Source organism: Brienomyrus brachyistius, chromosome 13 (genome assembly GCF_023856365.1).
Source record: "Brienomyrus brachyistius isolate T26 chromosome 13, BBRACH_0.4, whole genome shotgun sequence".
In the NCBI taxonomy this organism is placed as follows: Eukaryota; Metazoa; Chordata; class Actinopteri; order Osteoglossiformes; family Mormyridae; genus Brienomyrus; species Brienomyrus brachyistius.
Genome location: NC_064545.1, coordinates 1 through 68,972, shown reverse-complemented (window position 1 = coordinate 68,972; position 68,972 = coordinate 1). Strand labels below are relative to the sequence as shown.

The 68,972-nt window shown below is 44.6% G+C and overlaps 4 protein-coding genes and 2 long non-coding RNA genes across 8 annotated transcripts; 3 read left to right on the top strand and 3 right to left on the bottom strand.

Moving 5' to 3' along the window:
* Positions 1-1,265: 1,265 nt before the first annotated feature.
* On the bottom strand, positions 1,266-6,895 carry LOC125706471 (uncharacterized). Its single transcript, XR_007382002.1, has 3 exons — positions 6,705-6,895; positions 3,319-3,408; positions 1,266-1,768 (listed from the first exon to the last, which is right to left on the bottom strand). It is a non-coding gene; the product is annotated as an uncharacterized LOC125706471 (long non-coding RNA).
* Positions 6,896-8,657: 1,762 nt separating this feature from the next.
* On the bottom strand, positions 8,658-25,476 carry LOC125706497 (collagen and calcium-binding EGF domain-containing protein 1-like). 2 transcript variants are annotated; one of them, XM_048973220.1, is made up of 11 exons: positions 24,868-25,473; positions 22,699-22,779; positions 12,822-12,874; positions 12,363-12,497; positions 11,031-11,168; positions 10,726-10,859; positions 10,134-10,236; positions 9,899-10,038; positions 9,678-9,713; positions 9,425-9,460; positions 8,658-9,328 (listed from the first exon to the last, which is right to left on the bottom strand). In XM_048973220.1, the coding sequence occupies exons 1-11, from the start codon at positions 25,002-25,004 to the stop codon at positions 9,143-9,145; spliced, it is 1,179 nt and encodes a 392-aa protein (XP_048829177.1). In that variant the 5' UTR covers positions 25,005-25,473; the 3' UTR covers positions 8,658-9,142. The 2 variants fall into 2 exon arrangements, with proteins under 2 accessions (XP_048829177.1, XP_048829178.1); XM_048973221.1 differs by having other exon boundaries at positions 9,157-9,328; positions 9,647-9,713; positions 24,868-25,476.
* Positions 22,775-24,502, top strand: LOC125706499 (uncharacterized). The gene is made up of 3 exons (XR_007382005.1): positions 22,775-23,096; positions 23,284-23,404; positions 24,172-24,502. It is a non-coding gene; the product is annotated as an uncharacterized LOC125706499 (long non-coding RNA).
* Positions 25,477-29,725: 4,249 nt separating the features above from the next.
* On the top strand, positions 29,726-46,085 carry LOC125706850 (myosin-7B-like). The gene is made up of 28 exons (XM_048973693.1): positions 29,726-29,801; positions 30,458-30,634; positions 30,813-30,877; positions 31,110-31,398; positions 32,038-32,135; positions 32,366-32,471; positions 33,205-33,333; positions 34,510-34,635; positions 34,730-34,834; positions 35,380-35,568; positions 36,228-36,454; positions 38,383-38,662; positions 38,844-38,911; positions 39,090-39,153; positions 39,297-39,404; positions 40,039-40,085; positions 40,606-40,655; positions 41,621-41,719; positions 42,532-42,574; positions 42,910-43,009; positions 43,344-43,475; positions 43,551-43,624; positions 43,837-43,921; positions 44,051-44,132; positions 44,380-44,450; positions 44,532-44,624; positions 45,123-45,239; positions 45,651-46,085. Exons 2-28 carry the CDS (start codon positions 30,488-30,490, stop codon positions 45,816-45,818), a joined length of 3,162 nt encoding a protein of 1,053 aa, XP_048829650.1. The 5' UTR covers positions 29,726-29,801; positions 30,458-30,487; the 3' UTR covers positions 45,819-46,085.
* Positions 46,086-48,031: 1,946 nt separating this feature from the next.
* Positions 48,032-63,004, top strand: LOC125706381 (semaphorin-7A-like). Of its 2 annotated transcripts, none has more exons than XM_048973051.1 (15): positions 48,032-48,249; positions 48,523-48,542; positions 51,902-52,050; positions 52,818-52,865; positions 53,037-53,138; positions 53,223-53,313; positions 53,401-53,508; positions 54,252-54,391; positions 54,709-54,887; positions 56,348-56,456; positions 56,799-56,997; positions 57,490-57,605; positions 58,055-58,200; positions 61,312-61,367; positions 61,940-63,004. In XM_048973051.1, the coding sequence occupies exons 1-15, from the start codon at positions 48,047-48,049 to the stop codon at positions 62,269-62,271; spliced, it is 1,998 nt and encodes a 665-aa protein (XP_048829008.1). In that variant the 5' UTR covers positions 48,032-48,046; the 3' UTR covers positions 62,272-63,004. The 2 variants fall into 2 exon arrangements, with proteins under 2 accessions (XP_048829008.1, XP_048829009.1); XM_048973052.1 differs by having other exon boundaries at positions 48,211-48,351; positions 54,691-54,887.
* A 649-nt stretch (positions 63,005-63,653) lies between these two features.
* On the bottom strand, positions 63,654-68,966 carry LOC125706382 (AT-rich interactive domain-containing protein 3A-like). The gene is made up of 4 exons (XM_048973053.1): positions 68,810-68,966; positions 67,463-67,712; positions 67,281-67,370; positions 63,654-66,756 (listed from the first exon to the last, which is right to left on the bottom strand). The coding sequence occupies exons 1-4, from the start codon at positions 68,852-68,854 to the stop codon at positions 66,572-66,574; spliced, it is 570 nt and encodes a 189-aa protein (XP_048829010.1). The 5' UTR covers positions 68,855-68,966; the 3' UTR covers positions 63,654-66,571.
* Positions 68,967-68,972: the final 6 nt, after the last annotated feature.

The window sequence follows — 68,972 nt, the reverse complement described above, 5'->3', positions numbered from 1 at the left end:
GGTTGTGGCAAAGGGAGTTCAAAGTAGAGGCACCATGAACTGCAGGGAACAAGCCTCAGAAAGTTTCATTATACACAAGAAAAAGTGGAAAATCGTCCCTTTAGGGCTAACCCAAACTAAAGAGGTATTTAGATGGTTCTGGTAGGTATGCCTCTGTCTGAGCTATCCTCCTCGTTCTCTCCTGTTTGTATATAAATGCACAAGTTATTTATTTGTGTTTACTATACATGTACACCTACCAGTGTTTGCGGTTTGTGCAAATATATAGGAGGGTGTTCTGTGTGTGTGTGTGTGTGTGTAGAGGAGGGGGTGTTTACATATGTGATTCTGTTTCTATATCAGCATGCACATGTTTCGGCAAGTGTGAGCAGGCCTCTGAAAGGTCCACCTCGGTGTTTATGTGGCTCGTCTTGCCCTGCAGTTCTTCTGGACGGCACCTGTACTAAATAAACTGCTGTCCCCTGAGGAGAGTGTTGTTCCCCTTGCACCCACCACAGCCCTCACCCTGGGGGCAGTAAGCATCTCAAGAGGAGGAACCATCAGCAGAACACATCACTCTCCCGGTTCCCTCGGCACTGTTCCACGATGACATTGAAGAGGCAGGGCTGCTTTAATGCACAGGCTTACCTGGGCTAAAGCACAGGTAATTGTTATTGTGTGTGGGGACTGACCATGTTAGCGCACTTTGCTTTTCACACCAATAATCACCTCACTCCAGGCAGCTTCTATTTGGTAGCCAACAATCAATATTACATTAGTGTCGTACATTTACACACAAATGTCTTCAAAGTGACTTGGCCAAAGTGTGAACGATGACGGAAAGAAAGAGAGTGATAAGGCTGGACCATAGGTAATATCGGAGATCTAAAATCTATATACAGAGCTTCAGATTTGCTATAAATAACTGAATCAAGTGCTCTTGACGTATTGTAACCTTTTTGGACCTTGTCACTTAAAAAGTTTATTTATACACATTGCACTCGGATGTATTTATACACATTGCGGCTTTGCAGCCCCAGAGTCTGTCTTCCTGGTATGAACAACAAAGGTCAAGGTTCAGCAGCTATAATAATGTAACGCTTTGCTTAATTACAGTCACAGGCCAGAGTCGTGACACTTGGTTCTGTGCTGTAGTCTACAGCAAACCCATCAGACTCCCCAAGCTGCAGTGCTAATCTCACTTCCTCTGTGTGAGGACAGGGTACAGCCATGCTAGTTATCACCTGCGGACATTTCTGCTACTGGGCACAGATGTCCCAAGGTGATATTACGCGACATAAATACCAACCGAAGAATCGGCCTAGATGTCTGATTAGGAAACAAGGAGAAAACAATAAAACGGATAAAGTAATGGAAATAAAGGAGATGAACGAGAATGTCAGTCAGATTGTGGTTTTTTTTTATGATAGCATCGTTCTGGCTCTTTTGTGTGGTCACATCAAATCTTCAAATGTCACTAATACTACAATCGGGACTCTCATTAATCACAGTGACAGAATTTTTTTTAACAACTGGCAAAACAATTGTCTTTTTCCCATCCTGTGAACATTGTGTCCTACTTTCAAATATTACTCATATGTGAGAAATCCATATTATTTACAGAAGCTGCAAAGACACTCCCAGTCACCTGAGGGTAAATCTTCAAGGTGTTTTCTTTTTGTGAATGAGAACATATCTCTGTCTCACCCCAGCTTCCTCTCTTTTTGGAATGTCTGTATCAGTGGGCGTTGGACAGTAGCTTTGCCTGCTGGCTGATTCTCCTCATGATCTATGGAAGGGAGAAGAAGAGAAGCCGTCTTATCTCTCAGTCTGTGGCTCGGAACCTGCGCTCCACACCTTCACCGCCGCATTCAGTGCCCGCCTGCCCACCCTCCCGCCACACAGGAAGCAATTGCTGCGACTGTGCCCCCCACCCCCCCCAGCAGCTCTAGCTTCTCACGGCAGCACATCAGCCTTTCGTCAGAACTCGCGGGAGCCAAGCAGGAGTGCAGGAGGGGTGTGTGTAGCTCAGTGTGGGTGTGTGTCGGTGAGGTGTGTGGTGAGAGATGAACAGTGTTCATGAGCGGGGGGGGTGGGGTGGATACTTACTGCCTGTTTCTACAGAAACCTTAGATAGCTTTTTCAATACAATATTGCTGTTTGTGAAGACTTATTTTGGGGGGGGGGGGGGGTGGGGGTGGGTAGCCGCTTGCAGGCTCTCTGCATTTGCATACATAGAAAAACATGTAAAAATCTATGAGTCACATGAAGGTTAACATATTTATACTTAATAAATTATTGAAATATCACAAAAAAATTCAACTCAGAATGGACTGTGATGCATTTATAAACGGCAAAACATTACTATACATGAATATCTCTGTTATTTTTCAGAAAAGGCATTTGTGAGTCCTAAATATCTAAAAATATTATAAATGCCTCATAACAGACCAGCACATTAATAAAAAAAGCATCCCTCAATCATAAATCCTGTGTTCAGGCGAACTAGTGTTTGACTAACTTATGGGTATAGCACATTTTCTTTAAAGTGTAAGTCAGTACATTAATTACATTTCCCAAGCCGTATTCCAGGGTCATGCCATTTTTCCAGTGGCAGGATATTCCGAATGCAATGCACTTAATACTGCACCGTTGATAATATCACAGTCACTTAAAAAAACATCTATGGAAGTTTTATACATTGCGTGAACGGTCCAGGTTGTAACAAGTCGAAAAGTGTTTTACAAGTAGTCAAGCCTGACAAATGTCTCTCAAGGATTATAAACTCATTTTTTGTATATATACAGTTGGTTAGTGCTGTGTACATTCAAGCCGACGCGGAGAACACAGCCAGTGTAGCCAGCTGGCAGACAACAAAGGAAGAGAGCAGAGATTCCACTTTGGCGGTCTCTGATATTTGAGCAGTTTAAGGAGCAATCACTGCTTTTTCATATCAGACTAAGTTTTTCTTTTCTCAGCGAGTTTCTTTACCCTTTTCCCCGCTTTTTTCTAGATTTTGCAGATTCTATTTCCTTATGTGGATTTGATTTGAATGTAATACTAGGTTTGGTCTACAAGCAGGAGCAAGAGGGAATACAAGATGTAATTAAACTTTTTTTTTTACACCCTTTGTAAATGATATATGAATCTAGTAGCTGAAAACGATTTTTTCTTTGCTGCTGTTACCCCCCCCAACCCAAAGTGGCACACCCCCCCCTCCCCCCCAAGAAAATTAGGCCTGGCCCAGCCACATAATTTAGGCAATGCTGTAGATTTCCCTGAATACCAACCGCTCAGCCGCCTGCTGTCGTTTTGACTGTGATGATATCAGACACTCACCTCCACCTCGTTATCTTGCCGGTGAGGATTAAAGAAGGATAGAGGTGGGTAGGGCTGTTTGTGCCAGTGGACACAATTAGGATTCTTGTCCTGGTGCAGTCAGAAAAAAAGTACCAAATTTAACCTTGAGGGCACAATTACTAAGGCTGAACCCTCCAGGGCCTGCAGGTTATCTGCAGGTAAAGGTACCTTTTACAGAAACGCACTCTGAGGAACATTTTTGCAGCTTTGAGGGTATATTAGCCTCCGGGAATAGGTTCCGGACCCCCCTCAACCCTGAATAGACCAAGCAGTTACAGAAAATGACTGAATGAATGAATGGGGGTACATTAATGTAGTTTGTACCTTGGGGAACAACACTGTACTAGGGCTGCACCCTCTTTTCTGACAGCGTGTGGGTGATGAACAAGGTGCAATGAGGAACCTTTTTCATCCATGTATGCTTCTAATGAAAATACTCCGGTCACAGAGCACATAACCCTTCAACCCGGAGATGTTAACCACTCGTGACTGTCAACAAGCAGACATCTCACATGCCAACCTGAAGACATAATTACTGCACACTTTCCCGAAAAGGCAGGAAACACAGGCTCCAAGGCATTCTTCAGAACTTCTCTGTGTTCTTCATGTAACATCTCAACATGTCAAAACAACCAAGAGCAGCACAACTGCACGTAACTGGTCAAAGGAGGGACCTTCTCCCCTCCTTAATGAAAAGCAAGAAGAGTCCAATGTTGTCATCTTTCTCAGTCACCCCCCTCCCCTTCCCACATTAAGGTGACTGGTTCTTGTGGCTTGTCTCCAAAACAGAAAAAAGTGCCTGTTTTTCAGTTTTACATGACAGTTAATTGGACCGCTGGTGTCATGGATTAACTACCGTTGCAGAACACGTTTCTGCGTGTTTGTGGAATTCAGAAATTCACACCTGCATAAATGTGCATCTTATTTTATGGAGACATTTTATTATTAGTTTATGTAACGTATTGTTTAGTTGTAACGCGAATCTATGATTTATCCTGTATGATTTATCATTCAGGTGACTGTTATATATTCTACGTGAAAAGCTCTTTAATTTTGGGAAAATGAGCCGTAGTAAACGCTTATTTGCGTACTGGATGAGGAAAATGCCAAACAAGCCCATTGTACCGTACCTTAAGTGCAAAAATGCAAACATCTGGTTAGATGGAAATCACTTATGTCCTTATAAACATCGATGTTAAATGGAAAATGTCGAAGGGGAAAATATAGAACAAGTAAAAGTACTCACAAAATATTTTCTCTAGTATACTAAGTTTCATTATACGCCTTTATTAATAGGAATAGTAATTAATTTTTGCCATATAAGTGAAAGACTAAAATACAGATTAATCACTGACAGTAAAAAATAATGTTGGCCTGTATGAAATGACACCAAAAACGGAATAATTGCGAAGCGGTGAAACGTTTAAAAAAAATTTAAATTAACATAACGTGATAGGTGCAAATAAAGATAAAAAGGATTTCTTGAGAATGCCGCCTGCCACAAGCCAGATGGAGTGCTCAGATTTATGGAGATGAAGGAGATCTCCTCACGCAAGCAGAGCGGCACCGTGACCGGAGGCGACGCAGTTTCCCCAAAAACTCTCTCTCTCTCCTGTCCCACACTACTGGATCACAACACGCTACTCTGTGTATAAAAAGCATAGCGTGGAACCTCAGTCCCGCAGGCTAGGTGAGTTTACACAACCTCTGCCAGTTGGCACCCCTAAAGGGGTAACTGGAAAAGGCAAGGCAGAGGTCAACCCATATTTTTTATGCAAACCTGCAGTACAAACCCGCCCCCCCACTAAAAACAGTGCAATACTTAAAATAAGCCTGCGACTTTATCAATAATGCTATGCTCCATGTGCTATAATACTGTAGTACTGGTGTGAGGTGTCATGATTTCTTTGGTATTTACAGTGAGTTTCGAGTGCATAGGTGTCAGAGGTGGCATGTTCAGGTTCAGGAAGTACAAATCCAGACCAAGATTTTGTTTCAACTAACCAGTTGAGTATAAAGTGTTACTTTCACAGAGTATTCAGTTGGTTGGTTGAAACAAAATCTTGGTCTGGATTTGTACTCTCTGAACCTGAACTTTCCACCTCTGATATGTGTGAACAGCTGCTCTTGGTCGTGGAGAAGCGCTTTTTATCAGAGCAGAGTTATGGAGGATAGTGAATTAAGGATGATCTGGTGACCTACAGATGACTACCAGACTACTGGCAGTGATTGATTTAAATTAGCGTTAAACGTTTGAACCTTTACCCTGCAAACAGCCAACTCCCTAAGTTATAACATCTGTAAAACCATTTAAACAGCAGTCGTACATAACATGCAAAAGAAATCTGAAATTTGGTTTTGTTAATTCAAATCCAAACCTATTGCAAGCTTGTTGTAATGATTTTTGATTAATAAAATGAAATGGCTTTGTTGAACAATTATATGAGACAGACTTTTATAATCCATATCTTTTATGTGAACCTTTCATGGGATGACTGTGAATTAAACACTACATAATTAAAATTTAAATTTAAACTAAGACACAATAGTTATTCATACTTTGAATAACTTGATTATGGTTCATTTATTAGTTGATTGATTTTGACTTTATGATGGGGTTTTACAGATCTCAGTGCCAGCTCAGCGAAGCTGTACGTGGATGTCAACATGGCTGGTACCAGGTGAAGAATAAAAAGAGCCTTGACCTTTGTCCCAGCCCTTTGATGGCAGCTGCTTGTCCATCTGCATCAGCCAGGGTCTGGGGTTAGAGTCACATCTGCATGCAACACACTGCCCTAGCTGACCTGCGTATACTTTACAAAAGTCTTAGGCAGTCAAAGAAGATGATGTTTAAGTGATCTTCATGTTGATGTAAATCTGTGATATTTTGTCTGTGAGAGTGTGTCAGCCTAGCCATTTCTAAACTTCTCCTAAGGTCACAAAAGGACTTTCAGCAACCATCCAATACACCCATGTATGTTTTGTACTCGAACACGAGGACACCTGATATGGCTAATTAGTTATATGGCTAATCAATATTCCAGCCACATCGTTCAATTCCGATATTTTTGTGCTCAGATCGGATTTGTCTATCTTAACGGTTCACATTCATAACTACAAGTATCTGACTAATGAGAACGCATCGGTCCTTCAAAGGGTCACGCATGCGCACATTGATACGTTTTTACTCGAGTCAACTACATCGCCAACAACAAAAAACGTCATATCTGTGGGACGACTCATGGCATTAAAATGGAGGCATCGGTAGCTCACGCATATATCGCACTTTGTTCTGGAGGACGACAAACAGTGAATCAGCTGTACATGAGGAGGGCGAAAAGGATAAAAAAAAACCAAGCGGCTACCTTTTTCTGTTTTCCCAGTTATTGCTGGAACTCCTGCACCAAGAGATGTGTGGGTGCATCAGCCGGTGCAGGCTAATGATGTCAGCGCATGCGTATAAGCAAAAAGCCACATGAATTCCGATCTGAGCGTTCACATTCAGGTCGCATGGCCGCGAGTCGGATACGTATCCGATTTAGTACCACATATGAAAGTGACACAAATCTGATTTCAAAAAGTCAGATTTGCGTGTCCTCACCGCCCTGAAAAGATCAGATCTGTGTCACATTAAGGCAAAAAAATCCGATTTGAGTCACTTAAGCATGGCAGTGTGAACGTAGCCTTACGAAGTCTGTGACCTGAAGCAGTGTTCATCTAGCCATCCAACATATCAGGGAATTTCTAAAGAACAAAAGAAATTCCTGTTAGTATTTCTTGTGTCACTCTTAATTTGAGTATGTTCTAAAGTCAAATTGTGTTATTTGTTCTGTGGAAATACACATTTAGCACCTTAGATAAATAGCTTTAAACATTTCCTTTGGCTGCCAAAGACTTTTGCACAGCACTGCATGCATTGTGCTGAGCCAAACACCTCCCTGGAGTGGAACAGTCATACTCATATCTAGCATAATAGCCCCCTGCTGCTGAAATTCTGGGCTTCTTGTGCCTTTCTCTATTTATATAGTATGTTGACTAATGTAAAATTTCACTACTTTTGTGCTGACACCTACAGGCAAAGTGGAAAAACTGACCCAGTATAAACAACAAAGGGGAGGTTAGATCTTACTCAACTGGAACGCATCACCCCCTTACTCACTTCCTGCTACTACTGAATGTGGCACATGTGGGGCAGTATGGTATGATGAGTGATCAGGCAGAAATTACTCTGGTGCAACATGTGCTTCCAGTGGCGTGATATGGGCACTGCTGTGTGTCAGAAACATAAACCTGGCTTAAAAGGTAACTTTAGAATCAACATGCACTACTGATTCTCTGATAAGATCCCTGATCTGTTTCTTAGCCTGAAATTTACTTAAAATTTTTATTATCTTGATCATATATTTCGACAGTGATTCCCTGGTATGTGGTTCAAACAGACACGCTTTTGCTGTGGATTTGGACATGATCTACGACACTCGACACTTCCTGAGATCCATACAATTTTGCTGGTGGGAGGCACATATATGGCCTGGCTTTATGTGAATTCAGGAAAATGGGAGGAGAGTCAGAATTTTCTAAAGCTACGACTATAAATTGACCCAATAGAGTCAGTCTGGAGACTGTAAGTTCCGTAAACAATCCTCACACCAACCAGCATGGGACACATCAAGACCGGGGGGGGGGGGGGGGGGGGGGTCTGTTACAGACTCTGACACCAAACTCTCAAAATGGAAGTACAATCTAGAAACTGTTTGGTGCCACAATAATGTATTCGAGGGAATCTGATTCACTTTCTGCATGTAAACAAACTGTATCCCTGGTCCAGGTCAAACAGATGGTCTTCCACATATTTATTTAGCGTCTTCATTTTATTAGCAAATTTGAAACTATTTACATGTTTGGCAGTACTTATCATTTTTTGATTAGCAGATGCTGTGATTTGTCACGGTCTATTTCCACTTTGGCTGTGCTCACATTAAGAGGAATATAAGAAAGGAAAAACAAAACAGGGAAATGCAAACGTCATTAGATAAAGACACGGCGTCCTCCATGGGTCGAAGCAGGATGCCCTCTGAGGGACACTGTCTCAGTACGTGTCCACTGACCCTTTTAAGCCATCCCATTTGTTTCTGGGGAGAAGCCAGCTGTGATGCTTTATTTATGGCCAAATGTAACAGAGAAAAAACCCAGGTGCAGTGACAGCCAGTGCTATGGATAAGCTCACGGAATGGCACCTTAATAATAATAATAATAATAATAATAATAATAATGATAACAAAGAGGCACGCATTATATGCAAAAAAGGCAAATACAAATGAAGGATTATAACGCTGCTTCTTATTTCTGTGAAAATACTGTAATCCAGTCTTCCTGAGCCACAGTAATGGACTTTACATATATAATAATGCAGAAATAGAGTGTTAATGTCGCATTACAAGGGCATTATCCAAGACTTGGGCCAGATGCGCAGTGCCAGGGTGTTCATACAGATCAGCGAAAAATGCCCCAGAATTCCTAATGGTGGGATACAGACATACGGCTCGGCTCACGTGGCAATAGAACGTTTAGCTGGTCCTTGTTCATATGTGGTTACCAAAGACGGCAAAGGGTCCGTTATTGTTCCTCTATAGTCTCTCTCTGTGACCTGGCAATGATAAACTAGTGCAAAAGGTCCTCTTATCATAAGCATTTAAAATCATCAATACTGGACCATAATCCATTCACAGAGGTAATGTATAAGGGACAAAAAGTCACTTTGGCCTTCTGTTCAGGGTACTCGGGATTTACTTGACCCCCAATGTCAAGAGTTGTGCATGAGCTCCTCTTGACCCGACTCCCACTCTTCAAGACCAGAGTTGTTCTCCGGAGGTTCTGTGTCCAGAATGATGTCTCGGCGCCTCCCAAACACCTGCTCCTGTAGCTCGATGAGGTCATTGCGGATGTCTGCCATCACCAAGAGAAGGAAGTCAAAAGAGCCTGGTGGACCCTGGGGGGGGGAGATGATACGGCCAGTGGTGAGTCAGCCCATTACGGAGAAGCCCATTACGGCGTCACAGCAAAAAGAGGTTCTGGTTGCTCTTACCGCTGGCCCAGGCGGTCCAGGGGAACCCCTGTCTCCCTGTGTTTGGGACAAAGACAACATCGGTAAAAACACATGTGGAATTCAGAAGCCATGCTCTGTTTATAGGACAAGGCACCCTGAATCAGCTGGGAACCAGCCCACAAAGGCCCGTCTTCAAACATCTGGGCATGTGCAATTCACACATCCCATCTCACAATAAGAGAAATATCAGAGCTCACCAACCCAAGTAATCAACGAGGGAAAGTCCAGTTACCTTCTGTCCATCTCTTCCTGGAGCACCAGTAGGCCCCTACAAGGACAAAAAGAAGAGGTCAGAGAAGGAGAGCAATGAATGCAGATGACTGGACACCTTGGTATCCATATGAGGGCTGAGAATCAACAGCACTTTACACCTTTCTGGATGATTAAACTGACTAGAGAGTATATTAATGTTATCTGTAAAGACAGAAGACGAGGACTCTGTGGGAGTCTCACCACCGGGCCCCTGCGGCCTCTCTTGATGTGATCCAGATTTGGCGTTGGTCCCATGGGGCCCATGCTTCCACGTGGCCCCTGAGGGCCAGGGAGGCCTCTGGCTCCTGGTTCCCCTTTCTCCCCAGGTTGACCCTGTACCCCTGAGACCCCAAGAGTAAGGTCAGAGCAGCAGGGACCTTTGTGTCTGAGGTTTACGCACATGCAAAGGGAGCATACGCAAGCCGGATGCACACACCGTGGGTGCCAGGGGGGCCAGGGGGTCCGCGGAGGGCAGAGATGTTGGGCTCTTTCTGTCTGTGGGGCAGTTTGTCAGCACTGCCCTGGCCAGGTGGGAGCATCTTGAACAAACAGACACACTGATACAGTTCATTCCTGCCCTGAGACGCCCACCCCCTGTCTAACAGCACCAGACACATGTGAGCTTCATACCGCTTATTTTTAAATTAGTTAACAGTTGCTTCCACCCAAAGCAAAATACATTTTTGACAAAGCAGGACTAGTAAGTCCCTCAAACACCGGGGGGGGGTTAAGGGTCTTGTTCAGTGTCTGAACGGTGAAATCACTCTGTTAACTGAGGGATTTGAATTGTTGACTTTCTGCTCACAAGCAGTGTCCTACCCTGCTGAGTCACACACTGCCCAAATAAAGCCATGTTTTTTTTTAGCATCTATATTCTCTTTTTATTCATAATTATTAAGGATTAGGACAAAAGGACCTGTATCCCTGTGTGAAAGACCAATAGCATATAACCTGTTTTCACAGCCTGAGCTGTCCCACACGCCCCCTTGTGGGAGTCATGTGTAAATGCAGAGTGCGGGTGGCCACACCTGCCCACTGGATGCGGAGTCGCTGAGCTTCAGCCTGAGCTCGGCCAGGCTCTCTTTCATGCCGGCCACGTCCTGGCAGGTCAGCGAGCAGGAGCCGCTCGTCATCAGCCTCTCGGACTTCCCCGGGGAGCTCACTGGGCGCCAAATCCACGCACACGCACACAGAAGGGAAGCGTGAGACACACTCCTTTACGTGCAGAGGAAAAAAAAAAAAAAAAAGACACACACAAATATAGTGTCCCGCACAAATAAGGAGCCAGGTAAGCAGGCAGGCTGTGGCGCGTGTGGGCGGGTGTGGGGCTCACAGGTGTGGCTAGGCATGCAGGAGCGCTGGTCGGGGCCCAGGGTGTACCCACTGCTGCAGCGGCACTGGAAGCTGCCTGGCGTGTTTTCACAGGCCTGCTCACACACGGTGCCGCCAGACTCCTCGCACTCGTCCACGTCTGTGCCAGAGAGACAGACTGGGTCAGGTGACTTGGCTGCCGTTTTACAAATACCTGCTCCACAGTGCCGGGACATACTGGGGGTAACAAACAGAGTCGGGCCTAAAATGCGCAGGGATTTGAGGAATACATGAACGGGACGATGCATTATTTGCAGCTTGCACAAGTACAGGTGCATTGGAATGCTTCTTGTTGCATATCGCATCATGCACTCCTTTAACACATAAACATACATACACCTGCGTATGACATCTCACTCTAAATCCATAGGCATCAATATGGAGTTAGCCCCCCCCCCTTCTTCTGAGAAGCCTTTCCACAAGATTTGGGAGTGTGTCTGTGGGAATTTTTACCCTTTCATCCAGAAGAGCATTTGTGAGGTCAGGCACTGATGTTGGACGTGAAGGCCTGGCTCACAATCTCCATTTAGGTTCATCCTAAAGGTGTTTGATGGGGTTGAGGTCAGGGCTCTGTGAAGGTCAATCAAGTTCTTTCACACCAAACTCACCCAATGTCTTTATGGACCTTGTTTGTGCACTGGGGCACAGTCATGCTGGAACAGAAGAGGACCTTCCCCAAACTGTTCCCACAAAGTTAGAAGCGTGGAATTGGCCAAAATATCTTGGTACGCATATTATACGCAAGTCTTGGTATGCAGCTCCTCTGGATGAATGGGCAAAAATTCCCTCAAACACACTCCAAAATCTTGTGGAAAGGCTTCCCAGGAGAGTGGCAGCAGTTATAGCTGCAAAGGGGGGACCAACTAAATATTGCTGCCTGTGGATTTAGAATGGGGAGTCATAAAAGTTCCTGTAGGTATAATGGCCAGGTCTCCCAGTACCTTTGTCTGCATAGTGTATATATACAGCTGAGAGTGAAACCTGGGATCTAACCACAGGATCAGGCCATTTAGCCAGCACCCCTGAAGCATTCTGGGAGATTAAGAGCCTTGCACAAAGAACCAGGAGAGGGGATTTAACACCACAAAGGCAGCCTCCCCCACATCATAACCTTCCTGTATTCTCTCCTCCACTGCCTTGCCAGGAAGTGACGGAATAACCAATGGCAGTTAAACTGACTGGTGATTGGCTGTGTCTGATATCCAGGGCAATGGCGAATCATTCATGTCCCCAGTATATAATACACTGCTGTGAACACAAAGAGCTAGTTGAGGGGCACTGGAGGAAGACTGACCAAGGCAGTACGGGTGCTGGTGGCGGCGATGTCTCTCCCTGTCGAAGCGGAACCCTGGGTAGCAGGTGCAGATCACGCGTCCAAAGTTGTCTGTGCACTGCTGCTCACAGGGAGACCCTGCGCACACATCCACACCTGGGGCGAATGCACGGTCAGACACTGGTTACCTGCGTGCAGCTCTTTAGAGACTGTCCAAACTGCAAAATTATTCTCAGATCTTCACCCACAACCTTTGGCTGCTTTACTGCCCTCTTGTGGTAATGGATCATATAACCACACTGGATTTCAAGTGTTTTTTTTTTGCTCTGTAAATCTACAATATACTGCTTTTCTGTACTTTACGAAAAGCTGAGCTCCTTTATCCATTGAGATCACATGCTTCTGTGTCTACCTTGAGAGATAAGCTCACTGCTTTGATCAATATGGTGCATTTCAAATCCGCTGTATTTGTTTACCTACTTTCGGGTATGCACTGGCCCATCACAAACCTGTACCCTTCACAGCATTTCCTCCTGAAACAAAGACAAAGGCTGTCAATCAGCGTTCAGCATTGGCCAAGCGAACCACTCAGGCGTGAAGCTTGAGCAGATTATTAAAAGTCAACCAGGAAAGCTACATTAGTCATGGGATTTGGGAAAAAAAAAAGTTCTGAAGGCATTCATTGAATAAACTAGTAATGTTTGTATAAGTTTGCCACGCGCTTCGGTAACAAAAAGCATGGTTCTTTTTCCGACTGGCTCGAAGGTGAGACCAGTTGTTCTGCTGCAGTGGTTTACGGTGTAATGCAGGTTAAAGCTGCTTCACGATCAACCATCCATCTCCCTCCCTCTCCCCCTCCCTCTCTCTCTCGCTCTCTCCTTCTCTCTCTCTATCTCTCTCTCCATGCAGCATGGCTCTAATAAGGAACAGGTGTGTAAGGAACCCAGCAGGACCAGAGTGATTCACACACACAATCGATTCTTCTTAAGGGTACAAGAGCAATTTCACTCCTGGCACTCAAAGCCCAAACTCCTTGGTGCTCAGATGTTGCTCGGGTAAATCTGGGGTTGAAGGCTTTGAAGGCGACTTCTGACCTCTGAGGTGAGAACGGCATGTAATTCTGTTGATAACCTACCAGTCCTCTATTGAAGCAGGGCAAGAAAAGTAAGTGTTGTTTTTCATTTATTTGTCTGTTCCCCTACATCATTGCTCTGGAAGTGATAAAGTGATGAATTATATCGCTGGCCCAATTCCTGTCGTTTGTTTTCACACAACAAGCTTCTTCAAACCAGGCTTTGTTTTTGTTGCTATAGACTAGGTTGTGTTATCACAACCATATGGGTCTTTGGCACTGCCCGCACCAGCACGGCAGTCTCTCTAGACCCAGGTGACCGTCCTTTGTCTCCTTGCTACAGCAACCTGCCGGGGGTAAAGTGGAGTGGGGGGTTTAACGGCAGTATGTCCAAGGTAAGCAGAGCAGGAGCCCAGAAAGTACTGGATGAAAATCTGAGACATGATCCAGTGGTCAGATCTCCTTACAGGCTAGATTACATGTTTTAGTGGGAGGCCCCCATGGGGGGTGGGGGGCAGGCTCCCCCATCCTTTACTGTATTTCGCTGCTGATGATAAAATTCTCCTTCATGTATGCCAGGAACAGACAAAGAAAGGACATGCATGCATTGTAGCTCCTAATCCAAAAGACTGCATAGTCAACTAAGGATATGTCAATTCAAGATGATGCTTCACAGATAGTCCTGTGGGGGGTGCTGGGCTGGTTATAATGCTGGTATTGCTGATACTCAGACTTGGTCCCAGTGGGTGTTGGACTCCGACAGGGCTGCCCCTTGTTTGGTTCCGAGACCTCAGGATCATGTCTCTGCTTTTCGGTCCTGTTGGTCTCATCAAGCTGTGACCTCCAGCCTGCACTGGTGATCAGTACCTCTGAGTCGGATCGCCTCCTTCAGGCTGGGGGTGTGTTACTGCCTCAAGCAAAGGAGATTAAGTATCTCTGGGTCTTGTTTACAAGTGAGAGAAGAATGACGAGGGTGAGATTGGCAGCGGATCGGGTCAGCGTCAGCAATTATGTGGGTGTTGTTCCATCCTGTCGTGGTGAAGAGCGAGAGGAGCTGAAAGACAAAGCTATCGATTTACCAGTGGTTTTATGTTCCTACTCTCACCTGTGGTCACAAACTTTGGGTGATACAAGCGATGTCCTTCACAGGGTGTCTGGGCTCAGCCTTACAGATAGGGTGAGGAGATCTGGCCTTCGGAGGGACTGAAAGTAGAGTCGCTGCTCCAACACATCAAAGGGAGCCAGCTGAGGTGGTTCGAACATCTGGCTAGGATGCCTCCTGGACGCCTCCCTGGGGAGGTGCTGCAGGCATGTGCAACCAGGAGGAGGCCCCGAGGCAGACCAAGGACATGTTGGAGAGATTACACCTCTTGGCTAGACTGCAAATGCCTTAGTATTCTTACAGAGGAGGTCGCTGGGGAGAGGGAGGTCTATGCATCTTTACTTAGACTGCTGTCCCCGCAACCCAGACCTGGATAAGTGGAGAAGAATGGATGAATGGGTGGATGTAAAAGGAAAAATGAATCCACAATTTTTATAAAAGTATCATGGAAAAGAAAATGCAAGCATTTTCTACATCATCTTATCAATGAGTCTGAAGCTGCTAGCTAGAAATATGTTTGGCTGGATGCTTATCCATCATTTGTCACTTTCAGAGCAATTTATTGGTATTAGTTCACCCAGAGCTTGTCTTTGGGCTGTGGGGGGTCCTAGAGGAAACCCATAGCAACACAGGGAACATCAAACTCCTCACACAAGGAAAAGAACAGGAATCAAACACTGGAGTCACAGTGATGCAAAGTCACAGTGATGATCATGCAAGATGGATGCATGGATCGATACTACTGCTAAACGGCTTCATATTTAACCTCCACACTGAGAGAAAGACCTTGAATAGAAAGACCTTGAATAGAAAGACCTTGAATAGAGCCTAATGCAAAGAAAAACAACTTATTGGACCCAAACTCTGGTGTCAGAAACCAAGGACATCGGGCAAGCTTGATCTTCCAAACCCTGACAGAAGAGTTGATGACACTCAACGAATGGCTATGATGGTATTCAGTGTTTTCTCTGAAGAATATTATATAACCAGCAGAAGGGGAAACAGGTAAACTGAATTCAAAAGGTAACTGAAACGAAGTTTCCAAATCTTGTTTCCTTGAAACTGAATGGACCCAGTTTTGTGGCCTGTCCACACAAGCCCTTTCTGACTCCCCTGCCTCTCTTCCTCTTTTGGCCATCCCCCGCAGGCCACACCCCCGTTGGCCCTCCTGTTTGCTGCAGGTGCTTCCCCTGATGTTACAGCAGCCAGACTAAGGTCACGCCATCCCATGCTGCTGACCCATGCTTTCTGACACTTGACCTTTGCAATGCCTGCTGGGATATGCTCCTCATCTGCCAACAGAGACACGGATCGCCCAGATTCTCTTTGTTTTTGATCAGAAAGAGAGTGAAGGAACACATTTCAAGGTCATTTTCAGCTACTGTGTCACACTTTCTCATACTGCTGAGGAACATATGTTGCGGCTCAGCAGACTAAACCTTTGTGCCTTTGATCGGGAGGTTGCCCATCTGAGCCTCGGCATAATCGTCACGTCTGTGGGCCCTTGAGGAAGGCCCTTAACCCCCAGCTCCCTGGGCACCGCAAGGTGGCTGATCCTTCACTGTGACCTCCAAGCTTGCTCTCACCTCTATGGTGAAAAAAGCAACAAAGAGAATTTCCCCATGAGGATAAACAAAGTATCACTATTCTATGTCCAGAGGAGGAAATGAACTGCAGCAGTCCTTCCTAAGGAATGTTTTCCTTCAAATGTCACTGAGGTTTCCACCTCTGCACCCATAGGTAATAGTCTGACACAATGGGAAGTGCTCCAGGCCCAAAGCCTGAAAGTGATTCAGCTGAAATGTCACCCTCTATTTCAGGGGGAAATTTAATCCCCGTTCCTTCCATCTTCGGCACATTTTTTCTTTTTTTGTTTAAACAAGAACAAGAAACCTGGCCTATCCGGTTCCCCGAACTTCAAACAACATGCTGATTAAAGATTAAAACCTAAAATTTATTTTGCTAACAGCTGTTTGTCATTATATTACTATCAACAGTCTATCAATCTCATGAAACTATTCTGGAAAGAGGAAAGTAATGAAGAAAATCACTCAGATTCATTTTATTTCAAAGAAACAAAGGCCAACTGTTTAAGCAAAAACTTGTGCAAATTTTAACTTACCTAAAAACACAAACTTGAAATGCTTCATGGTGTGAACGGCTACAGGCATTGAACCAGCTATGAAATGAGCCGACTGCTTGACAGTGGAGGACTTGCTGAAGCCTGATTGGTGCAGGATTCTATCTAAATGTCACAGGACTGGCTGTCCCTCTCCCACAGGTACGATGGTCCTTGTTATGATATTTCGACTTTACGATGGGTAAATGTGTTTCAGGTTTCAGTACATTATTCAGTAAATTGCATGAGATATTCAACACTTTATTATAAAATAGGCTTTGTGTTAATGATTTTGCCCAACTGTAGGCTAATGTAAGTATTCTAAGCATGTTTAAGGTAGGCTAGGCTATGATGTGTGTTAGGTTCTGTATTAAAATGCATTTTGACCTTATAATATTTATCCCTTGCGACAGGTTTATCGGAACACAACCCCATCATAACCTGAGGAGAGGCTGTATTTTATATTTTAGTTTCAGTTCATGTTTTAGTAATTTTATTGCTAGGGATAGACCAAAAGTTAGACATATTTTATGTGTCTGATCTTTAGAGAATCCTGCCTAAATACACAGTGCAAATTATGCACTAGTGTCCTCAAAATGGGCAAAACATGTTCCAGGTTTAATTAATGGTAAGGATTGAAGATTAAAGATAAACAAATCATTACTAAGCGATATTTGAAAATGGTAACAAAAAGTATTTGATGCTTGTTTTTATTTCAGTTAGTTTCGGAAGAAATATTTATCATTTTCATGTAGTTTTTAATTTAGTAGTCTTATTTAATTTACTTTCAGTGTCCAAAAATGTTTTCTAACAGTTTTTCTTAATGATAATATCGCAAAGGAAGCATGTTCACTCGCATTTGTGACTCCAAATTATCCAATGTAAAAGTGGGCCTGAGCACTCAGAAAGCCTGCATGCCTGAACACTCTGAAAGCCCGCGTGCCTGAACACTCTGAAAGCCTGCGTGCCTGAGCACTCAGAAAGCCCGTGTGTCTGAGCACTCTGAAAGCCCGCGTGCCTGAGCACTCTGAAAGTCCGTGTGCCTGAACACTCAGAAAGCCCGCGTGCCTGAACACTCTGAAAGCCCGCGTGACTGAGCACTCTGAAAGCCCGTGTGCCTGAACACTCTGAAAGCCCGCGTGCCTGAGCACTCTGAAAGCCCGCGTGCCTGAACACTCTAAAAGCCCGCGTGCCTGAGCACTCTGAAAGCCCGCGTGCCCGAGCACTCTGAAAGCCCGTGTGTCTGAACACTCAGAAAGCCCGCGTGTCTGAGCACTCTGATATCCCGCGTGCCTGAGCACTCGGAAAGCCCGCGTGCCTGAACACTCAGAAAGCCCGCATGCCTGAGCACTCTGAAAGCCCGCGTGCCTGAGCACTCTGAAAGCCCGCGTGCCTGAGCACTCTGAAAGCTCGTGTGCCCGAGCACTCTGAAAGCTCGTGTGCCCGAGCACTCTGAAAGCCCGCGTGCCTGAGCACTCTGAAAGCCCGCGTGCCTGAGCACTCTGAAAGCCCGCGTGCCTGAGCACTCTGAAAGCCCGCGTGCCCGAGCACTCTGAAAGCCCGTGTGTCTGAACACTCAGAAAGCCCGCGTGTCTGAGCACTCTGATATCCCGCGTGCCTGAGCACTCGGAAAGCCCGCGTGCCTGAACACTCAGAAAGCCCGCATGCCTGAGCACTCTGAAAGCCCGCGTGCCTGAGCACTCTGAAAGCCCGCGTGCCTGAGCACTCTGAAAGCTCGTGTGCCCGAGCACTCTGAAAGCCCGCGTGCCTGAGCACTCTGAAAGCCCGCGTGCCTGAGCACTCTGAAAGCCCGCGTGCCTGAGCACTCTGAAAGCCCGCGTGCCCGAGCACTCTGAAAGCCCGTGTGTCTGAACACTCAGAAAGCCCGCGTGTCTGAGCACTCTGATATCCCGCGTGCCTGAGCACTCGGAAAGCCCGCGTGCCTGAACACTCAGAAAGCCCGCGTGCCTGAGCACTCTGAAAGCCCGCGTGCCTGAGCACCCTGAAAGCCCGCGTGCCTGAGCACTCTGAAAGCTCGTGTGCCTGAGCACCCTGAAGGCCTTGGCACCCCTTGGGTACCTGACGCCTTGTCGGCGAAACGCCTCATTTGAAGGCTCTTCTGCCTTAATCCGCTGTATTCTTAATGCCCCTGCCTAGCTAAAGCCCTCATTTACCCTCAGCCCTGCAGCCTGAATGCCCCCTGACATTAAATAATGCCCCTGGATAACAAAAGCCCTCATTTACCCTCAGCCCTACAGCCTGAATGCCCCCTGACATTAAATAATGCCCCTGGCTAACAAAAGCCCTCAGTTACCCTCAGCCCTACAGCCTGAATGCCCCCTGACATTAAATAATGCCCCTGGCTAACAAAAGCCCTCAGTTACCCTCAGCCCTGCGGCCTGAATGCCCCCGATATTAAATAATGCCCTTAGCTATACATTATAAAACTGAATCTTGTGCATCTGGTTCCCATTGCCTTTGCCACAGCATGACCAATGACATCAAAGCCCCCCCCCCCCCTTTGTATTTTGGGGATTTGTTTCCTGTATATTTTCCCCCTTTTTTGTTCCCGGTTTATCAGATTGATTCAATCGCAGTGAGAACTGCACAAACACCCCCCCCCACAATACATTTAAAGCTTTTTTTTTTTAAGATTGTGCTGTTGGTTTCATTAGCTCAAACATTCCTCTGCTTCCCAATGGGTAAAATACCTGGCATGTCATCATGCTGTGGAAGCCGCTTCTCCCCCAACCAGCTCTCCCTGCCCATTGCCCAGTGATTCTACGATCCCTGCCTCTTGCCATAAACTCCCCAGTCTTGGGATCGCCCACCCCTGGAACTGCCCACTGAGCATGTGCAGAAGAAGAACCAATTTAGAGGCTGTAATCCCACCTGTTCTCACTAGGGGTGGGAAGATTGGTACACCAGCATAAAACTATATGATGTGATCGCCGCAATTAGGAATGAATTCAGGATGTATTGCTTTTAACTTTGCATCAGTAACATACAATTTATGAATATATAGTTATTAGTAGAGGTGACCAATAATTTTGTACTTATTTCATATTTTGGTTGTTTCCCCACTCTAATGTGTTTTTGTATCTGTATCATAAGGAATTGCAAAGCGACATATTTGCATATTGTGTTGACTCGCATTTTGTTGAATCAAACTGTGTCGAATCGCACTGCATCACAATAGGGGTGAATCATATCATATCGCAATAGTGGCAGCTTCATGTATCTTTAACGTATCTGATCGTTGATCGTCGCCGCACAGATGCAGATACACATCCCTAGTTCTCACCGTCTCTCTATCTTTCCTTCGCTGGTCTTTCGCTGGCCGCCTCATGCGGTGCAGCATTATCAAGCTGTTCCATTTCCCTCCCTCTTCCACAATCCCGCTCCGAGACTCGTACCAGGAACCCCCCCCCCCCCCCCCCCCCCCACCCTCAAGAGCGAGGGGGAGGAAGCAGATACCAATGTGAATGCCAGAGACTTGGAACAGCCTGTGTCTGCCCCGTGAATGGGAGGTGTGGCTGTTGGTGTAAACCACACCCCCCGCGCCCCGCCCCCACCAGAGGCCGAACAGGCTCCTTGCTACTCTCTCTAGCTGTCCCTGTGAGAGACGGTTCACGGAAAACGCATGGGTGACAAAAGCATCTGTAAAAACGGCTTGATGAAGCCTCACTTTAAAAGGCTGAACAAGCAAACAATTAGATAAACTAGTTGAGCCCCCGCCGGCGCCCTGTAAGCCTCATCACTGATATTAGCAGGCAGCAGCTGCACCGGCAGATGGCCTAATGTTACGCCGCGGCAGGCGAAAGCAGCGGTCGGCACACTGGAGTAAGGCAGGCATTTCACAGGTGTCCCACTTCGCTGTGCGGCTCACCTCACTGCCTCTGGGCAGCACGAACCTGAAAACACACGCAGGCCTCAAACACAGCACCGACCCACCGTAAACACCCCTGGGTAACTAAAAAAAGATGTCACCTGACATACAGCTTTACTAAATCATACATAAGCACATAAACATTCCAGGCCAAACTCTGGCCTGTGGCTAGAACACACAGTAAGTAATATAATCTGGAACACACAGCGAATAATGTAAATATTATCGAACGTTCTGCCCAGTTTACAGTCAATACACACATCCTAGAGTGATTTTGGATTAATTCACGTCAGGGGAGAGATATGTAATTTGCGTGATAGATGCCAAATTCAGCAACACCTCCAGCAAGTACACGCGCATGCACGCACGCAAGCACACGCAAGCACACACACACACACACACACACCCACACACACAAGGCCACAAACATCATCTTCAAAATTTAAAGTAAATAAATAAAAAAGGTAATACACAATTCTCCATGCTTCTCCAAGAACAAAGCATCATGTGAGGGCCCCCAACTGGGAATCCACGAGGACAGGAATCCGGCATATGAGGGGGGGGGGGGGGGGAACAACCATTTTAAGATTTCGGAAAATCTTAGAGTCTTGGAAATGATGCTGAAAAACATTTTCTGAGGAACATTTCTGCCGTCTCAGGGGGAGAGCAGCAAGATTTGCAACTCCGCTCCAGCCAAGCTGCACACTAGAGCCCGCATGTTTTGGTTTGGAAATTCAGAGCTGCCTAGCTTAAGGGGGGGCGGGGGGGGGGGCCTCTCACCATTCCTGAAATACTTCATTCTCCTTTGGGGTGCCCCGGTGTCACTGTACTACAAAAAAAACTGACAGTCCAAAAAAACACAAGCTTTCTCATCTTTATCAAAAATGAATCGGGGCCAAGGAAGAGTCAAGGACCAAGGAGACGTTTCGACAATGGGCTCATCTGCCTTGCATCACGACGTCCCTTGGGGTATACACTGGGGGGGGGGGGGGGGGGGTGGCACCAGAGACCAGAGGAATTGCTGCACTCTTTACGATAACCAAACAGGTGAGGCTGAGGCTGAAGCGACATGGAATCCCATTGTGGGGTTTCAGCCTGCACACTATTGAACAGTAGCTGCTAGGAGGTCAAACGAGGTGATAAACCCCAGGAGATGTCTCAGGTTTTCTATAAAATAGCCTTCTATGGCCATGCTTCTTTTTCTTTGGAGTAACCGCATGTGGTGAAACAAAAAACACAACAGTGACTCAAGACACAATTCAAGTTACTGGAGGATTCACATATCTGCAGGCCAAACCACAAAAACACTCATCTCTGGATTTGCCAGCTAATCTCAGCAAACCACTGTATGACTTTTGTATTAATTTACTGCCTCGCTTCTGATGTGGCACTGCACGGGCCAAGCCGCTCTCTTGAGCATTTCTCAATATCCCTGCCATTGAGTAAAGAGCTGTGGGGATGGTTTCAAGAAAGCACAAGCGAGCCTAAGCAGCGACGATCGTGAGGAGGGAGTTCATGTGTGAGTGTTGGTGCAGCAAATGCCTTTTACAAACACAGCTGAAAAGAGTTACCATCGCGGGTCCCCAGGTCGGATTCTCTCGTCTTATCCTCATACGCTTTTCCCTGCCATTGACGGTGAGGAGAGGCTCATCTGAGGTGAGGACTGTTCGACCCACACAAAGCAGGGGAGCCAGACGGAAAATATCGAGCTGTTTTTCTTGGAACGGCATGCAGGCACCATGGACTCAGCAGGAAATGAGGATGGCGAGGACAGCTTCCCCCCACCCTCCCCAAAAACGAACTACCAGTAAGAGGAAGGAAACCCGCAATCCATGTCATAGGTCTTCACTTGTCACCTTCCCAGCTGCTGTACCATGACCCCTAGGTCAAGGCTTGAGGGAGAGGACACCGTGGAGCACTCTGACTATCAAACAGCCAAAGTCCCCGCGATGACAAAGCGTTCTCGGCCACTGTCATCACTTTGAACTGCATTCATTGCTGGCATACGAGCATGAACGTCCCACACAAAAGGGTACAACAGGCATGAGAGAGCCTGTGCGATTTAATTGCAGAAATCACATGTGAAGGCATGCCACAAACTCAATTAAAATACATTCAAATTAGTTTGACCCGGAACTAAACGACCAATTGCAATGAACCACAATGGCGTCTTACCGAAAACAGGTGAGGGTCTGGCCATTCGGTCCATGGCACGGATACTCCGCTGTCACTATTTTGTTCTCTGGACACTCATCCCTTTGTGGCAAAATAAAAGAAATGGACAAATCGATTGGATACAAAGTACTGTGCAAAAGACGTAGGCAGTCAAAGAAATGATGTTTAAATGATCTTTTTTGGTGACGTAAAATCAGCAACCATCCAACACACCCAAGTATTGTTTGACTCGACCACCCACCCCACTTCGTTTGGCTAATCAAGTTATTTAATTAATTTGTTTCATTAATAATTGAGCTGGTGGTGAAATTTACCAAATGCATAGGATGGCCGAGGTTCCCCTGAGGAGAGGTTTGGGAACTGAAAGGGCGGTGATCCAGTCATCCAGTAAGACATTGGTAAGTTTGTGGAGAATAAAAGATATTTTTCTTCATATTTTATTGTGTTTTATCTATGTTGCCTAGTAAATTGCTGAGTACTACACAACTTCAATCTCAAATAATCTCAAAAGAAAGAACCCACTTTTAAGTCAATGTAACAAAAAAATGTGTGTATTACATAACACGTTCTCCTCTTCCCCTTAAGGCCCTTTCCATTTCCATCAATTAACAGGACACAAGGCTTACAGGTGAAGGTGTCGGTGTCACAGTCAGGGTGAAGCTCCCATAAGATTGTACATCATCACCGTAATGTAGGCTCTTTAAATGTAAGTTATTAAAGTTTGCAATCTAAGGCATACATTTGGAAATGTACAATGGGTTTACACATTTTACGTAAAACAATACCACAACAGTCATATATCAAATAAAGATAAATATTGAATGGTTGCACATATCTAATCATAGATAGATATCTATGTACCAGAATTGGCGCAGGACAGCAATAAAACATAGATAGCCTTTAAGTGCATGCAGGTGTCACCTACAGTATATGGCCGGCATGGATGCAAGGCTCCTTCCCCAGTCCTAATATTGTTTTATATATATAACCATATATGTTTCAAGTCTACTATTATGTCTCAGCACATATTAAGATGCAGTCAATTGAATTTTTACATCATGTCACTCTTACTCATTGTAGAAACATTTAAAAAGAAGTTGTATTCGAATTTGGATTTCGAATTGAAATGCTTTTTAAAAGTCTCGTATAGTTGTAAGTGTTTTCCAGTGTACCGACTGCATCACTTCACTCCACTACCCCCCGGCAGGTGTAATAGCGAACCATGGCTATAAAGAACCTATTAATGTTATTATAAAATGTCGCCAGTTGTTTGTGATTTGTATTTATCTATATGCTCCTTTTCAGTGGTCTGCCAACAAGCAATTTTTTTCTAATATTAATATTAGTTTTTGCATTAACTGCGTCCGAAAGAACGACTGTAAATTAAAACGTCTCGATGTACCGCAAAGTGTAAAATAAGAACGTGACGGATGGAGTTATTGAAAATAGGATAATGCAATATTTAACTTCCAGCTTGGAACTGACATGATCGAGACGGTGGAGCGATGAAAACCATAACCACAGACCAGGAGCGACGGGGAAGCACAGCGGACAGGAGAACAAGAGCGGACGGACCGGTCGCCCTACGCGGGCGGTCTGGAGGGGCACGATTACAAACGTTACTGAAATACAGCCCTGGGGTAATGTGCAGCGAAAACATCCATTTCAAGATTTCAAAACAGGTGGAAAGCGAATGAAAGTCTTGGATGCTGGTTTTGAATTTATAAACCTTCTCTCGTTAGCTTAGATATTATAAATTTAGCCACAAATCACACCACATTTGGCAAAAATGTTTAATACCTAAGGCCGGCATTTGTGGCGAAAAATTGATAATGCTGCTGTTAAATAGGCTATTAGACTATATATATATATATATATATATATATATATATATATATATATATATATATATATATATATATATATATATATATATATATATATATATATATATAATAGGCCTATATTCGTACAATAAAGGTGTAAATAAAATCTAAGTTGTATCTTTTCCACTTCGAAGGGACATGAGGCGTTAAATACATTCTTCTTAAATTCGTCATGTTCAGCTTCTCTGAATTAGAGCTTTTTTTCTCCGAATAACAAAAATATTCGCACAAAACATGGAGCAATTCGTAATTCACCAAAATCACGCTGGGAATTTAAACTTACCTCTCACGCTCCATTTTATCCCAGATTCTGACAGCAGCAACATTAATACAGCTCGGCATCAAAATCACGTAGATTATAGAAAACCGTAAAATCTTTATATTACACATTTTGCCTAGTATGTTTTTATTATGCTGCATCCCTGTTGTAACTTTCCCCTATTTTACCTGTAAATACTGGTTGAAGTCACCGTAACACTAAACTAGAACACACGCAGCTCGGGCGCTCCATTTTGCTTTTAAACCTACAATAAAAAGACTATGAGTGCCGTTATCTGTGTCTGTAATCGTTCCTTATCTAATAAGTATGGGATCGTATATATAATTGTGCATATCTAGAAGCTCTCACTAGTGCTTAGAGCGGTTTCGTTCACTAATCCTCAGGTCGTCCTTGTCAGTATGCAGCACTTGCGTACAGCAAAAAATGAGCGTGAGTGTAAAATATCCCCGCATCCTCTGCTCCAGTCTTAAAACACCCAACCCTGCTTATCTTTCCTTCACCACTACAGCTCCGAGTGAAACTTTCAGATCTGTCCAGCTTAACATTCCAAGAAATGTGGTTTCACTTTTTTGACAGAAGTCAATTTAATGGACTTTTTTCTTTCTCTCCACCCACATATTACTCAACTTTAGAAAGTGATTAAGAAATGAAGCGATAAAGCAAAAAGGAACATAATACCGTTAAAACCACAAAGTAGGCTAATTAATCTCTTTGTAAAAAAACTTTCCCCCAACATTTTCTTTAAAATCAACTGTTACAACAGAGGGAAATGATTTTCCAATGCAGAAGTTAACGACTTCTGTCAAATTACAAAGTATTACCTGTCATCAATAACGCATGCCGTCGGTGGACATGGTATCGTAAAGATCGTAAAAAGCAAGAACGAGTTATAAAACTTAGATCACGTGTACATTCAGCCGGCGCCATTCACCTGCATTATGTAGGAAACGCAAATTAAATGTACAAAAGTTGGCTATGTACAAATAAAATAAAGATCTCACGTTTTTAGACTCAAAGGTGTCTGGAAATCATAACACTGTAATTGGCACATTATTTCCGTCATCCCACCACCAAAACGCGATTGCCAGTTTCATGTATTAAATGGTATCGTAATCAATATAAAAACCGAAAGACAAGTTCGGTTGAAAATATAAATGTTCCTGGGTCTAGAGTAATAAATAATAAAAGTAAATCTACGTGATTGATTCGTTTATTTATTGATTCGCGAGCTACAAATGGGGAATAAATGGCCGCTGCGGAGTTACTGTGAGTTAATGATCAGTATGTGAGTCTGGGTTAAGGGTTACACGGCGTTTTGACTGCTACTACGCCGCCGACGCATGTTTTTAATCTCCACTTCCCCCAACACAGAGAAAAATCTAGTTATTTTCTCCTTTGTTTCATACCACAGTGAAAATATATTTCATGGATCTACGGAAAGGACCGATTGTTAGAATATCTGTGTCTCACTACCACGCGACGCAGTGCTTTATTTGCTATACACAAAACAAATCTCTTCTGTAAACGTCTCTTTTTATAAGAGTTATTTCAGAAACTTATTCCCAAAGACTTCACCCTACAGGGTCGTAATAATTAAATGTTCGTTCCTACTCTTTGAACAAATGCCCCATCACTTAAATCGCTTAGTGTTTAACGCTCGACCATATAACCCCTCCACTGTACCTAGACTATGGCCTCCTGTGGGATCCATAAATATAGAAAAAGACCAAGACTGTAGAACAAGAGCAGCACGTTTTTTGGATTTTCTGAGAGAAGTCCTCCTTGTTATAGATGCTTTGACAAAATGTGCCACTGATAGAAAACACTTTAACTGTACCAGTGTCTGCATTCGGTGGAATCCAAATACTTTGAAAATACTTTTAATTAAACTTTCCAAATTAAAAATTGTGCCATGATGTTTAAGTGGACAAGGCTGAGATAGAATATATTACACACCAGACCGATCCATATCTACTACAATATCAGGGCTGTCAACTTTGATCAGCTGGCTGGTGTGAGATTTTCAATTTTCAAGTCTGCAAACACATTCAAATGCATGTAACAGTATTATTACCTTGTGAATAGTCTGTAGGGTTTGCAAACTACCCCAAGGCTTTCGATGTAACTAATTTTGTATTTATAACGGAATAATATAGATTTGCCATAAGAGTCTGAAAGTGTGAGTGTCACGCCAGATGGCAGCCCTACAATGTTAATTGTGTTAATTCTGCTTAAACTGTAGAAGCCATCCAAAGTTGAGGACCAAAGACAAGTGCGACACAAAAATGTTTACTAAATTCAGAGCACAAAAGCTGTGAAACGGAATTATCTTTGTAATACTGTACTTTGTAATACAGGAATATTTAATGGCACCTCACGTTTTCCAGTTTTACTTGCAATGATTCCACTAAGGTTAGCTGTTCCTTCCTGAAGTGGTTTATGAGGCTGTTACGCGCTATGCTATGGTTTAGCCTATAAGTTCCAGTTGTGGCTAGAGGCCTTTGTGAAACTCATGGTGATTTACTGGCATTTATCGCTGGGTCTGAGTGCCGAGTCTGACGGAGAGCTGTGGGCCATTGCTGACCAGAGTACTGTGAACTGGACAGGCCATAGAATCAGATAAGAGACTTCCAGGGGATGTCCTCGGGCTACAGCTAAGCTAACAATCTCACTCAGCTGACTTCTCAGCTCATAGCCTTAATGCTAACCCCTCCTCACTGCTGGCCCCGTCTCAATCATCTATCTATTAATTAGATGCTAGAATCCTCCTCAGATGAGATTTCCCCAGCTTCTGCCATGAGACTCTGGCTGACTGGGAGACATTAAGGGTTTATGTGAAACCAGAAAACAAACCACCCACCCCCCCACCCCCCCCCCCATATGTGCGGTGGAGCCCTCAGAAGATCCGTCTCCACAGATGCATGATCTACAGAAAACATCAAGACGCACGACTGGCAAGGGTTGGGAACGTATGAAGCCTTTAGAAGGACCTAGAGTCACACAAGAAATATCACCAATATGAATTGACACATTTCATCTGTAATCTATATTGTTGTCGTGCTATAGCTGTATATACTGTATGTTTTACAGATGTCAGGTCAAGTATAGCTTCATTGTCACACCAACCATTTTAAGTACACTGCATACACTGCATATACTGCATATACTGCATATACTGCATACGGTGATGCGAAATAACGTTTCCTGGGCCGTGGTGTTGCACATACTCACACACAATCTACTGGCATCAAAATGGAGTTGGTCTCCCCTTTGCAGCTATAACGGCTGCCACTCTTTTGGGAAGCCTTTCCACAAGATTTGGGAGTGTGTCTGTTGGAATTTTTGCCCTTTCATCCAGTGGTTTGTGAGGCCAGGCACTGATTTTGTACGTGAAGGCCTGGCTCACAATCTCTGTTCTATTTCATCCCAAAGATGTTCAGAGGGGTTGAGGTCAAGGTTCTGTGTGGGCCAGTCAAGTTCTTCCACACCAAACTCACCCAACCATGTCTTTATGGACTTTGCTTTGTGCACTGGGGCACAGTCATGCTGGAACAGAAGAGGGCCTTCCCCAAACTGTTCCCACAAAGGAAACATAGAATTATCCAAAATATCTTGGCATACTGAAGCAGTAAGAGTTCCCTTCACTGGAACTAAGGGGCCCAGCCCCTGAAAACAACCCCATACCATTATCCCTCCTCCATCAAACTTTACAGTTGGCACAATGTAGGTAATGTTCTCCTTGCATTCACCAAACTGAGATGCGTCCATCAGACTGCCAGACAGAGAAGCATGATTTTGTCACTGCAGAGAACACATTTCCACTGCTCCATTGTCCAGGGGCAGTGTGCTTTACACCACTCTGACGCTTGGCATTGAGCTTGGTGATGTGAGGCTTCTGTGCAGCTGCTCGGCCATGGAAGCCCTTTCCATGAAGCTCCCGCTGCAGTTTTTGTGCTGGGGTTAGTGCCAGAGGAAGTGTGGAACTCTGCAGCTACCGAGTCAACAAAGCACTGGTGACCGTCACTGTACGCACTGTATGCCTCAGCACTCGGCAGCCCTGCTCTGTTACTTTATGTTGTCTGGCGCTTTGAGGCTGAGTTTCTGTTGTTCCTGACCACTTCCACTTCGCAATAATACCACTTACAATCTACCATAGAATATCTAGCAGGGAAAAAATGTTCACGAGCTGACTTACTGCATAGTGCATAGATAGACAGGACAAAAACAGAGAGGAAAAAACATTAAAAACATTGACGCACAATATAGAAGTAAACACCGATGCAGTAATTACTATGGGTAATAACGGAAGCAGGAGAGTACATATGTGGCATGTTGGAATAAATTATAAATAAATAAATAAATAAATAAAAATCATAGATAAACAATGAGCATAAAGTATAAAAAGTGCTGGTAAATGGCAGAGTTACTATAAAGTTCGGATTTGAGGGGAGGGGGACTGCAATGGGGGGCATGTGTGAAGTGTGTCATTGATCAGAACAGATTGGAAATAGGATGGTTAAAAATAACAGGAGTAGTAATCGCAGTAGGAGGTAATGAAGCAAAAGTGACCAACTAATGATACGGATGATGTGACCACTTAATGACACAGATGATGGATTCAGCCATGTGCCACAGTGTTTACACACCTACTGCAGCACTGGGGCTGCGTGGGCACGAGATGGACCAGGGATCTTCACCACAGACTGGCTGCCCCGTGTGGGGTTCCTGTTGATCTGCTGTTCCCGCGGTAAGCCGACAGAGTGATTAACATTACCCTCCATGTTCCTAGGTCTTGTTTATGCCGGTTGCCACGGACACCAGCTGCCTGGCTGCACTCTCAATAGCTTCTTTCCAAATCAGAGCAGCGTAGTGGAGTGTGCAGAGAGCGTCGTTTCTCTGGTCACCTGCGACGAGACGGAAAAAGACACACTAATAAGGTACGGAGAAGACTTTACACTCGTGAGATATTCATTTACTAACTTCGAGCTTAATGCACACCTGTTGGTATTTTCAGAATTGTTCACTAATTGTTCATCGTTCAGAATTGTTCATTGTACCCTGAAACCAATGGGTCCTTTGGTGAATCTGATGTACGTCAGAACGACTCTACTCTTAGCTATGCACCTGACAGATCTGTGATCTCAGGCATAACCTTTGATTTTGCTGCTGTTATCACAGCCATTCCAGAGATTCATGCCAGTGGAGTTAATTTTGCTGTGGTTGTTGCAGCTACAGCAAGCACCAAGTGGTACTTCTCATAGCCTCTCCTACACGGGCTCCTCCTCTGACATATCGCTTGATATCGCAGCATTTAATTTCACAGGGTCTTAGGCACCATTTGATAAGACGCCATATCAAGTGGTGGGATTGACTTCGGCCTGCTTAGCATTCGACGGAACAACTGAGTGGAAATTTATCTTCTCCTGGGTGTGGTGTGACAGTCCTCATAGCAGTGAAAGAAACATTTTGAGCAGGCAGGGAGCAAGCCGTTCCGCTCCGGAACATTCTACAGACCAGTGTGGGAGTGAGGGTGTCCCTGTGACGAATGGGTGTCTTTGTTCCGGGCTGACACACCTATCCCCCACCCCCACAGTACCAAGAGCACTGTCATCTCGGCCCACACATGGCCCAGCTGCCCCCACATGGGGAGCGCAGTGGAAGCGGCTGGAGAAGTGAGCTGGGACGGCCCCCGGGGGGGTACGACCCGCCTGGTAGAGCCCCCAGTCTGCTGTCCCCAACCCACCCAGATATGTGGGACATCAAAGCTCAGGTGAGACAAGAGCACCAGGGCAGGAAATAGAGAACAGAAAACAGCGCGTTTAGCATCGTGGGAGCGATAGAAAGGAAACTCAACCAAAATACGACATACTGTGATTAATTATCAGGCTGGTTATCTTTGGTGCGCCTTAACCTGACCATAGTGCTAACTGGTGGTCATGTTCTGTCAGTCCTCAGCATGGAGCATAGATGGAGCTCATTCAGGGTCTGGGACCTTCTCCACCCGCAGCGGCAGGTCAGTGTGGTCCATCAGCCATCGCTCAGTCTACTCAGTTAACCACTGCTCACATAGGTCAGTATGCTCAGTGAGCATGAACACCAGGAAATTAGCTAGTGGTCACTCTGCCTCAGGTGAATAGTCAGGTTGAGAAAGTTACATGACCCCCATCACCAACCGAGTAGGACGTGCACTACTGCATATTCCTGAATATATAAATTTAGCGTATCATCAATGCGATGTGTTTCAGCTCTCCATACAGGGAGTGTGTGGCAAGTCCTGACATCTCCACAGGAATGAAACGCTGGCAGTCCCTGTCCCGCCTGGGACCGGAGGGCGCCGTGCGGACCCTATGCCCCTCTCCGAGGGCAGACCTGTGGTCCCCGCTGTGTAAGAGTGGGACTTGGAGGGAGACAACTGGGCAGAGGCTGTGTGGGACTCATGGGCGTCTAGACAGCCAGACGGAGCTGCTAGGGCCCAGGGAAGTGCAGCTGCAACACTGCCAGTCCAGCACACAGCTGCTGGAACTCAGACACAAGGTGACTGTCATCGCCTCCCTCAGCCTGTGCTTGGCTCATGTGAGGTTTACTTACACAAAAATGTTCTGAGAACGGAAAGAAAAATAATTGGTTCAGAGAGATAACCAATCAGATTGTATAGGGGGTGGGTCCAAGCAACTAGAGGAGGCGGGATCAACCAGTCAAATGTCTTGGTCCCACCTCTTCTACAATCTAATTAGTTATCTCTCAGAACCAATAATACTTCCTTCTGCCCTCAGAACATTTGTGCTTGAGGATCCATCAGGCAGCAGCCATACACTTCTACTGTTTACATCTCTACAAACTTAGCATCAACATATGGAGCTGTCAAAGCATGCAGCCATCTTCCACAACATTTACATGGTACAGGGTCATAGAACCGGAAGCCAATGTCAGGCAATGCAGCAAACAACCTGGATGTGATTCCAGTCCAGCACACAGACTCACATGCTGTGGGAACACAGAGATACCAGTTCCCAAATACTGCATGTCAGAGAGCGATTGCATAAGGAAACCCATACAAACAGCAGAAACATGGAAATTCCACACACACTGGCATACTAGCATGAGGCTAACATGCTAATTACTGAGCCAGCATGTCACCCGTAGCACACTGACATTCATCTGCCCCTGTCACAGCAGCTGGCGGAGGCACTGAGTGCCCTGGAGCAAGAGAAGGACACAGCAAAGCCAAGTCATGTTGAGGACAGCCCTCGACATAAAGATCTTCAGGAGAAGTGAGTTTGCCATCATACTTGACATACTCAACATCATGCAACTGAATATGAAGCCTGAACGGTGTAATCAGACTTTTCAGGCTATATCATTTTAGTTTCACTGACCACATAAATATTCATATGTTGCCGCAGTATGTTCCCATCAATATCGTCACATATGTCGTGAGTGTGGTAGTGACCAGAAGTTTATCTCTGTCTCTTTCTGTCTTTGGATGGGTCATGCACTGAAGGGTCCAGCAACTGGAGCTAGATATGATGAAGATGAGGATGACTCTGGAGAGGGAGAAGACTGTCCTCCTCAGCCGATCTGTGCCCACAGTGCAGGAAGACATCTATGTATGAGTGACAAATTATCAGACTAACTGTATATTATCCTTTCAATTCAGTCTTTTGCCCTAATAGGACGGGCGTCAGTTTCTAGGAACGACAAGAACTAAATAATTTTTCTTCTGGCATTTATCTGTTATCAAACCTTCAATGTTTTCTGCTGGTAATGTGCTTACAAATTACTCCAACAGACAGGAAGTATAAGGCAGGAAAGGGATGCAAAAAGAGGAAAGGGAATTAATGAATGAATGAAAGTTGCATTTATATAGCACTTTTCAAGACACCCAAAGCGCTTTACAGAACCAACAGAGAGCCATTTTCCCCACCACCACTGTGTGTCACCTGGATGATGCGACGGCAGCCATTCTGCACCAGTATGCTCACCATACAGTAGCTAAGGTGTTGAAGGGGCAGGAGAGAACTCACCAGCTAGATATATGGGGTGATTATGAGGTCAGATCTGATAGGGCCACACTGGGCAATTTAGCCAAGACATCACAGTACCACCCCTACTCCTTAGAAGCATGACCAGGGATCTTTCATGACCTCAGAGATTCAGGACCTTGGTTCTACGTTTCATCCAAAGGACAGCACTACTTTTACAGCACAGTGTCCCCATCACTGCATTGGGGCACTGTGATCCACAAAGACCACCTGCTGGCCACACCAACACCTCTTCCAGCATGTACATTAACCATACCGTGCCTTGGTGAAACCAGATCGTCTCTGGTTTCGTCCACAGGGAAAGCAGCAGCAGGCCGAGAAAGAGCTGAAGGAGGCGAGACCGGCCCTGAGAAAGCTTCAGGGGAAGGTGGCGGCTTTGGAGGAAGAACGGGAGACAGCCCTCCGGCAGGTTCGCCTATCTGAGGAGGTCAGTGTCCCACTGGAGTTTGAACAGACCAGGACATGGTTTCCTGTTGCAGTTCTCCCATAAAGACAGGGTTAGTACCCCCCCGTTGCAGCTCCAGAACAGTGAAGGAGCAGTGGAGTGTGGCCGAAAACACAAGATGAAGTGTGGCTTGGACAAATCACGTCACTGACAGTCAAATGAATGCTGAATTATTACAAGCCTCACTGGAGGTTACGAGCAACATTTGTCATCCTGAATAGTACACATATAATCAAATGGACACTGTGGGAGTAGGTGCTGTCTATACGGCCTGCAAATGGATTTACAGTAAAGACGTCTTTATTAGTGTTGATGGGGAAACCAGGTTCCTGAATGACCTTGGCCACAAAGCTAGACTCCCGACTGACCAAATTGGACTATTAGATATTTGAAAATAACTCAAGGTATTTAAGGCCAGTGTTATATCTCAGGGCTTGGGAATTTTCCCTCCGAATTTTCTATCAGAAAACACCCAAAATCTCCATGGAGAAATCAGCAGATGGATAACACTGGTGCCACCTTGTAATTTCAAACCAAAACACTCAATTGAGCTGGAACTGGGACGGAATATCGCATAAGCATTCCAGAAAGACATAAGTGATGTCATCATCTCTCTCAGTGTCATGTTTTTCACGTCGTGCTGGCACAGCTTTGGCCAAGGTATTCTGTAGCCAACTGAAATGATGTCTCTGTTTGGAAGATACACCGGTAAAAGTCATTCTAACGAGATACCCGTAAAAACTAGAAATCGAACTTGGGGGGTAATTTTAACAGAGCCACCAATATGCATAGTAATGCCAGGTCCATACCCAGAAATAAATTTTGTGGGAGGTCCAGCAATCCTCAGTATATTTTGCCAACAAGGTGAGGGTTCCACCTCCATCACTGGAGGGGGCGGGGGGGGGGGGGGGGGAGGGGGGTCACCATTCCTGGAAAGCAAATTTCAAGGGTGATTCAGATTCATATTTTTACTACCTGACTACGTGCCTGAGTTATGTAGATTCATTACTGCTGAGCACAAACCCATTTCCTTAACCATCAGCATCAACGATCTGAGGAGACAAACCAGATCTGAATGAATTACCTGAATGATCTACATTTACAGCCTGCTTGATGCAGGCTTTCTGAGTAAAACCACATGCATTCTGTCCCACGCAGAGCCGACTGGCAGCTCTGACTGAGATGGAGGGCTTGAACCGGAGGCTAAGCAATTCAGAACAGGCCCAGATCAAGCTCCAGGACCAGCTGAGTGAGGCCCGTGGTCAGCTGGCCCAGGCCGGCCTGGTGAGTGGAGGCCTCAGGGAGACATGACCTTTGACCTTCAGCTCTCAGTCAGCACCACACCACACGACATTCTCTGCTGTTTTAACTCCTCCAGGAGAGAGACCTGCTGTCCTCCAAGGTGGTCAGGCTGGAGGACACTGTGGAGGACCATAAGGTGAAGCTATCAGAGGCCTTGGCTGACAAGGATCGCCTCCTACAGGTGCATTATTAATTTGCATCATTTAATCCTCGGTCCTTTGACAAAACATTACCTTGGAACCCAACCCCCAGACTACTGGCATGCTGCAAGGCTCCTGTCCACGTCTGGGCCCCTCAAACATTCAGGGCGTCTCCCCCACAGCACTGCTGGCTGGAACCTGCCTAAACTACTGTACCATTTACTACATGTACAACTTACTTACAATAAAAATTTGAAGTGTTATTGCAGTACAACTGTATTTAATAGCCCAGGGAGTAGGAACCAGGGGGAATTGGGGGGGACGTGTACCCCCTAGTATTTATTTTGGCCACCTAAAAAATAGACCTTTACATTCGAGTTATTAAGTTGTGTCCCACCCCCAATGTCAAACTCCTATGCCCTAGTTTATAGACATTTATGCGGTAAGATATGTTTGTGAAGCAATTTTAGGATGCAGGAATTATTCAAAGGCACAACAGCAAAGCCCAATCCATGAGACGGACGTGCAGTAATGCTGTTGCACAGCGCGCACTTTCATGCGGCACAACGCTGCTACGTCGATGCAGGAGAAGGCTGAACTCCACTGGCGGGCGCAGAGCCTGGAGCTGCAGCTGGACAGTGCCCAGAAGAGCAGGGAGGCCTTCAGTGGCGAGCTTGGTGAGCTCCACAGAGATCTAGCGGACGCCAGGGCCCAGGCCAAGCGCAAGGAGGAGGAGGCGGCGCAGATGCAGGAGGAGCTGCGGAGGAATGAGCAGGTGGGCCAGGAGCTCCAGCTGATGTGGCAAAAACAGGAGGTCATCATGCCCACTACAACCGTGGGACCATCACGTTAAACCAGGGGTCTCCAACTCCAGTCCTGGAGAGCTACTATCCAGTAGGTTTTCTATCTTACCTGGCTTCTGGTATTTACCTGAGAACTGTTGTGGTTCATCAGAAGCCAGGTAAGATAGAAAACCTACTGGATAGTAGCTCTCCAGGACTGGAGTTGGAGACCCCTGTGTTAATCCCACAGAAGAACCAGATTATACCTAGAATATCCATATGTAACTGTGAGTTAAATATTCATTAAGTCAGCAGTTCTCTGCTGCTTTAGTCTTGCAACCCTTAGTCATTAAGTCATGGCCCAAATTTTTAACCTAATTTATTTAACAATAAATAGTAAGTAGAACATGGTTCAGTAACAGTAGCACAGTGCCTTCATCAGAAAGGCGGCCCTTCAAAAATAAGCCCAAGATCAGAAATTAAAATCAAAATTATGTTTTTAACCGAACCCTCTAGGACCCAATGAAAATGCTCCCATGACCTAATAAAATTGTGGACTAGGTCATCTCAGGAGTGGTCAATAAATCAATTTCCGTAAACATTTATACATTAGCGCAATGAATATGATGATATTCTATGTTTCACCTGCAAGCTGAAGGAGGGTCTGATGGTGGAGCTCGCAGAGGAGAGACGGAGGCTGCAAGTGGAGTCAGCGAGGTTGCGGGAGCTGGAAGCGGAGAGGCCGCTCCACACAGATCGGATCGCAGCCCTGGAGAAGGAGAAATCGCAGCTGGCCAGCCAGATGGGGGCACTGCAAGCTGCTGCCCGGCAGGGGGGCCAGGAAGTGACAGCACTGAGAGGGAGGTGTGAGGAGCTCAGGTCAGAGCCTGGCTGTGCAGCCTGGGGCTCTACACTCCCCTGGAACCCATACAGCTGTGGTAGATGATCATAAATTGAAATTAGCCAATGATATGTGTTGAGTTGATGACGACAGGGAGAGGGCACTATGGGGGCCAATCAGCTGAAGCCAGTGCCCCCATGGCCCCGACCCCGACACCACCTAGAAATATTTCAATATTAAAGTCTCCCAGAATTTAATTCTTAGTTGCTAATGTGATCATGCATTGTTAGCCACTCTGGTCTATTTTAATTTGATGGTCCCTGGTTAGATCACTTAGGGCAGTGTTTCCCAACCCGCTCCTCAGGGACCCCCCAGACAGTCCATGTTTTTGTTCCTCCCCAGCTGCCTGCTAGGCAGTCCACATTTTTGCTCCCTGAAGGGAGATAAGAGGGAGCAAAAACATGGACTATCTGTGGGTCCCAGAGGACTGATTTAGTGTGCTGGGAGGAGGACGGATGAAGGAGGACAGACAAACTGTTATGCAATATCTGTTTGCTGGGGTTAACAGAAAATGCCAGACTAGTAGGAATATGCACAGAGTCTGTGAGGTAGTGGTCTGGGGAAATGTGTGGTAAGACCCAAAGAAACCCAGAAGTGTGGAAAAAACATAAAAACTATTTCAGTCTGACTAGTGCAGCAGATGTCAGTGGCACAAAAAATGTGTGTGTATTTGATAGAACTGTCCTGACGGGGAGCCTTGTTTCGGATAAGTATGCTGCCCTCAACTATAAATAATTTTCCAAGTTTCAATTTAGCTGACAATTTATTTTGCTGTGGGTAATGACCGAAGGGACATGCTCCCAGTGCAAATCCAGCTTCTCCACAGCATTACCGGGTTCACTCTCCATGACGGGGCGAGATCGAGAGGAATCAGCCTGGGGGGGGGGAGTCGCTCGGGGATATATAAGGATGCCATCTTTAAAGAGAGCTTTTCTGAGCTTGTCCCATTGGCCAGGGGCCCCAAGGCTGACCTGAAACCAGCCGGAGAGATTATATCTCAGGGCTTGGGAATGTCTAGGGATGACTCAAAATGAGCTGGAGTCCGAGGGCCGTGGAATAAGATGCCCGGTCTGACCTGCTGGGCTGGCTGCCATTGAGACTCTTAACAGGAGAAGCAGAGAGAAAGTGGTGGTGATGGATTTATTTTGCAATATGGGACAGCGCATCATTTTCCCAGCATCATTGTTCCCGATTTGACTGAGAACTCATTTAATCATCGCTTAAGTCTTTGACGGAGTCCCGTCTCTGTAATTCTGCAGCTGCGCAGACGGCAGAGAGCATATGGCCACAACAAGGGCTGCTTCTCCGGTCCGTCTGCAGAGACATTGCGAGATAGGTAAACACCGGCATCTGCCGCAGCTGCGCCGACGCTGACAGCGCCGGTGCTCCTGCACTCACCTCTCCAGCTGCAGGCTGCGCGTCCAGACTTCCAAAGCATGTCCCCAGCGTAACCTCCCTGTCGTATGCGCATCTGAATTCCATTAACTTTTCATTTTGTATCGCGTCAAGTTTTATCATGTCGCCTGGCATGAGAGCAAAGCAGAGACGACGGATTAGGCAAGGAGATCATGCATTACCAAGGATTTATACATTTCATTTTGGGATGAGTAGGGAGGTTAGTGCCCTTGGGATTTCTAAGGGGACTGATCACTGCCAGAACTTTTTGTAGAGCCTCTGTAAAGCCCATTAGCTATATAATTATTTGTGGGAGCGCAGTGACTCATAACTGGTATTGTATGAGTCACATTGTTTTGCATTAAAACAGAAACAAGGCCAGACTCTGTCTTTTTTATAGGTAACAATTCCAGATTTTTTCCAGGTACTGTGGTTTATTTATAGCCTATAAGGTGAAGATATTCCATGAGCAGAAATCCTGAGACATGCTGCGTTGTCACTTTGTAAACAGGAAATCCTGCAATGCTCTTCACCAAGAAAATAAGGAGCTGCTGAGTCAGTGTCAAAGCCTGGATGCCAGAATTCTGGACAAGGAGGCGGAGCTCCGGAGGAAGGGGGAGGAGCATAAGCGGATTGACGCAGAGATGGCAGAAGAGCTGGAGAACCTGCGTCGAGTGGGGTCACAGTGGAAGGGGAGGTGGAGTGAGGTGGTTAAGGCATTGCAGGCCTCCCAGGAAGCGCTAGAGGGCGCCAAGGAGCAACAACACCACTGCCATCACCCTGCAGACACGGTACGACCCGGTTAAGAGATGAGCGAAGGGCTTAATGTTTGAACAGTCTGCCTGAAGAATGAGGTTTTGTAAAAAAAAAAATTCTGTGATAGGGGCTGCAAGCGGGTTTTGGGTACCTGGGGTCTCGGCTGTCATTCTGCACATGCATTTCACACGGACGGTGTTGTCTGTCCTGTTTTAGTTGAAAAAGGAGCTGGCACAGCTGGCTGCGGAGGTGGAGAAACTTCAGAGCGAGGCAGAGAGTAACCAGTGAGTGGCTGACGTTTAAGCTGCGAAGTTCCTAACATGTAAATTAGTGCTTAGGGGCACCTGCACCCTGAACACTGCAAAACTTTGTTGATTTCGCCACTGTTTTGGAGAATTTTAATTCTCCAAAGACAGGCCTGCGCAGTACGGGTGCCTATTTTTGCTCCTGTGCGGCTTACAGGAAGGAGATTCAAACCCTGTCGTGGCAGAAGGCAGAAGCAGAAGCAGAACTCAGCATGGTCAAAGTAAGGTAGAACAGGAATTTGTACCTCATAGATGTTTTAGGCACCATTTCAGTTGTGATGTATGCAAATACCAGACATGAGCCAACATCCTCTGTAGCTGTACCGGCCGGCTACCTGCATGTGATTCCCCGTGTATCCACCAGGGGGAAGGTGGCGCTCCAGGCAGGGTGGAGCTGGATGCCTGCAGACGGCAGCTGGAGCTTGAAAGGAGCAGAAACCGGAAGCTTTTGCAAAGACTGACGGGAACCAGCGTAAGGAAGTAGCACAAATTCCCAATCATGCTCAGATAGTGCAGCATCCCTCACACAGCAAAGGAGTGCATGATTACACCAGACGGACACACAGACTGATATATTAATCCATCAATACTGTACAAAAATATTCTTTAGCAATCAGCTGTTAGCAGCCTGCCAGGTTAAAAAAAAAAGACCAAGAATGAGATAAAGCAATAACGATAAACAGCAATAACGATAAAGGAGCCGCAGGTCTTCACTCTATGGTGGTGTGCCACTTAACTTTACTTACAAAGACAAAATGAGACTGATTAAATAATATCTACAGGCTAATTAACTCCCTGCTGAGCGGTGAGGGTGGGGAGGACGATTAATCAACGGCATTAAGCCCCACGTGTGGCGCGGTAAACAGGAAACAGTAAAATGCTTAGAAGTGTCACTTCCTGTTTATCAGCCGCCGTCATTTCCATGCAGGCATGAGTAATGGGAATCCTCCCAGGTTTAAAGTCCCCCCTTATTAATGCCACCCCCTCCCTGCCTCCAATTCCAACGAGCGACAAAATGTTTGTGGTAGATTCACATCATCCATGTCCTTCATAACGGATCATCTCTCAGCGCGGCGACTTTTTTCTTCCCTTCTGCTTGCTTTCAGGGGCCATTGGAGGGACGGACGGGTGCGTTTTTGCTGAGATACCCAATGTGAGTCGGGAGCTAGAGATTCCTACACTCCGCCTGGTTTCGTAACATGTTTCATAATACTAGAGTAATTGCATTCAGATTCCTCTCATGTTTCCGCGCTGTCGGGCCATTAACTGCATGGAAACTAGACCCAAATGTGAGCCATTATTTCAGAAGAGAAATCCAAAATCGTGAGTGGGCGATGTGTGCAGTAATGTGATCGTGTCACCCACACTAGTGTTTACGACCCCAGCAGTATTAAACTTAAATGGAAAAGAAGTTTTGGGAGATTATAAGACTTTATAGGACAGCCTTGGTCTAGACCTGTTGTTTTGTATAAATGTCATCTGCAGTAACACTCACTATTCAAGACGCTGTTATCCTTTGGATGAATTTAAAACTTGTGCATGGAGCTGACACTGTGATTTAGCTTCAGTCTGGGTGAAAGTTATGACAAAATTCAAGAGATAATGCAATATATTCCTCTTCATAGATTGTGACTGCAGTAAGTTTGTATCATGGTGACTCTGATTGCCTTTAGAGAGAGTGATTCTGATTCTACCGAGACTGGTCAGGGGGTGAGACACCTGGGTAAGTTCTCACTACAAAGATCAGAACTGTATCGCTCAAAGGTAAAATATATACTAATGACAACAGAATGACATCTACCGTACCCCTCCGACCAATCAGAATAAGTGTGCTAGAGTAACCTGTGATTGGAGAGCTTGGAGGTAATTATTAGGTGTCTGGATTGTCAGGCCAGTGTTTCCCTGACAAAAATGGGGGTGGGGGGGTCTGCCTTCTACATCTGACTTACACGTGTTCAAAGCCAGTCATCCAACTACGAAGCTGACGCGGTGCCAGTAGACAGATCCAATTCAAAACTCCCAATGTGGCTGGAATTCAGAAGGAAATTGGCCAAAAACGATAAAGCTGTTTCAGATCGATTCATCCGTCACATCACAATTACTGCATACAACAGTAATATTTTTTCATGTTAAGATCTTATTATCAACATCAGTTACCACAGAGCTTTGGATGGTTCTTGCAGTGCAAAAATAAATAGTGACTTGTTTTGGAAAAAAAGGAAAAAAAAAACTACAAGCTCCTTTCTGATCTATGATCAGATTTCCCAGCCTTAGTCCTAAAATTAACCTATAAACAGGTCTTGGGTCTGCAAATACTTATGAATACACTCAACCAATCGAAAACGCCAAACCACAGATGCTTAATTTAAAATTCACCCACACGTCCAATCAGATTTATGCAGTAGGCATTGATTAGTACTGTGTTCTTGATCATAGTGTTAATTAAACCTGATACAGGGTCGTGACTGAGCTGGCCTGGTAAAAATTGGGTCGCGGTGCAAAAAAGGTTGAGAACCACTGATCTAAGTCATATCCAGTTGAACTGAATTTAGTTGTATTTGAATCAAATCGTATTGAATCAAAGTGTATCAAATTGTCGTTTTTTGTATTGTATTGTACGTATGCGTATAGTGCAAAGATGCATAATGTATAGTTTGAGTTAATGAAGGCCTGGGCCATCCTTTGCAGGAGGTGCTGGCTTCGTGTGGCCTCTGATTGAGCCTTTATTCGTCATAGCTTCTCCTCCAGCTACCTCAGAGGGAAGGACTTACAGATACTCCTCTCAAAGTGAGTGCCCACTGGCTGCGGGTTCCTGCATCCGAGTGTTGGAGCACCGACCTGGCTTGCCATGTGGAGACCCCGGGTGTAGAAAGCAGGAACGCAAAGCAAATGCACTTTGCTTTTGACAGAAAGTGGGAGATGTTTATAATCAAAACCAGTGGTTTGTGCATCAAGAGATATTTCAGCTTTACCTGAAAGGTGAGATCATGGGTGGGGGGCAGAAACGAAAGCTGTGTCACCTCAGGCCAGGAAATTTGGACCGAAGGGCTGCACTTGGAAGACTTGGATAGGACTCATTCATGATATGTTTGGAAGGAAGAGAAGCCAGGACTCCCGATCCATAGGGAGATAGCAGATCTAGCTATTTAGACTCTGGTATAATTCATTGCTGCCAGATATTAAATTCACATAGCTGGGCCACATCACAGTATACAGGCCGGCTTTACCAAACTTTAGAATGACTAGGGCCTAAATTTATGTCAGTTTAACAATATTCAGTCCTCAATAACTGACAGTTTCACATAATGGCTAGAATTGCCAACAGATGTTTTGTGTGTTTAAACCATAAGGGAAAAACTAATTCATATTGCCTTGTAAACTTAGTAGGACTTCTGTTAATTTGCCTTTGTGATTGATGCAATAAAGCCGAGACTGTGTTTTACTCTGGATTAAAATTAGTTTAGTTCAGATTCTGCATCAACACAAAAGGAAGTTATAAGTCAACTCATGAGTCAACGGCCATTAAAACGTCAACTCCGGTTGGGAAATATCACTGTTTCCGTAGCTTTGCAGCTTTTCATTTTTTTTTTGGTCTGCAGATGATGCAGCTGTTCAGATGCAGGAGAAAGGAACAGAGACGGAGTAAGTGCCTGATGCTTTCGAGCTTTTGATGGTCTGTGAACCATACGCCAGGGTATGGAGATTCACGTCTAAACAGGTTCCTCCCTCAGAGTCTGAAGATGTTTAGTGGGCATCTGAGATGGTGATGTACAGGCTTAACAGAAACAATGCAGGCTTGGTGGCACATCTATTTCCACTTTCCCTGATCAGGGTTGTGGGCCTGGAATCCATCTCAGGCAACACAGGATATTAGGTGGCATGTGTGTCATGACAGCGATTTACCTTGAATAGTGTCCATGTGAAGGGATCGCTGGAGGGGCAGCAACTCTGTTTTTCATATTATCTGTCTTTTCCAGTTCTTCCAGTCCTCCCATGGAGCAGGCGCAGTGGTCCACTGCCACACGGGCGCCAGAATCCCCCTCAAACCTCCAGGAACCGGTCCAGACCTTAAGGGAGGCAAGTCTTCAGATTTCATCTTTCGTCCTTGAATAAAAGGCAAACCATCCTGATTTGTTTCTCCTTTAGGTCAATAGAATCTGAAATCACATGGACTGAATTTGTAGCCTGAGAGACAGAAGAAGTGTTTTCATTTAACGTCGCAAATCACCATGGCACGTCAGGAAGTGCTCAGAGGAGTCAAGTCACTGTTTTTATGCTCATTATCAGAATCTTGGCTGTTCCAATTATTTCCATGTTTGTGATGTTGTCGTTTGTATATGATGATGCATAAGGACTGTCTTTATGGTAGTAGTCTGGTGACCCCAGTGTCTCTGGGCCTGTGTCCTCCTAGACCTCCCTGGAGGAGGTGGATGGAGAGCTGAGCCAAGTTCAGGAGGAAATACAGGAAGTATGGAACGTGCCACGGTTGCAAGTTGGGGACGTGGAGGAGCAGCAGGGAGAGTTGCTGTCACCAGGGGGGCAGGTGGGTGACCTCAGTGGCACAGAAACGTCCCAGCAGCCTCATTTCGGCCCCTGTAAGCATCATGTCTCCTTCCAGGTGTCCCAGAAAAGTAGGGAGGTGCACAGATTGGAACAGCAGCTGACAGAGCAGGAGCACAAGCTAGAGGAGAAGTATGAAGCCTTCATGTCCTCCTCTCTACTGTAGACTGTCATGTCACAGACTTACTATGCTGCTTAGGGATATTGACTTGTGACTAACACCCTGCAGGCTGAAATCTGAAGGCAGGAAACTAGATTAGGTCTAGATTATATGGAGAAGAGGATATACACTGAAGCTTTGCTCAGTGTTGTTTTGAAAAGGTGTGTATGCCTCTGTTTGACAGGGAACAAGCTTTGAAGAATCTCGAAAGACTGAGAGATACAGAGCAGGCAGAATCCCAGAGCCAGATCACCTCCCTGGAGTTAAAGGTACCAACTCCCCCCTCCCCGAAACATGGGTTGATCTCCACTCTCCTTGCTCTGATTAATCCAGGAGAGGTCTGGCTCTAACACCCAAAGTGATGCTGAGTGCTCTCGCTTACACTTTATGTGCTGCAGGTGGCAGAACTGAAGGAGCAGATGCAGAGGGCTGGAAGTGTGGGACGTACCAATTGCTCCAAGCTAGAGTCTACAGGATCAGGTGAGATGCAGGCAGCAAAGCTACTGCTAACCCCCTCTAGTGGATGTATAAAAAGCCGGCTGCAGTTATTGCATGCTGCCTCTCCTTCAGTTAGCAGCTACTGTCACCCAGAGCCACTTACTAAGGTGGAGTGCAAAAGCGAATTCGGCGCATTATTACAGGCAAACACAAAAATAACAGAATCACTGCACTGTGATGGTCTTAAAATGAACCCAGCTGGATTCAGCAAAATTGTTAACGTATATAGTTACAGAGAGCGACACAGGAACTGTGCATTTGCCGCCAGAGGGGGACCTGGCAGTGCAGGGACTGCAACAGGTATGTTGGGGTCAGAATTTCTGCTCTGGGGGGGGGGGGGGGGGGGGTCCCATCTCACTCAGCACCCTCTCTTCTTCACAGGACAGAAGACGGAGCGGATCCCCCGATATCAGGAGGGAGATCCGGCCGAAGTACATCGACCATGACAACCAGATGCGGCTGGTCACTGAGCAGGTAGAAACAGCAGGTGGCGGAGCGGTTAAAGGGGCTCGCTGAAGGTCAAACGGCCGCAGGCTCAAACCCCACAAGGCTGCTGTAAACCTGAGAACTGTACACTTGGTGATTTCACTCCAGAAACTATACCTTTACAACTATATGACATGCAAGCCACCTGGCGCCTCTGTGTCCCCAAAGCATTAACGATGGATAGCAACAAAAAGTTCTTATTTAAATGATGTCACACATTAAAGGGGCTTATGATGTCATCAGCCTTTGGCTACTGTGACAGCGGTATGAATTAATAATGAACTATAACGTTATCCTTGTGACCCAGACCAGGATAAGCAGGTAGAAGATGAACGGTACTGGGTCATTTGCTGATCTGACCATTGCGACACAAGGACATTTACAAAATTACACCTTGTTAGGATCCTGCGCAAAACAATACAGTGTGTCCTACAGAGCACTTTGATCTCGTGCGGCTCCTGATTGTGATCTGGATCTGCTTTCCAGCTGAAAAGTCTGTTCCGGGAGAGGGAGCAGCTGGGATGGGTGAACGACACATCGGCACGGAAGCGGAGAGAAAGTCGATCACTACAGGACCGGGCTACGAAATCGAAGCTAATCAAGGTATGACCCAGAAACGCAGAACACTCACCTGAACTCGAGCACCAGGTGTTGCCTGGGGCTACTTTACGTTCACCCAGGCATCTCGGTCCAAGAAACAGCATAACACCCAAACCAGGCAATAAAGGGGGTTTCTAATACACCGTTTAACTGTTCTTATCAAGAAATGTTTTCTTGTACTATTTTCTTGATTAACTGTCACTTTGATTCAGCACCATACATGTAACCAGATGATTTACTGGAGTAATTCAAGTAAAGTTAAAACATACAACAGCAAGATAGTAGAACAGAACTATATTTACATTTATAGACAACTCTTAGTTTTAAGAACTTTAACGACCCAGTCGCCTGTTGCTTCTTTGTTTTAGCTTAAAATTCATATTGTGCCTAAACATGTTGTTTCCTTTGCAACAGAATGTTTTAGAAACAATACAGAGCCAAAACACAGAGGAACAGGAGCTTCTTCGGGAGAAGGGGCGCCTACAAAGGGCAGTGCTGAGTGGTGCAATATTGGACCAGCAGGGGGAGCCAGAACCGCAGGAACAAACAGCTCAACATAAAATGGGCTCTAAGCAAGACTAAAGTGAAGTTCTTAGGTTCAGACTATACCGATGCAGCATTATCAAATAATTAGGTCTGAGGACAAACGGCCAATCAGATTTAAAGACGGTATTAAGTCCTGTACCAAAGCCCAATGTGCATGCTGTCATTGAGTTGGAAACGTGAGCTTAAATGGTGCCACATAGGCGACTCTAGGTTTTCCCCCTAGGGAATGCAAGATGAGAGCTCAACTAGTAATTCATCCAAATAAATACATTTGTAAAAATAAAAATAAAAAATGTAAATACGTTTACATTTAAATTATTATTACACGTGGATATGATTAACACAGCCCATACATTCAAATATAATTTTACAATATAATTTAGTTTTATAGATCTTATGTTCAAATAGCATTTCAGTTGGCCACGAGGGGGCGCAATTGCACCCCCGGTAAAATCACCTGTGTCGTGTCGCCAACGTGCATCTCACAAACAGGCCAGATGGAGAAGCCGATTGGTACATTTCCAGTATTATGCATTTTTTCCCATAATATCGTTAAAAATGTATGCACACTGGAAGCTAGTTAGAGACACGCTTTGTTTTGCACATTGTACTTTGTGCAATTCAGACTTTCCAGTCGTCTACGGCACATCCGGGTGTCCAGGAAGCTGTGTGATGCCCAAACCAGGAGTTCACCAGGCGATAATGAAAGACATGTCGGAGTTAATTACAGATGTCCATCTCATTCAGTGACTGTCTACCATATAATATTATTTAAAATTATGTTAATATGCATTACGTTTGGTTTTTAAAATCCTTCACTGTGCGTACTGATGGTCTTACGAAAAAGTATTAGTATATTCTGTAGGGTGCACATACAGTAAGCGGGGCTAAGCGTAGGGACAGCTGGATGGACATTTGCCGAAGGCCAGGCACGTGCTCACGACAAATTCACCAAGCCAGGCTCTGTAATGATTTATGAAGTAAAGATGGGTTTCTTTGTGATTTTTTGACAATGAGGATAATACGACTGAGATATATATCAGTTACCGTGAGACCTAAACCATTTTAAAGGGAACCTACTGATATGAACAATTTTAATTTAAGTCCTTTGTAATACCACTTGAAATTAAATTTAAGAGCAAATCTCTAATGGAAATACACACAAAACTGTAATTCTTTCCAAATAGACTGATGTCAGTTAAAATGAACACTAAAATAAAATGGCAATAACATGGTCCAAATGTGTTTGATGTGAAAATGATAGGAAAATTTTTATTTCTCTCCCAAATAATATTTATTATAGGCTCCGGACCCCCCGCGACCCAGTAGGATAAGCGGTTTGGAAAATGGATGGATGGATAATATTTATTATTACAATACTCTCATAAAATTCAATATCAGTGGAAACAAAACTCTAAAAGAAAAAAAAATGACAGATGTGTATACAAACCAAATCAACATGCTTTTACAATGTCCTTCACAACATAATTCCATACAGGCTGGGTCTGGCCAGGCTCCACAGGGCCCCTCCCCCAGGCCTGCCCCCCTGGGGGAGGGGCCAGGCCTATATATATATATATATATATATATATATATATATATATATATATATATATATATATATATACACACACACACACTGCATATACACATTCACACATATTAATCACAGACATGTCTGCGTATAAAAAACACTTTTTAAATGAATTCATATAACAGGTAATTTAACAAATAGATCGACTGATAGTAAGCTTGATTTGACATGCTGAAGTAGCTCTCGTGCCGTTGCATGGCCCATGCACTGTAATCCATAGTATGTCGAATGAACACAACCATTTAACCAATAACGCTCATAGAGCTCCAGCTGCCTGCTCATTGTCTGGTTCAGGGTCCCGGCTAACATGATCATAAACACGCTGCTTGTGTTGACTTCAGCGATAAGCTCATTTTTAACATACGGGGCCAATACAAATTTAGCCACACATCTGGTTTTGTCTTTTCCCACATATTAATGTCCAAGCTCCGAGTCAGGAAACACGGCTTTGAACGCTTCTTTGATACCGTCATTTGAGCAGTATGACTGGTGGCTTGCCTCCGTCCTCAGCACCGAAATCACCTCTGCTTTGAGTTCCTAACCCACTGCACACTTGTAGCAGAACTCATGAACCAACCATATATATATACTTCATAATGGTCTTTCTGATCATGCAAAAAAAGGGCTTTATCAAGAGAATCAGGGGCGTTGCTAGAGATTTTTGGGCCCCATGAAGGCATATTATATTGAGCCCCCAAGTTCAGACTACTTTCCAAATTTTTTAAGCCTCCTGTTATTCAGGGGCCCTAGGAATTGTAACGTTCCCGTGTCTTACAGCGTATGTACTGTAAATAGAGAAGTGAAAAAAGAGGCGTGTCGAAAGGTTTATGGGCGTCGACTGCAGCAAGTGCCACCGACATTAGTTTGCCAACTGTACGGTATATACAGGGCTGTCTGTCTGTCTGTCTATCTATCTTAATTGTCAAGCTTTCACAATATTGCAATGCCGTTAAAATTTCTCAAAAAACGTTTTAGGTGAATATAAATTAAAAAAAAAAAATTAAAGCAGAAAATGTTATACGTAAAAAGTATTAGTTCAAGTGTTTCAGAAAACCGTATCGGTATGACTATTTCTTTATGGCTAATATTTGAAATGGCTTTTCATTTGGATGTTGCTGTCGGGCATGAGCATCATCATCATCCCAGAGTGATAATTACGGAGAAAGGTAAGAAATCATAAAGGTCATTATTACATTTTAGTGTTACCACTATTGCAATGGCAGCAAAATAAATTATATATGAATTTAAAACTAAAGAAAATTGTATTTCAAAAATTGTACATTTCAGTGGTCCGTAAAGTAGATTGTACTTTTATGTGGGGTAAGAAAGAAAAAAATGACTCCGCCAATCGCTTAATAAATTTTCAGAATGCGTTACTAATTATATTAGGTATAAACGCCACAACCTCGGCGAATGGGGATACTGGACGGCAATGAAAGTGTATTTTAGAACACGTGTTTCGTAAGATTAGCTGTGGGTTCAATACTCGCCAGGCATCACAAATCTCTTTGTTTACTCTATCAAACAAAAACACGGAAACCCCAAATTCACAAATTCGTGTTTGGTTGTGAAGTCACATGCACAACTTGGTTATTCAATTACTGCAGCCGATAAATTGTGAAAATGCAAAATGACACGTCTCCTGTTGTGAGTTCACGTGCTAGCTTGGCTTTGACAGTCCGCCAATTTTATTCCAGTTAGTATGCTACTGAAAAATGGGAAAACATTCGTTTACATTCTCAATTGACTGATGTGACTATACAAACGCAATTCTTTCACAGTTTTACTTGCAATAACTGGCAATTCATGCATTGTGACTGAAACAATAGGCTTCAGTTTACTTGATTATTGCTTTGATATCGCAGAATTAACAAAGACTCGCTGTGACTGGAATCGGAAAATCACAAAACCCAACACACAACCCAAAGTCCAGCTCGATGTTAAACTAGGGTTTAGAAATGATTTTCAAGTATTTAACTCCAAATAACCAAGTGATGATTTTCCATCCATCCATTGTCCAAACCGCTTATCCTATTGGGTCGCGGGGGGTCCGGAGCCTATCCCGGAAGCAATGGGCACGAGGCTGGGAACAACCCAGGATGGGGGGCCAGCCCATCGCAGGGCACACTCACACACCATTCACTCACACATACACACCTATGGGCAATTTTGCAACTCCAATTAGCCTCAGCATGTTTTTGGACTGTGGGGGGAAACCGGAGTACCCGGAGGAAACCCCACGACGACATGGGGAGAACATGCAAACTCCACACACATGTGACCCAGGCGGAGATTCGAACCCAGGTACCAGAGGTGTGAGGCAACAGTGCTAACCACTGCGCCACCATGCCGCCCCCGTGATGATTTTTATATTTGCAATTTTATGTATCTTTAACAGAAGCACTGCTGGTTTCATGCTGTAATGAATCGCCATTAAAGCATTATGTTCTCTGGCTCTTCCCTGGTTTTCAGTGTAGCCGATTTTTTAAAATTTCATATCCGTGTGCCTCACCTGCCTCTGTATTAACGTCATTCCTGCCAACGCTCCCGTTTTCCTGGGTTTCTCCAGTATTTAAAAGCCACCTGCCGGCGTCCTCCCGTTTTATTGCGTCTCCGGAAAACCCGCCTAATAAACTCTATGTAAGCCATGTTATACAGGCAGTCTAGCTTTCGGTTTGTGGGATTTTAATTTTGCCGTAATACCCCTTAGCAAAAAGTAGTTTATTCAAGTGTACTACGAGTATGTTTATTTTATACTAAAACTGAGGGAGTATACTTTTTGTTTACTTTTTATATACTTTTTTATATACTTAAGAATAGTAGTGTGAAGTATACTTGACATACTGATAAGTATAAAGAAAAGTCTAAGACTAAGTGCGTTAATACTTAACTTATACTTTAATCCTAAAGTTTATACTTTAGTATACCTTACTTCTTTCTGCCACAAAGTACTAATACTTAGTGTTACGTGAGGCATGTAAAATACAGTATAACAAGTAAACAAGTAAAATAGCAAAAAAAAATATTTGTTAGTTTCAGTAATTCTAAGTTCATAAAAATATACTTCAAGTATACTTCAATAAACTAAAATGTGGACTAGAAGTACATACCTAGTACACTTGTAGTATATAGATGAGTGTACTTGTATACTTGAAAGTATACCTTTGTAAAATTAAAATGACCTTATAAAGTCCGAAGTAGTATTAAATTGGTATACTTTGTAGTACAAGTACATGGTCCGTAGTATACTTGCTATACTTATACTCAAGCACACTTAATAAGATGAACTTCAAGTATACTACTTTTTGCTAAGGGACGTTTGTTTTTGCGGGATTGCTTTTAATTTTGCATTAATGCATTTTTTAAATCTGACACAAGAGACGTTACCCTCGTATGTGACAAGTTACTTGCCATAATAACTGGTTCGGATCAATGAGGTAACGAACTACTTTAGTTACAATGTGTCACGGCATAAAACCGCATTACGTGACGAATATTTGTTGAATCACTGCATAATGCAGCGTTATAGTCGTCATACCCGGATCCAAAAGTTTTAATGTTTGTCTAACGACACCCAAATTGCCAGTGAAACACAATCTAGACACAGAATACACACATTACATACAATTTCAATACATCTATCACTGGAACGTGCAACTCGATTTAAGGGGTGTGCAGAGGCTTGTACCATTGTTAAACAGTGCAGTTCTGTGATAAATTAATGCTGATGTCATAACATAAATGGAAATAAAAATATAAATTTGGTTATATATCTTCTTAAGGGGGCGGCATGGTGGTGCAGTGGTTAGCACTGTTGCCTCACACCTCTGGGACCCGGGTTTCAGTCTCCGCCTGGGTTACATGTGTGCGGAGTTTGCATGTTCTCCCCATGTCGTCGTGGGGTTTCCTCCGGGTACTCCGGTTTCCCCCCACAGTCCAAAGACATGCTGAGGCTAATTGGAGTTACTAAATTGCCTATAGGTGTGCATGTGTGAGTGACTGATGTGTGAGTGTGCCCTGCGATGGGCTGGCCCTCCATCCTGGGTTGTTCCCTGCCTTGTGCCCATTGCTTCCGGGATAGGCTCCGGACCCCCTGCGACCCAGTAGGATAAGCGGTTTGGAATATGGATATCTTCTTAATTATTTATTCTTATTTATTTGCTCTTTCTTCCTTCCTTCCTTTCTTCCTTGAGCTGTTATGCTATGAGCTATTGGGAAGCCTTTTGTACATTCCACAGATAGAATAGTAAACTTTTATGATTAACAGTGTGATTAATAGTGTCAGGAAGACTAAAAATGATTAAGGCTGGTAGATTCTGCGTACTTGTCACCATTGCTGTTTCAAGAACTCAAAATACACAGCACTCTCCCTTGCTATTTGCAGGATGTGTGTCTGGGGGTGGGGGTGGCTGCGACAGTGGGGGCTATTTCGTTACATGAAACTCGGCCAAACAGCCATGCATCTCTGTAATGCAGGGTATTGCTGGCTTATCTCATCATTACACCTGCTCTCTTGTATTATCAGACTGTGTAGCCAGGAAGTGCGTGTTACTGGGAACGCAGAACTCCACTCGCATGGAGCTCCTTCAGGGCCCCAAACCCCGCACTGTGTATGCTGGAGTTGGTGGCAGACTGTTCTACTTGGACTTCCGGGAAAATTGCTCCCAGAATGAGGTAGGCTGACAGTATGGGCTTGGTCGTCAAAATGCCCCTATTCGCTATACACCAGAACCAAGTGCCCCGACCCTAAGCAGTACTGATGTGTTATTTAAATTAATTTCTTTAGAAGAAACTTTAGTTCAAAGCGATCAGATATCAGAGTTGGGCAGAGTCCCTGGTTAAAGCCCTAGCAGTAGTAACTGGGAAAAAAAATCGTTATATGCAGTTTTAGCATCAAGTAAACCTGCTCGCTCCTGCACACAGCTTGATCCGGCAAACAGAGGATCATGTGGCTGTAACTGAATACATACAACATGGCATAATGGCTGGTGCCCGACGTGATGGTTGCAGCATCTTACAAACGGCCACACGGACTAGATATGATGGTCTAGACTTTACCAAGAATGGTGTGACAAACACACTAAAGAAACGCAAGCTGGTGGCAACGTTTGTGGCGAAAACACTGGTGGTGTAGGAAGACGATTAAAGTGTCCAGGCCGGATACGATAAAGCTAACAGGAAGGCCACAGATGCAAAAAATAACAGCTCAGTACAACAGTGGTGTGCAGAAAAGCGACTTGGAATGCAGAACCCGTCTGTGCTCACAGCAGCTCTGGGGGCAAAACGAGTGCCTAATTAAAAGTGTGTCTAATACAACTGGACACTGAGTAAATACATCACAGTTAGCTCTTGTGTGGCGTGTGGGGTAGGTTTCCTCAACTAAAATAAATATATTGTGTGATAGCATGCAGTACATTGTGCTCTTTTATGGATATTTGCAGACGCTGGTATTCAGAAATAGCTGCTCCAATTCTTGTTCAAGAAACACAGTGAGTTGATTACAGCCACTTTCATCGCCTAACATTTTTGCAAATTAGAGGACCCTGTCTGGTTATATGAAAATGCTTTGATTTAATAAACAGAAAACACTTTACCCAGCACCCTTTTCTTACAGGTAGTAGAGAATAAATGAAAACACAAATGTGTTTGGATATTTCCAGAGCTCGTGTGACTATGACATCACTCTGCTTCATGAGCACAAGAATGGAAGCGCACTCTTCATCTGTGGGACCAATGGGATTACTCCAGTGTGTTGCAGTGTGGTACGCAAAAGTTAGCATAGCGTTTTTTTTAACCATTTCAATGAAAATAGGTGAACTGTTAACTTGGCGTTTTCTTTGACATAGTCCAGAGAGACTGGTTTTTGCAACGAATGTCTCCCGGCAAGAGCAGTGAGCCCGGTTTCTGTACATGAGCATGCACCATCTCTCTATCTTGGTGAGTCAGTAAGAATGGAGCGCTATTAACACATACCTGAGATGGAGCTGGAGAGGTCAAAGCACCTTTTCCTCGTATCACCTGCAGGGGAGGAGCTGTACACGACTGCCAACAGGGTCAAAGGGGGCAATCATGTGGGCATCCGCAGGCATTTTGGGCATCAAGCCAGCATATGGCCAAGTGACAATGTGACAGGTGAGTTGGGAGGGTGGAGATGGGGGATGTACTCTTCCTCTGTTCATCAGTCTTTTCCCTGCTCATTTCTGAATCAAATGATCAGTTATCGGTATCGACTTTTGACTTACACAGACCTGCTCAGAGAAAACCTTTGTCAAGTACCTTGGGGTGATTCCGTTGTGAAAGGCATTATATAAAAACAAACAATCTAATTGAACTGAAATAGCTTTAAACATCCTCTGCCCATTACTAACATGTGTAAGTTTCTTTGCAAAAACCAAGGTGGAACAAAAAACTGTATTTTGACTTCACTATGTTTAAGGAGTTAAGGATATTTAAGTTTTAACCGTAATGAAGCTGTGGAGGTTCTTAGGACATGCAATGACATCTTAGGACAAGGACATAGGACATGCAATGACATCTTAGGACAAGGACATAGGACATGCAATGACATCTTAGGACAAGGACATAGGACATGCAATGACATCTTAGGACAAGGACATAGGACATGCAATGACATCTTAGGACAAGGACATAGGACATGCAATGACATCTTAGGACAAGGACATGAAAGGAAGCCAAGCAAGAGCTGGTATCAGCAAGGCCTTTTCAACCCAGTCCAGCATCAAAAATAGTTCAGAGATAACGACATAATTCACTGAAAAACTATATTTATCTTGTGGCTTGCTGGCTTTTTTCCTAAGTTGACTGATGCCGGTTGCCTGATTTCAAAGCTTTTTATTCCTATTTGCTTTGTTCAGAGCAGAATTATGTGGCCCTGGTTGCAAGTCCCAGACCTAACAAGATTCAGGACCGGATCTACGCCTTCCTGGTCCAGAGGAATGCAGACCAGCACAGGGAGGCTGATCTGTGGGTGCCCCTTGTCACCCAAGTATGCCAGGTAAGCAAAACTATGTGGAGGACCATGATGAGTGTGCGGTATCAGTGGTTGTGTGGCTTTTGAGGACACTGACTTGAGGGCACATGATTACCCACCATAGGATAGAAAGCTAGAGACTAAAATTAATTAATTAGGATCCTGAAGATAAATGTTTCTGTGCACTTGAGGTTGAAAACGGCCCTCACTAATGGGCAAGGCTGTGATCTATAACATACTGGCTTGTTTTAGATCCACTGAGTTTATAAACGTCTTTGAAGGGGTTAAACCAAGCACAAGAACTATATTGCCGGACATGACAGCCCGCTTTGTGCTGTCAGGCAGATTTGGGCGGGCCCAAATCATTTTTTCAGAGGAGCTGGACGTCCCACCTTAGCGCCCTGCTGTCCTGCGGCATCGCTGAGAAGAAGCTGTACTTCAACCGGCTGCTGGATGTCGCGGTCCTAGAGCAGGACAACTGGAAAGACAGCATGGTGTATGGCCTCTTCTCCAATGGCTGGTAAGGTATCGCAGAAAAACAACAGACAAACAAGAACACAGCACATTACTGTTGCCTCACACCTCTGGGAGCAGGGTTTGAATCTCCTCCTAACCCTACATAGGACAAGCAGGTATAGAAAATGGATGGATGGACTTCAGTCTATCAAGCGGCCAAATACTGTGTTAAGAGGAAAATGCTGTAGTCATGGAAGTCACATAAACTCACCAAGTATTAACTAGCCATTGATTTCTTGTAACAGAAACAGGAAGGACCACTTCTTTTCTCTGTTAATCAGAGTTAGGTATTTCAGGTCCAGAGAGTAAAAGTCCAGACTGGGATTTTGTTTCAACGAACCAGTTGAGTACTCTATCACTGTGACTTTTTATGCTCAACTGGTTGGTTGAAACAAAATCCCGGTCTAGACTTTTACTCTCTGGACCTGAATTACCGAACTCTGCTGTTAATACTATATGAATGGACCTTATAGACTCAGTAGTTCCCAATTGAAAGTGAATATAAGCATGCCATTATAAGTTAACCATCAAATATGAAATAGGCTTCAGAAGAAAGGTCAGATCTAATTTGAAGTGATCCAGTGACCTTTCAGTGCAAACTATGAGTGTGTTGGCTGTGGTGCAGTCTAAATTATCGCCCATGGCCTCGTGGTTTATCGGAAGTGAACGTTTTATTTATCCCGTAACTCGTTTGCATAGGACATGCTCTCTGGCATGCTCTTGTATCAGCCCAAGCGGAAGTTCATACTTCTGCAACATCATTTTCTGTAACTTATTTGTGGTGAGACACGACATTTACATTTATTAATCAGGCAGACGCCTGAAATATATCCCAGAGCAACATACAGACAAAGCAGTTCATTCATAATAAACATACAGTCGTCAGAGAACCAACAGGTAGAAGCGTCGTAGTCTACGCTTGCAGAGAGACCAGAAATGAGTGCAAGAAAGTATTGAAAAAAGGGACCTGTAAGGTTACTGCTTAGAATGTCCGAAAAATTATACAAATAATGCCAAGAAAATCTGGTAGAATTAAATCTGTGAACAAAAGACTGAAAAGGAATGATATCTGTGCAAAATACAAGTAAGCATTCAGTACTGCTGGCTGCAACCATTGTAACAGAACAATCAACAAAGAGATTGAGTTGGTGATGAGGCTACCTGAGATGTTCTTACAAGAGATGGGTCTTCAAGGTGTTTCTTCAAGGTCATGAGGGACTTTGCATATCAGAAGAGAAAAGCGATGCCAGTTACATTTAGTCTAAATGAACAATCCTCGGAAATGTATTGACAGAGAACAAAGTCCCTTTGAAAGACTTACCATGTAATGAAATACAAAACAAACTGTATTTTACCTCACCAAAAAAACATCACACTTTATAATAATAAGCCTTTTCCCTGATGTCATTCTGTATTAACTCAAAACCCTGGACTGGAGCCCGCTGACCACACTGCTCCTCACAGGGGCACCACAGCGGTATGCGTCTTCACCATGGGTGACATTGACTACGTCTTCACAAATTCCCCATTCAAGGGATACACGGACACTGTTCCACACCCACGGCCCGGAACGGTAAAATAACACTCTGACTTTGTTCCATTGTTTTCCTTTTGTTGTGGCTACTGTGGAGTTTGAAGTAGAATTACCCTGACTTGCTTTACCTTTCGGTGCATGTTAAAGACAAATGTCAAGAATTTACTGTCCGATGCAAGTCAAATGTTATAGTCCAGACCCCAGTGATATTTTTGCCATATTCGTGTATTCGAGTTTCATCTCGCTATCCAAAACACTCGTCCAGTACAAGGTTACAGTGAGCTTGGAGCCTAAATGTTTCACTACTGTTTCTGGTCAAGTGTGGTCAAACTGCCAAATGCTAATCTTGAATGCATTTTTTATCCATTGTCTCGATGGCAGTGCGTTGTCGACAGCACGAAACTTCCTCTTGATGTCCTTAGATTGGTAAAAGACCATCCTGAGATGAAAGACTGGGTCAGGCCAGTGAATAACAGCGACCCCATTGTTGTCAGTCATCATCATCAGTACAAAGACATCCGAGTAGACAGAGTGAACACCAGCCTGGGTGCCTCCTACCACGTGATACTGCTTACGCTGGGTGAGAATCTTATTGCAGTCAGCACCAATGACAATAAAAGAAACAGCATGCAAGCTCATAAAATATTAGTACAGGGATGTAAGACCTTAATTGTACCACTTATTGACCAAGCTAACATCAGTAATGTAGGATACAGGCACCTGTTCCCAATGAAATGCTCGCAAAACATTCATCACTGGCATCCCCAGTGACTCTCTTACTGTCTACAGGGGACTCAAAAATAGGAATGTCTTTGGGGGGGGGGGCATTAAAGCTAGCGATGCACCAGAATTCGCTCTTCACTTTCCAGTAAGGAGCTTTTTTGGGGTGAATAATTAAACTCATTTTACAGCTTTGGATTGTAAAAACACTGTACATTTATGGCGGTATTATTTTCTTGAATGGTGCTATAAAATGCTGAAACGTGGCCTGCCAGCCATGAAACGCCATGTGTCTATATTATATTGAAGGAGCAGGATTTGTGGTAACAAGCGTCTAACTGTCTGCACTCAGGGAGCGGCAGGGTACACAAGGTGCTGGAGCAGGCCGACCACGCCTTCCTTATTGCTGAACTGCGGCCCTTTGCCAGCCGCTGCCATATCCGCAACGTTCTGCTGCAGCCACATACGGTGAGATGCATCACCATCCCCCCCCCCCCCCCCCCCCCCGGTCAACGTTCTGAATAAGGGGGCACAAAAACGGATTTCACCAGATCACTCGCTGATCGTGTGCTGGCTAATAACAATCGCATTCCGCGTATCTCAATGGCTGTTTTAAGCCACGTACTTAATTAATAAACCCTGCATATAATCAGTCAGAAATATTTTCTTTTTAAAGGCTAACCTGAGAAATACCCTAATAACATTATATTACTAGAAAAGGAGTGTGATGGTGAAGATTAACTTTCCTATGTCGCTAATGGAGGAAATGAGGATTCCAAACTCACAGTGGGTAGGTTAACATGGGCATCTGTGTAGCCAGCAGCATGTCACAGTTCCACTCACAGAGTTTCAGAGGCGTCCTCTTACCCTTAGCAGTCATGAGTCGCATCCTGACAGTATTGGTGTTGGCCTTGCAGAAGATGCTCTACGTGAGCTCCAGCAGCGAGGTTGTAGAGCTCGACCTGCGCAGCTGCCAGGCCTATGGACTATGGTGTGAGGACTGTGTTATGGCCCGGGACCCCTACTGCGGATGGAATGGAACTCACTGTGCACCAGTCACCAGGTATAGCCCATAGTCTTCAGGTCTACACGTAACCTCTCACACAGTGGTGAAGTTTTAAGAAGGACCTGGAGGGTTTAGGGTACAGTGGGAAATGCTTATAGTGATCACATCTGTCTGGGTGAAATTGAACACTATAAGAGTATGGTCATTATAACAGATTTTTTTTTTCATTTTCTTTATGTTTCAGGCAGATAAATACATAAATGTCAATTAGATGGTAATTATGTGGATGAGGTAATAAAACTGAAAACATTGCTATTTACTGAATTTTATTGACTCTCAAAATACAGTTCAACTTTGAAATGCTTTCAAAGTACTGTATTGCTCACTCCTGACAAACCCCAGAATCTACTGGGAAAAAATGCAGAGGTTCTATGTCCTCTCTGCACAGCACTAACAGCAACAGAGTACAGGCTGGCCAAGATCCCAACTGAGCTGAATGGTTTACAAAAATTGACAAATGCTGCAAAGAAACTGGTATTTGCGATTGTGAAAACCCTCAGTGCCAGGAAGTGGTAAATGGTAAACTTTTTAAATGTAGAACCAGACTGCTACAGTCACTGGTCAGTGAGCAAGTGACCACAGATGCTGCTAAGGATGACCCTAGTAAAGACCTTACCCGGCACTGAGACCAGTGCTGCCTCCCAGTAGTTGCTGCAATCCAGGTGATCACCCTTCACTTTCTAGATAGGGACAAGAAGAACAGTCTTCCAGTCAGTTGGGATGACACCTTTCCCAGGAACAGCTACTCCCCGAGGAGGGCAGCCATGAGACCGACCAGACCAAAAGCAGGTGTACTCACCTAGAGATCTGGCCATTCCGGTCTGGGGCGTTTACAAAGCTCCTCTGACAGCAGAGGAAGATGGTCATCATGCCAGAGAGACGCCTATCCAAATTGGCCGCCTCAGATTAGGACCAGAGCGCTACCATGCAGCGGGTGACGCCTCAGCACCACGCCAGTTCCATTGGCTCTCCAGCAGTTTCGACACCTCCATGGATGATCCCATTCATAAAGTATGCAGCTTTCCTGGGGGTGGTTGCGGCAGAGCTACTCCCACAGAGAGTAGAAAAGAGTCCCACTGTTTTGCAACTGTTTTGCAAATCTTTACGGTGACTTGAGCACCAAACCCACCACCGGCCAACCCAATGGAGAAACCCAAGAGCGCAAACCCACTATGCAGAACATTTTCTGTAATAGTACACTCAGAAATGAGCCTGGCTTAAGTAGGTATTATATAGTCATGCATTGCTTAGCAAAACCAATATGTTGTGAGAAATGAATTGTTAGGTGATTTTGTTGTTGCGTGTACATCATAGAGTATACTTACACAAACCTAGATTATATAGCCCACTGCACACCCAGGCTATGTGCGGTAGCCTAAATAACGATTTAAAAGTACAGTATAGTAAATATACAAACCACTATCATAGTTATTATTCAGTACTATGTACTGTACATAATTGTGCTATCCTTGTGTACAACTGGCAGCACAATAGGTTTGTTTACACCAATATTATCACAAACATATGAGTAATGCTTGGCGCGATAAGATTACAACAGCTACGATGAGACTAAGCGATAGGAATGTTTAATCTCTTATTATAATCTTATGGGATCATTGTCATAAATGCCGTCCGTTGACTGAAATGTTATGTGGTACGTGACTGTACATGAATTGTAACCAAAAATAATGTAGGAAGGTGACACCTTGTCAAAATGCAGTTTATCCTTGAAATTTAATACAAAAAACAAAATACAAAAGCCACAGTTCGGATTGCATAAAGGCTTTATTGTTTCAGTGAAGTCAAAAAGATGTTTTGAATGCTAGTACAATTCCTAGGATGTTCACCAGAAATTACCACCAAGCCCCTGGAGCCCAATTCCTGGCAATGGTCCAGCATTAAGAGGCATTGTCTTCTTCCTTTATCTCACAGCAGAATGGCTCTTTGCAATAAATTCTGTTCTTATAAGGCAAGGCATGTTAAATTTAATTAAGGTTACACTATAGCCAGTCTCATAATTAACAATGAAAATATGTTTTAGGACATCACAATAGCATCCTCACAGAAGAACCACTAGGCATTAGTAAGAACACCACAAGTAAAATCAGATTGTAGTTTATCGATACATTGGCAGCTAAGATTAAAATTTCACTTTTGAAATAATAGCAAAAAGAGTCAGTGATCACTGTGGTACTGCACTGAAAGAGCAGTTATGGAGAAATGGATGGAGGGTGAGATGGAAAAAGATTTTATTATAGTGCAGCATAAGTGAAAATTTAAGGCTTTTCGATACCAGCACTCATTCAGTAGTTTTTGGTTAAAGGGCTTCAGTTCCACTGTTCTACTGGGGGACTTTAACGCTCATGTGGGTAATGACAGTGAAATCTGGAAGGCTGTGACTGAGTCAGAACGTAAAAGTATGGATTCGCCAGTCAGTCTACATTCCTACCATCTATGGCCACAAGCTTTGGATTGGGGACTGAAAGAATGAGATGGTGAATACAAGCAGCAGAAATGAGTTTACCTCACAGGGTGTCTGGGCTCAGACTTAGAGATAGGGTGAGGAGCTCGGACATTTGGCAGGGGCTCAAAGCAGAGCCGCTGCTCTTCTGCATCGAAAGGGGCCAGTTGAAGTGGTTCGGGCATCTATTATGGATGCCTCCTGAATGTCCAATTTGGAGACGACACCGGGGCAGACCCAGGACATGCTGGAGAGAGAATCTCTCTTGACTGGCCTAGGACAACCTTGGTATCACCCCCAGAGGAGGTGGCGAAGTAGGGGGAGATCTGGGCATCCCTGCTTAGGCTGTTGCTCCCACAACCCAACCCTGAATAAGCATTTTAGGGGGGGTTGGGTGAATGAATTCATTCATTCATTCACTCACTCATTTATTCAGATTCATAGGGTGGCTTTGTTATACTCACCCACCTACACACACACACATCTCTGGTCCCATTCTGACCCCATTTTGATGTCCACGCCCCATGTCTGTGTTCCCAGTTTTAGGGTCATGATACTCTCAGCCCATTACACATTTGCAATATGAGGACTCATGAATAGGCCTCTTTATCACATAGTCCTCCATTGTTTTTTTGCTTCCCAAACAGCTCAGCGATACAGGATGTGAAACATGGAAATCCTCAGCTATGCACACAACAGTACGGTGAGGACAACGGAACCATGTTTGTGTGCTGTTCGGATGGGCTGTAGCTATACAGTAATAATGCACTTCATTGACGTAACAAATAATTACCAGGAACTTTAACATACTAGATGGGTATAGAAAAAGGTACATGTGCAAAGATAACGAATGTTTAGAACTATTCATGTAGACCATGGGTGACCAATACGACGATCGCGACCGATCAGTAGATTGTCCAGCTCTACCTGCACTACCTTTGCAAAGTAATAAACCGTAAATGTATTGAATTGTATCGTGCTGAGCGTCCATGCAGTGATACAAGGTTCACCAACATGTATGGTATATATAAAGTCTAATCAGTGTGTGTCCGTATAAACACACACACTTCATAAATGAGATAAAATGTTTATGTCGTTACCCCTGCGGTTGATAAAATTGTGTATCAAACGCGTATCTTCCCCGATTTTCTTTGTAGAAGTATCTCTCACTGTAAATGTAGTTGGAGACCCCTGCTATTATCAAGCACAAGGTAACGATCTACTGGTCTAGATACTAATTATTACACTTGCCATTCTTCTCCTCCTCTTCCACAGTAATACCCAGCATTCCTCAGAAAGTTAAACAACACACGTCACACTTTTTGAGATGTTCCGTGCCGTCCACCCATGCCACTTACACCTGGTACCACAATGGAAGCACAGTCAAGAGCCACGTCACGGACGGCCAGTGTCTGCTGCTCATCGAGGCTATGGATCCCAGTATGGCTGGGACCTACCGCTGCAACGCCTCAGAGACAAGCTACACAAAGGTCGTTGTGGAGTACAAGTTGTCCATAGAGAGCAAGGTCCAAGGTCTGGCCCCAACATACCTGCTGCTCTACCTCCTCAGCCTCACTTTGAGCTCCATGTCCCCACAAGACCTCTAGATCCTGTCTGTAATGGGAAGGTTGCCAGGGTAAATCATCATGGTTTGGTCAGTTTGCTGGCAAAAGATTCTCAAGTAAAGACAAGTCTGCACACACATAGACACACATTTACATACTTGTGATAGTTTTATTACCTTGCAAAGAGGCTCTAGGGCAGGGATGTCAAACTCCAGTCCTGGGGGGCCGGAACCCTGCAGTGGTTTCGGTTTCCCCTCATTTAACACAGCCTTTGCGCTGAATCATTTGTAGTAGAATAGGGAAAGAATTAAGGTACACAGGGCTCTGGCCCCCCAGGACTTGAGCTTGACACCCCTGATCTAGGGTTTGCAAACAGCCCCAGTGCTTTTCATGTAGCTAATTTTAGGTTTGTAATGGAATAATATAGATTTACCGCAGGATTGCTTGCAGCCTAAAAGCGTAACTGTCACACCAGATGACGGCTCCGGCTTCTTCCTCCCTTTTTAAAAGCTACCTACAGGATATTTCACAGTCATTCCACAGTGGTCAGTGATCATTATACGGCACGGTTATTTTTATTATACAATTACAACTGTGCAAAACAATGGTACATGATATAGCTTGTTCGTAGTTAATCTACTATTTATTTTAATTAATTTTTTACAGCTATTTTTATACATTTGTTATTGTACGTTTACTTAACTCCTTGCTCTCGTCATACTCCTTTATGAAACCAAAACCCCCCCACAGGATTAATAAAGTATTCTGAATCTGATTTGCACACCCCTTTGGGGCATTTTGGGAAGGTATAAATAGGACATCCTATTGACTAATGCGACCTGGGGACTCATACCTGGTGAACATCGGTGACAGTTATAAACAGTCGACAGTCTTACCGAAAGATATAGGCGTCGGGAATCTGAAGCATTCTGATGAACAATATCCCTAATCCCAAATCTGAAGGCAACAGTGAAGTGAAACCGATTGCTATTGTTGACACACCACAGTACAGAAGTACACAACAGCAAAATGCACCCACTGCAATTAATCCATATGTAACATTGTGACACAGTAGTGGGCAGCTATTATTTAGCACCTGGGAAGCAGTTCCTGGGGGCAGTGGCTTACTCAGGGTACCTCAGTGGTACCTTGCTGGTTGGGGATTCAAATTGGCAGAGAGAGAGAGAGAGAGAGAGAGAGAGAGAGAGAGAGAGAGAGAGAGAGAGAGAGAGAGAGAGAGAGAGAGAGAGAGAGAGAGAGAGAGAGAGAGAGAGAGAGAGAGAGAGAGAGAGAGAGAGAGGAGAGAGAGAGAGAGAGAGAGAGAGAGAGAGAGAGAGAGAGAGAGAGATGAGAGAGAGAGAGAGAGAGAGAGAGAGAGAGAGAGAGAGAGGGAAAAGGAGGAAAAAAAAAACGTAACACTGCAGTAAGATAAAAAGTTACTTTATGACATACATGTTAAGCCCTGAGAATGACGTCCTCACATTAGTAATGTGAACAAAACTGAGTGTGTTAAAAAATAACCTTTGGGGAAAGTGCTGCACTTTTAAATACACTTTACAAATCGGCACAAACCAGTTTCACAAGCATCCATGTGTGTTTGTTATTTGGCTTATTACAGAGATAGTAATAATGATAAAGAGAGACACATGCACCAACTCCAGACTTTTCACTGGAGCGTCGCACATATGAAATGTTTGATATGAGGTATTCGGTGAGGTATTCAAGCATTTGCATATGTAACTGCTATACATATATCATGGTATATTTACCTTTAAAAAAAAATTATAAAATCCAAGCAAACCATGTAGAAAACGTTTGCAGAATGTTACCATCATGGTTACCTGAGCAATATCGCCTTACCAAGAAGAAACACAGAAAGCAAGAGAACACATACCCATATAATTAGCCATGGCGGTACCATTGTCTTTCCTAGAGACGGTGCGGCTCTCCTTGTAGTACACTGCCCACGGAACAACTTCATTTAACTATAACCCACAAAATGGCCATATTGTCCCTAAAAACAATAACTCCAGTTTTCTGTACTGAGGTAGGTGGGCAGGTCAGTTCTCTCCATTATTGAGAGAGACAAAAAAAAAGCGGGATACTACACAAGCACACACACGGCAATACTTTTGCGACATTCAAGCCCAGCGAGGTGGGTCTATGTCATCCTGAAACCTACTTTATGCTGAATGAATCTCAACAGGTGAAAACTACAGACACACACTCAGCCTTACTTAGCATCTTGCTGACCTGCATGTGGAGGTTACAGGCCAGTTCAGTAAATACGACTCTGAGTAACAGCATCACCAGAGAAAGAGCAGCAGCCTTATCGGGTTTGCAAAATGTAGCCTCTCGGCAGTTTGATGTGCTCAGTGGGAACCATCTGTCCAAACACTAGGGGCAGAACCCCCCCCCCCCCCAGTCATGCTAAGCACCAACTCCGGAAAACCACACAGCTGCACAAAACTACAACACACACACACAAAATTATAACAGCTAATAAAATGCACACTGACATCAAATGACACCAGAAGGGAAACACTGAGAAAAAAAAAATTGACCATGCAAGGCAGCAAGCTGAGCTACTGCATAACGTCGAGCTTTAAGTCCACTGCATCTGCATAAACTGCATTGTCCCAAACGATGACACCAAGTGATATCATGCAGGGTGGGGGGGCGGGCAGCAGACCCCAGGGATAAAACTTTTTTTTTTTTAAATGGACTGGTCTTTGGTATTCAGTTACACAATAGTCTGAAGATGACATCAAAAAGTGGAGGATTGAGCTCCACCAGGCTGCTGCAGAACCAGACGTTTCATTTGTGTAACATCTCACATTGATAGGGGCACATTCCTGAGGAACATGTCCGCTGCTGGTCTTTCAAATGTCCAGGATAGTCAGCAGAAGCGATGTGTCAGACTGCCAGAGGTATTTCTTTGCATGGTCTTATCCAGCTGTGCATTATTTTTTTAAAAATCTTTTTTTTTTCCCTGAAAACAGTGAGTCCATGGAGACAGGTCGGTAATTCCTGAGACACCACCTTTACCAATATGGAAAGGCAAACCTGAGGTCAGAAATGTATAAACGGTCACACACACAAATCCCTGGTCCCACCACGAGACGAAGATCCTGTCTTGAACTTGAGATACTTTGACTGAGATGTTTTTCCTCACATTTCTTATACGCGGCGTAAAAACGCATTGGCACCATTTTAGGCATTCCTCCACCCTATTCATGATGATTGACAGACGCTACAGGAAGGGACAGATGGATGGATGGATGCAAGGAAGGTTAAACGGGCATGACATCATATGGACGGGTGTCTAACCCTTCCTACTAGGCCCTTGTCAACCTGGCATTCCACGGTGATTTGGTATGTTTGTGTAAAACATCTGACTAAACGTGAAGCTTTCTGTTCCTTTAAAACAGCACTGACAAGATTCATTAGTATTTCCCCAGTAATCGCTGACAGGGAGCTTATATTAGGTGCAGTACGGTACTGCATCTTGAAACTCCAGTGAGCAGAGCTTTTCATAACACAGCTACCTAGAGCACTGCCTGCAGATTCACACCAGTTCTTCTTCATTAGAGGTTCTCGAAACACTAGGACAACTGAGAAATTAGGGGCTCTACCTGACTAAACTCTACAACTGGAAGCATCGGTGCTTCTGCTTAGAGATTATGAGCACTTAAGGGGTAGATGAAGGGCAGAGCGTAAAGAGCAAAGACCCATTTTCAATTATATAATTAAACAACCACTCTCAGTCAGAGTCCCTTTGTTTCAAGGTTAAAAAGTCCTGAGCCATTATTCTGTACGGTACTGGCCAAGGATTATATTTTGCTGATATAAGAGTAATTAAATATAAAAGTAACCCTGTTATTTAAACACAGGTGTATCACTGTCCCTGAGGTATAGTATAGAAGGAGTATTAGATTAAAACACTCTTATTTGAGGTAAAGCGGACAAACGTGTGTTAAAATAGTATATTCAAAGGAAATAAATGGCAAAACTAAATAAAACTTCAAGTTATGAGTACCTGTCGTCAATTTTGGCTGTACAGTGAGTGTTTACTTTCAGCTGTAGTGAGCTTTTTAGAGTGTCTTGCGTACGTGTGTGTGTGGAGTATCTGTGTGTTTGATTCTTTGTTGGTGTATGCAAGCAAGTATAGTGCCTGATGTCCAGAGGTACGGCCAAGACTATGCTGACAGGGGCAATGAGGTATTTGTTGTGCAACAGTTCCGATCCCATAAATTCAGTTGATCATTTAGAGAAATGCGTGGCTTCCCAGCTGGGTGGCGCTGTACCTCAGCCAAGGGTCAGCTGACCGGGCTGCCCGTAGCTACGGAGAACCACTAGCAGAGGGCTCAGCAGAACTGGGCCCCTTGGAGGAGGAGGAGGATGCAGAGGAGAGGCTGGGGCTGTGAGCAGAGGAGAGGATTCCGAAAGCCCCGGCAGGACCAGCAGGGGGCGCTGCTGCTGCTGATGTGTTCATAGCTGCCGCAGACCTCTGGGCAAACAGCATTCCTGTTAGAGGAAGATATTTATTTAGTGATCGGTGGTCAGTGACGACACACCCCAGTACACAACGAAATGTGTCCCCTGCATTTAACACATATGTGATGTCATGACATAGCAGGGGGCAGTTAACACTGACAATATTCAGTTTTATAGTATAGTATCATGGTTCGGCAATACAACACATATGTAATACCGTGCAAAAGTCTTAGGCAGTCAAAAGAAATGTTTAAAAGCTATTTATCTGGGTGGTACGTGCACAATTGCTCAGAAAAAAACACTTTGACAGGCATAACATCATAGTTTTACACCAAAACGAAGATCATTTAAACATTTTCTAAGACTTAAGCTACCTTAAGAATTGCACAGTACTGTAGGTCAATTTAGGATGACTAAGCTGCTGTTCAGCAACCACTCAAGTACAGTGCTGCCAATAGATTTGAGTGTTAGTTATATTCATTGTATTCGAGAATAATGAGGCTAAAAGGCCCGTGGTGTCCTTGCTGCCATCTGCAGGCAGCCTGAGGTATTACCGGAGTAAAGCGTGCCATTGACCTCCACAGACACACTGATGCTGGCAGCTCCGGTGGAGGTGATGCTCAGCGCCAGGTCCTGCTTGTCTTCTGAAATGGAACGGGGGGTGACAATATGAGCACGCAGGGACAGACCAGGAGCAGGAGATGCATGGTGGGGGGGCGGGGAGGGGGGATCTCACCACGGCTGGTGGCGCTGAGCTGCAGCCCCATGGGCACCTGCGACGCCATGGCCAGCAGGTTGTGCTGCAGCGCCTGCTGCATGAGCCGCTGCTGCTCCTCCGCCAGCCGCACCATCTTGCGCTCCGGCCCGTCACCGGTCTCCAGCTTGTCACGCAGCTGCTCCAGAGTAGAGGCGCGTGCCAAGTGCTGCTGGCTGAGGGCCATGGCGACGGGCAGCCGGCCGGGGAAGCATGGACAGGGGCGCCTCGTCTGGTCGGGGGGGCGAGCGAGGGCCCACGCCATACAATCATTGTCATGTTCCACCAAAGCAACAATGCATTCAATTATAGTCACGGGTATCTTACTCATTTTAATGCTTCACGTGACAAAAATCTGTTTTAATTTCAATTTCTGCAACCAGTTAGATATTGAGACGCAAGTTATATTTTCCCCATTAACTCAGTTACGTCACTGAACAATTCTAGTAAAAACGGGTATGAAAGGTTTTGATGGTATTAATGAAAGAGAGACAATGTAACTGTTCTTCCAAAGGGGGGAGTCAGAAGACAATTACAAGGTGTAGAAAAAAAATTTCATTAGGTTGACTGCAAACTAAGACCTGAATTTATATGATATATACAAAAGTAAATGGAGATCAGGGCCTCAAAGTACCCATATGAAACGAAGACCTGCTCGACCTATCGCTAATCAAACACCAGGACGACCAATTCCGCATCTGGAGGAAATTAAAACGGAGGCTGAACCCGATGTGAAACACAGCTGGACAGCGAGGGGCTCAGAGAATTAATGACCCGGCTGGGGGCTAGAGGACCACTGGGCTTCCTGAGCCGGCTTCCTGTAAGTTAAAGTCATTAAAGGTGCTGACCCTAAAGACGCACTGGAACTGGGAGGGAACAATAGCTGCACTTTTCGAGTCAGTCCAAGAGGGGGCAGGCTTTTACAACAAAACAGATTCCTCAGCTCTATGACTGAATTAGAGAAGACGCATTTTGAGAAAGAAAAAAAAACACACCAGTTGGGAATAAACCAAATAAATGTTAATCCAAGAAACGTGCCACTTCAAGCTAAACTAATTGCCACAACAGAATTATGTTAGTGAACTACAGCCCCACTAACAGTATATTGGTATAGGATTGACTGATTTTTTGTGTGTCTGATGTTAAAGGGGTTATCCAAACATGAACATGTGGACGAAAGCAGTTCAAGTGCTCTGTGTGTATGAATCCTGCCTTTTTAAACAATTTCTCAACTCCAGTCCCCCACCCCCAAAAAAAAGGTAAACTTCAGAACTTCAGCTGAAGAGCTTTTTGGAATTCTGCATGGGGATTGGCTGATATCTCACCCACCTGTGACCTTTTTGAGCGATGGGCCAGGGGACGCCTGCAACCCATTGGGTCCGCCAGAAGCCCCGCCCCCTAATGAGGGCAGGTGCATCTTTGGGGGTGACAGGATGTGGGGGGCGGTGCCTGGAGACGTGGAGAAACGGTATAGGCCGGTGCTATAGCTGGG

Excerpts from the sequence above, each read along its gene's own strand:
- LOC125706497 (XM_048973220.1), bottom strand. The coding sequence starts at position 25,004 with ATGCAGCATAATAAAAACATACTAGGCAAAATGTGTAATATAAAGATT. Across the intron at positions 12,498-12,821 it reads GGGCCAGTGCATACCCGAAA|GTGTGGATGTGTGCGCAGGG; the intron begins GTAGGTAAACAA and ends CATTCGCCCCAG. Across the intron at positions 9,461-9,677 it reads CAGGAAGAGATGGACAGAAG|GGAGACAGGGGTTCCCCTGG; the intron begins GTAACTGGACTT and ends TCCCAAACACAG.
- LOC125706850 (XM_048973693.1), top strand. The coding sequence starts at position 30,488 with ATGGCCCAGCTGCCCCCACATGGGGAGCGCAGTGGAAGCGGCTGGAGA. Across the intron at positions 30,878-31,109 it reads TTCTCCACCCGCAGCGGCAG|CTCTCCATACAGGGAGTGTG; the intron begins GTCAGTGTGGTC and ends GATGTGTTTCAG. Across the intron at positions 42,575-42,909 it reads GAGAAAGGAACAGAGACGGA|TTCTTCCAGTCCTCCCATGG; the intron begins GTAAGTGCCTGA and ends TGTCTTTTCCAG.
- LOC125706381 (XM_048973051.1), top strand. The coding sequence starts at position 48,047 with ATGAAGGCATATTATATTGAGCCCCCAAGTTCAGACTACTTTCCAAAT. Across the intron at positions 48,250-48,522 it reads CCGACATTAGTTTGCCAACT|AGTGATAATTACGGAGAAAG; the intron begins GTACGGTATATA and ends TCATCATCCCAG. Across the intron at positions 54,888-56,347 it reads GGCCTCTTCTCCAATGGCTG|GGGCACCACAGCGGTATGCG; the intron begins GTAAGGTATCGC and ends TGCTCCTCACAG.
- LOC125706382 (XM_048973053.1), bottom strand. The coding sequence starts at position 68,854 with ATGGGTTGCAGGCGTCCCCTGGCCCATCGCTCAAAAAGGTCACAG. Across the intron at positions 67,713-68,809 it reads ATCGCTCAAAAAGGTCACAG|ACGAGGCGCCCCTGTCCATG; the intron begins GTGGGTGAGATA and ends CCCCCCGACCAG. Across the intron at positions 66,757-67,280 it reads CAATGGCACGCTTTACTCCG|GAATGCTGTTTGCCCAGAGG; the intron begins GTAATACCTCAG and ends TTCCTCTAACAG.